The 60,948-nt window shown below is 44.0% G+C and overlaps 1 protein-coding gene and 1 long non-coding RNA gene across 10 annotated transcripts; one reads left to right on the forward strand and one right to left on the reverse strand.

Annotated features, from left to right (window-relative positions):
- Window positions 1-12,674: 12,674 nt before the first annotated feature.
- LOC128326384 (cytochrome P450 2D17-like) lies at window positions 12,675-54,549 on the reverse strand. Of its 6 annotated transcripts, none has more exons than XM_053253109.1 (10): window positions 54,442-54,549; window positions 42,011-42,339; window positions 40,555-40,726; window positions 37,531-37,683; window positions 28,539-28,699; window positions 22,418-22,591; window positions 21,394-21,535; window positions 14,057-14,244; window positions 13,305-13,446; window positions 12,675-13,079 (listed from the first exon to the last, which is right to left on the reverse strand). In XM_053253109.1, the coding sequence occupies exons 2-10, from the start codon at window positions 42,233-42,235 to the stop codon at window positions 12,901-12,903; spliced, it is 1,536 nt and encodes a 511-aa protein (XP_053109084.1). In that variant the 5' UTR covers window positions 42,236-42,339; window positions 54,442-54,549; the 3' UTR covers window positions 12,675-12,900. The 6 variants fall into 6 exon arrangements, with proteins under 6 accessions (XP_053109084.1, XP_053109081.1, XP_053109080.1 ...); XM_053253106.1 differs by lacking the exon at window positions 54,442-54,549 and adding an exon at window positions 49,658-49,814; XM_053253105.1 differs by lacking the exon at window positions 54,442-54,549 and adding an exon at window positions 49,281-49,397.
- Window positions 52,122-59,630, forward strand: LOC128326388 (uncharacterized). Of its 4 annotated transcripts, none has more exons than XR_008308022.1 (4): window positions 52,122-52,179; window positions 55,519-55,560; window positions 55,862-56,095; window positions 58,998-59,630. It is a non-coding gene; the product is annotated as an uncharacterized LOC128326388 (long non-coding RNA). The 4 variants fall into 4 exon arrangements; XR_008308023.1 differs by lacking the exon at window positions 52,122-52,179 and adding an exon at window positions 53,518-53,794; XR_008308021.1 differs by lacking the exon at window positions 52,122-52,179 and having other exon boundaries at window positions 53,518-55,560; window positions 58,998-59,559.
- The last annotated feature ends 1,318 nt before the right edge of the window (window positions 59,631-60,948 follow it).

Genomic DNA, 60,948 nt, shown 5'->3' on the forward strand with positions numbered 1-60,948 from the left:
ACATCCTCAGGAGTCACAAATTGAAACCAATGAAGGGGTCCAACATCTGGATGTGTGGCAAGCGCCTTGGTTCAAGATTCTAAGTGGAGCTTGGATACAGTGAAGCTATTCACATGTGCACTGAAAACCAGGCTAAGGAAGCCCAACCTGGTTTTCGGCATGCATGTATGCGGTGTGCAGCCTGCTTAGACAGCCCGCTGCTTAGCCCAAGTTTTGAGTGCGAGGGAGCCCCCAAAGCGGGATAAATGCTTGTGTGTTGGTGCCGCGTGGCTTCACATGGCACCTACACACAAGAAGCCTCCCTACCGGTATCAGGAGGTTCCCCATAATGCACTATGCACTTGCGCGGTGCATTATTGAAGCTCCGGGGGCCTCTCGGCCCCCAAACCTCCTTGCTCTCTTCCTGCTACCGGCTTAAGCCAGCAATCGTCTGGGTGGCCGATCCAGCTGCCCAACACAGCAACATGGATGGGATCATCTGCAGAGGAGGTAAGCTTTTTGCAGCTTCCTCCCCTCGCCCCGTCTGAGCCCATTCTCCAATCATGAGAATGGGCTCAATCGAGTCAGGGATGCAGGAAAGAATGGAAGAAAATGCACTGGACTGGAGTCTCAGTGGAGACTCGGGCAGAAATGTCTTCCAGCAAGCCTGTTTCTGAAAGCACACTAAGCTGAGGGTTGGCGTGAAAATAAGTAATTGTCCCAGTGGGATAAACCAGTGAGCTAAAAGCATGACCAGAAAGGAACACAAATTAACAGGATTTATACCACTTTATGCAGCAGAATATAACACAATAGCAACATAATTGCAAAGCAATAAAAAAAGCAATTCAAGCTCAATAAAACAATATCTATCTATCTATCTATCTATCTATCTATCTATCTATCTATCTATCTATCTATTTCTCAGATTTGTACACCACCCCAAACTTTCATCTCTGGGCGGTTAACAATAGCATAAAATAAGTTAAAAACAGATACAAAAACTAAAAACAATTTCACAATTTAAAAATAAACCAAAAATTAAAACCTAAAAATTTAGGAAACTGAGAAAGCTTGAGCGAAAAGATGGGTTTTCAAATGTTTTTTGAAAATTGCCAGAGATGGGGAGGATCGTATCTCAGTGGGGAGCGCATTCCACAATCTTGGGGCAGTGACCAAGAAGGCCCGTCTCTGTGTAGCCACCAAACGAGTTGGCGGTAACTGGAGACAGACAAAGTTACGTTGTGAACCAAGCCTCATTTGTATACTAGATATGCTCTGGAGCTAGCATATAAAATTAGGCTTGTTTCACCAGTGTCACAAAGTGACCAGTTCTTTATATGGTGACTATGTATTGTCTGGGCATGAAGGTAGAAAGAAGACCAAAAATATTCTCAAACAATTCAATGGGCTTTATTATAGCAAGTTGCATATCAGGATAAAGTTAACAGGTCATAACAGGTCATCCAAATCAACCATGTTTCCAATTCAAGGTGTGGTGCAATGTGCCTAGCTGTCATATGTGTGTGCAATCAATAATTACAGCTGCCTAATAAATCCTACTAAAACATTTAGAGAGAAACAGAGAGAAGGGAGGGCTTAGGAAAGGGGTGGCAGTGATTAGTAGGGAGGAGGGAAGTGGAAACCAAGGCCATATTTATCAGGGTTCGGCGTGGGCCAGCAAGTGTACACAGCTTGGATGCAAGGCTTGGGAATGATGAGGCTTCAGATGGGAGGGGCTGCCACTGGATTTCACAGAGTCAGCCCTTGATTCTTCACCCCGTGGCAAGAATCACTGAGCAGCCTTTTGTCTGCAGGTTCCAAGTCTCTGCTAGCTGCGCAGCTAGACAGCAGTTCTTGGGTTACGCACATGAGCAAGTGTTGCTTGTTAGGCAAAGATTGCTAATTTGCAATGTCCAGAGACCCTTTCTTATAGTTGTTCCATCTTTTGATCTCCGTAGAGTCTATTCAAAATATCATCATCCTTCCTGGATCACAAAAGGTCTTAATTGCTGTTGCCCTCCAGATCCTGTCTTCTAATTCTAGAGTCTTCTAGAGAGCCAGCGTGGTGTAGTGGATAGAGTGCTGGACTAGGACCAGGGAGACCCGAGTTCAAATCCCCATTCAGCCATGATACTAGCTGGGTGACTCTGGGCCAGTCACTTCTCTCTCAGCCTAACCTACTTCACAGGGTTGTTGTGAGGAGAAACTCAAGTATATAGTACACCGCTCTGGGCTCCTTGGAGGAAGAACGGGATATAAATGTAAAATAATAATAATAAATAATAATTATTATTATTATTCAGTCCGGGGTAAACAGGATCTGAGACCCATCTCCTGTTTGGGCAGAGTATTGTTCTATCGACATTCCCAAAGCAAATCTGCATCTCTAGAGCTTGCAAATGGGCATCTACTTTTGTCCCCAAATTTTCTGGTGCCTGGTCTCCTCCCACCCCGAGAGTGTTAAAAAGGTGTTAAGAGAAGGAAAATTCAAAGCTATAAGTGTGAGAAAGCAGTTAAATCATTTTCTTTTGTGTGCATTTACCTAGGCAGAATTCTAAAGACAGCAATAAGGTATAACAATGCTTCTAATTCTACATAGAAAATATCCCGCAGAGGAAGACAGGATTATCCCCTTTGCGCAAAGCAGAGCAATCACCAATGATTAACGAAGACTTTTTTTGTAAGAGGAAATGCAAGCTCAGCTCCCCGCTTCCCCCAAAGACATTACCTGAAAGCAAGTTTGGGCACATTTTAGGAGTTTAATCATTTTACTCCATTTGAATTGCTGTTGCATGGAGTTCAGTAGTACTGGCAAAGACACAGAACTGGACTATGAGTTCTGATTCAACATGAATGAACTGGGCACCAATATATCCAAATTGCTAGTGTGTGTAAATCTTCCTGCCATGCATTTGTAAAGGCATTCCACAGTAATAGTATTTGGATATGTGTGAGACAGGAAACCAAGCGAAACCATTGTGTCTCTTGATTACCCATTTCAAAACACTGAGAAACAATGCTGTATGCTCCTACCTTCACAAAGCAGTTACCATCTGTCCCAGAAGCAATTCATGAGACCTGGGTGTCATGCACTGGTTAGTTCATCTGAGTTCAGGCATTAATTGATTCCTTAATAAAATGGAACCAGACAAGCCTGGATTCTACATAATTCTGGATTGGTAACCCTGGGTTTAATGTTGGCGTCAGGGACCAGGGTGTCCACAACAGTATCTAATGCATAATAAGTGAATGAAAGTTCAAGGCTGAGAAAATTACATGGCAAACAAAGCTTATAAAGCAAACATGAGCAGTGGAGAGATGAACTCGATTCAGATACATAGTGAGGTTCTGTGGGTATGTGCAAGGGACTGCACAAAGAATCATAGGTATGTCTATACCTAACATTTTTTTAACCAACTCATCCCTCTGTTTTCTGTTTGTACCAGGTTGAAGCACTGATGAACATTGTGGGTTAGGCTCCCTGTCTCTCACACTCTAAACTTTCCTTTTAAAAAATTTAAATTTTGTTATTGCACACTTCCAGTTTAGTGCATGCAACAAACTGCAGCAGCATCCCCACCCCACCCCACCGCCTGAAAAGCTCCAAGCTCCTGAAAAGCTAGGGATGGAATAAACCATGATGTGCAGCAGAGCTGTAATACTGCACCCCGGGGCCGCTGTAGAATCCTAAGACAGCTCCAAAGCTGTTACAGAAGATTGGATCTGCCTGCAGTGCTTGCACAGTTTTCTCCATTGATAACAATGGGGGAAACTGCAGAAGCACTGCTGGATGAAACGCCTGTTCTTAACAGCATCTAGGCTGCCATAGGAGTCTGCAGCAGGTCTGGGGCACAGCATTATGACGCTGTAATGCTGCACATCATGTCAGCGATGGTCTCCTTATTCTCTCAATAAACTATTTGCTGAAAATTACACTTAATCATGCTGAATTGTTCTTTCCTCATGCCTGATTGTCTGAAATGACTTGGCTGAAATCCTGAGCACACTTTCTTGGGAGTAAGACCCATTAAACCTATTGGGCTTTACTTTCAAGTAAATAGGAATATATTCTGTTGTTGTGACCACAATTTCCTATTTTTTATTTGCTGATGTTACATTGCTGCTCCTTTTTATTGACTGTTTTTGAAGTACAAAATAAAGACATATAAACATTATTTACAACACATTTTTCCAGGGTCTTTCTCCCAATGCAGTATACATTGTTTAAAAACCCATTGCTTATAGTATTTGTAAGCAATGAATCGGTCACTCTTTCCTTCCTTCCTCCCTATACCCCTTAAAAAGGGGACAGAGAGAAAAAGAAAAGAAGAAAGGGTCACTCCGCTCTTATACTGAAAATAGGTTCAGAAACTCAGACCGGATCTTGTCATACTTAGAAAGACACATTCTACCAAAAAGGGGATGTTCATACACTGCTAGAGTGATCAAGTCAGGGATCCAATTATCAAAATCTGGAGAATGTCTACATTTCCAATTTTGTAAGGTAAAGGTAAAGTGTGCCGTCAAGTCAAGTCAAGTCAATTGGGTACCACCCTTAGTAAGTGTGCCGCCAAGTCGATTTCAACTCCTGGCGCCCACAGAGCCCTGTGGTTGTCTTTGATTGAATACAGGAAGGGTTTACGCTTGCCTCCTCCCGCACAGTATGAGATGATGCCTTTCAGCATCTTTTTATATCGCTGCCGCCCGATATAGGTTTTTCCCATAGTCTGGGAAACATACCAGTGGGGATTCAAATTGGCAACCTCTGGCTTGCTAGTCAAGTCATTTCCCGCTGCGTCATTAGGTGGCTAGTTCCAGTTTTGTAGAATAATGCATTTAGCCACAAGAAAGGCCCTAGTTAGCCAGTTCCACTGATCTTGGATGATTCCTTCTGTATCAGGAGGTAAACCCAGTAATATCGAAATAGGGTCAAGGGGATATTTCCTTAGAAGAACTGTTAACACAGTCAGTGATCCCCTTCCAAAATGGAACTATAACTTTACAATTTAGAAACAAATGTAATGAGCCCCACCACCTGTTGAAATCATCCAGAGAGGATCGTCTGCAGTTGCCACTGGGTAGTCTGGGAGCTTTCCAGATTACAGCTACAACCGCCATAAAATGCTTTGGCTTGATGGGATCAAATTGACAACATAATTAAAGGATGTTGCACAAATCCACCAGCAGGGAGTGCAGTCTTTTCTAGTTTGCCTGAAACTCCCTAAAACAGAAAAATACAGCTATTTTTACAATGTTGTAAGACTATAACAGAGCAATAAAACCTGAAACAAGGCATCGGAAATGCCAGCATAGGGACTGCGATGTTGATACACAGGCAATACGGAAGCACACTTTGCAGATCCATAGTGACACTGTGGTAAGGGTTAATCTGGAAAGTGCCCTGGTGGCCACACAGGGATGGGCTTTCTCTGTTGCTGCCCCGAGACTTGGAATGTGCTCCCTGATGAAATAAGAGCCTCCCTATCTCTGACAATATTTAAAAATACTTAAAGACTTATCTCTTCACCAAACTTTTAATTTGACTGTGGTTTTTAATTTGTTTTAAGGTTTTTATTTTCTGTGTTTTAACCCAGGGTTTCTTAACCTTGGGCCCCCAGATGTTGTTGGACTACAACTCCCAGAATCCCCAGCCACAAAGGCCATGTCTGGGGATTCTGGGAGTTGTAGTCCAACAACATCTGGAGGCACAAGGTTAAGAAACTATGTTTTAACCTGTTTTATATTGTTGTAAACTGCCCAGAGACGGATGCTTGGGGTGATGAACAAATTTGATAAACAAATGAACAAACAAACGAACAAACAAACAAGCCCACCTCTCCCACCCCACACCTCCAGCCGTTATCTGATTCCCTAATACCCAATTCATGGAATCTGAGCAAGGTCCAATATGAGTGAAAAACTAATTTTTTTAATTGAATAAATTTAAGCCTCAGATCATATGATACTTAGCAGTTGCACCAAGAATCAGATTCCATTGGTGCTGTAAAATAAGTACATTCAATTCTAAACTCCATTTAGCTTTTTCAGAATCAAGTGAGACTGCTGCATGGGTTCTAACAAAATTATACAGTGTATTATGAGCATGATTGGACCCTGCAATAGAACGATAACATTTAATTATTTCTGAAATGTCAAATGCACTAAGAACATCAGGCCATTTAGAAATGCTAGAGATTTATCTGGATATATTGCAAGGCAGCACTAGGTTTTAAACTATTTATCTTGTAACACATGAAATGGTCTGAAGATAGAAATAGAAGATTTCAGTCGGAATAAGAAGAAGATCACGTTATTGGCCCAAGTCAACCAGCATACAGGTCTGTCAGCAATGGTTATTCTGCGGTTTCGGCATCAAAAGAGAATCCAGATGTATACATATATTTTAGTATAATTATAATAAAACTATTCCCTTAGGGTATACTGTTCAATTATGTAAGGAGTTATAAAACGCAATCAATAAAACTATATCTATATACACATACAACATAGTAATTAAGATGGTCGCTATATCAAATTAAGAAGTCCAATAGTCCAAAAACTCAGCAATAAGATGGGAGAAGTCCAAGTCAATCTTCCTAGTGTCTTGTTTTAGCTGAGGGATAACATGTCATAGTTTTGCCAGCATCTGTTCATGGATATCCTGTTGCCAGACACATTTCAACTCTAATTGAGTCTTCTTCAGTGGTAAATGTTGTATTTAACAAAATATCATGTATACTGCTTACCTCTACCCAGCCTAAGGATAGGGCTACTGTTAGTTGCTCCCTTGAAAAACTGCAGTTTTTAAAATAGAAAATTCTAGGTTGCTTGTTTTCTCCACAAAAGAAAAAAGGATCTAAAGAAAACATCAAATTTTCTAAATAATGAAGAGGATTATGTAGTTAGACAATGTAACAAATATATAAATCTAGGACCAATATAATATTTGAGGATATTAATTTCCCCCAAAGACTAAATTGGAGCCTTTCCCAATGCTTCCAAAGTTTGAACAACTATTTAAGTTCCTTAGGAATTAGTAGGCCAAGATATTTAAAATGGCTGTCAGTTCATTTAAAGCCCCACATATTCAATAGAGGATCTTTTAGAAGCTGCACCAAGAAGCAAGGCAAGAAGCACTTTAGGTAATTCACTGTATAGCCTCATAGACTCCCAAATTGGTAATCAAAGCAATCAGTGGAGGGAGAGATGCCACGGGATTAGATAAGAAAAGTGAGGCATCATCTGCATATAATCAGGCTTAAGATCCTCTTCACCCACACAAATGCCAGAGAATGAAGCTCCAGGAGTTGGGCGCAGGGAAGTGCCCAGCCCCCTGGAGCCCCAATAAAGCACTACACGAGTGCTCAGTTCATTATTGGAAACCCCCCCCCCCGAGTGTGCTGCAGCAGACACATGATCAATTAACCCGGTGTTTGGGTGTGCTCGCGCCCAAGACCTGGGTTAAGCGGCAGGCTACTTTATAGGGCTTGCTGCTGCGCTGCCCTGTGGTTCTTACGCACAGCAAAAAACCAGGCTGGGCTTCCCTAGCCCGGTTTTCGCTACGAGTAAGAATAGCTTCATTGTTTGGCTTTGCCTAATAGCAATAGCTACGGGTTCAAAGGATATATTGAAGAGTGATGGGGAGAGGGGGCATTCCTGCCTAGTACCTCCAGCTAGATTAAAACTAGAGGATTAGCTACCGTGATGAAACGAGGTTAGAGAGAAAACAATGAAGCTATTCACATGTGCAGGCAAAAACGGGCTAAGGAAGCCCAGCCTGGTTTTGTCTGTTTGTGTGTACCGCTGGGATCGGGCCCGATCCTGGCAGCACCTTGGTGCAAACCCACCTGTGTAGCCACCCTCTAAAATGAGGTTAGGAGAGCGAGCACTCTCCTAACCCCGTTTTTGTGATAGCCTGCCAGCCCCTTCCCTCCCTGAAGCTGGCCGGGAGCCCTGCGGTCTGAAAAGAACCATGAAGATGTGACCCCACATATTTAAGTAATGGGATTGGGGAGTTGCGTGGCTCACTTCAATCTGCACACCCACCTGAAGAAGGGAGAGGTGACCCTCTCAAAATTGGGATCTTTTGCACCTTCCAATAAACTAACTTTATTGAGCTTGCCACACAGTGGGGCTATTCTTACAATGACAAAAATCGGGCTAAGAAAATCCTAGCCTGATTTTTGTGATCGTAAGAACCACTGGGCTTGCAGCCGAGCCCGGTGGTTCTGGAGTGGCTAACTAGCTCCTGTAGCCCGCCCCTTAGCCCGGGTTTGCGGAGCGAGTGCTCCGCAAACCTGGGCTATCTGCTCGTGAGCAGAGGTGTATCTAGGGAAAATAGTGCTTAGGGCAAGCACTGAAATTGTGCCCCCTGTCCAAACATCTGACACCCATCTTTCAAATAACTTTACCATAATATCAGCTGAAAAATACAAATCAAGCTTGTTAAACTTTTAATATTTCAAAAACTATTAAGCAGTGGACGTAGCCAGACCAAAAAAATGCTGGAAAACTACAAATTTCAGTATGCTGGGGCTCATGAAATACCCAAATATTATGTGGTGGTGTCCTTGGAAAAACTAAATAAAAGTGCCTGTCTAATTCTCTGCTATGCATTGTAGCATCACGATTACATACGTTTTAAAAATAAATGGAGAATTTGACTTTTCCCAGATACTATGAAAATAATTAAAGGATATGCAGAGTAAACTGTCACTGCTTGGAATATATTTTGGTATTTCAGAAAGACAGTTAAGATGTGAGAAAGAGCAAGAAACTCCAAGTGGGCCTTAATACTAAGGATTTCACACTGATTCAAAGAAAAACTCACCATTAATAGCCATATTATTAAGACATCACATTTAACTCACTTATCACAAGAAGCAAAGTAAGAGCAAATGAATACAATCCTAGCTCATAAACTTCAGCTCAGTATTCACAAGCCCTGATTCTCTGTACATAGTGCCAATCTGAATATGTGTACAGTGACTTACATTAAAAAAAACCTGTAGCCCCTTCAGGGGGCTTCCTAAAGGCCGGGGGGGGGGTCTTCAAAGGTTCCCCCTCCCCCTGCTGGCCTCTAGGGCCTTGCAGGGACCATTTGAGCATGTGCGGCGGTCATTTTTTTAAATATATATTTTTAAAATGGCCGCTGAAAACAAAATGGCCACCACATTTGCTCAAATGGCCTCTGCGAGGCCTGGCATGGCCTAGGGCCTCACAGAGGCCATTTGAGCATGCCCAGTGGCCATTTTGTTTTTGGTGGCCTTTTAAAAAAAATTTTAATTTTAAGAAATGGCGCCCCCCATCAAGTGGCGCCCAGGGCATGTGCCCCGCCTGCCACACCCTAGATATGCCCCTTCTCATGAGTAGCTGCGGTGTGGCTAGTCGTGAGTAGACCCCCGGCCGGGAGGCTTAAAAGCAGCCTCCCGGCTCGGGGGTCTCCCCAGTATGCCCTGCGCGCTCATGCAGGGCATATTGGGGCTTCCGGAGGCTGCGCGGCCTCCGAGCTCCCCAGCCCCCGCCAGCTCCGTCTCGGAGCCTGCCATCGTGTGGGCAGCCGCCCCAGCCGCCCAGGGCTCCCTGCCCACTCAGCGCCCTAAACTGGGTCTCACTGATCGTGAGACCCGGTCTAGTGAGAGACTGAAATGAGTCTAAAGTATTATGGAGGCTTTATAGTTTATTTTTCCTGGTGGCAACATGTGCAAAAGTTCAGTAAAGCCTAAGAAACATCTACAACTTCAATTATCCTCAAAACACAGCATACTCAACCACCCTAAGGCCCACACAGTCACCACTGAGAAATAAGTGATGAAAGAAAGAACTGAGACTTGGGCCCTTTCGCATGAACAGTGAGAAAGGGCTACAGGGTGAGTCGGGAGGAAGCTGTGAAATTCTTATCTACCAATCTGGGCAGCCGGTCTGGGTGTGGAGATTTCATGCCCAGATGTGCAGCTGCCCCCTTGGGCAGTGCAGAGAGTCAAGAGCCAGGGTGTGTTGCTCTGACCCCAGAACTCCCATAATGCACTTTGCAAGTGCAGCTGGGGCTGGCAGTCGATCCAAAAAATGAGGTTAAGGGAGCGCTTGCTCACTCAACCTCATTTTGAAGGTGGGCTTCAGAGGCGGGCTTGCCACCGTGGTGCCGCCGGGAGCCGAGCAGCTCCCAGTGGTTCTCATGCAGGGGAAAATAGGCTGGGCTTCCTTAGCCCAGTTCCCCCTGTGTGAGAGAATAACCTCTTTGTGTCTATACAAGAGCAAGTGGCTGTTACATTTCTATAAAATGTTGTGACCCAGTTTTTTTAATATTTTGTGTAAAGCACAGAACTGTGTGATAAAGAAGAAAGCAAGGAAGATTTTTCCCCCTAAACAAAACCTACCTCAATGAATAAAACCTGCACAAAAACCCTAAAACCTACATTTCACACGCTCACCTGCTTCAAGGATGTCACATATTCAAAAGCTGTGTGGCTTGGATGCGTGAAGTCCACAAAACAGCCCTGACCCTTTGGTTGGCCACGAGGGACAGATATCAGCATTGAACTGATGACAGGTTCTGAGCCAGAGTGTGTCGCCCATCAGGCTGGGGAAGGGCTATGTTGTCCAACCATGGCATAGGTTAGTCCTGCACAGCCTGGGTGTAGGTTTTCCGGCAGCAAAATCCAATTTGAATTTATTGATAAAATTGTGGCTTTCCCCCCCAAGTCTTGCTTCCAGTGTATTCTGGTGGGGCTCCATGCTGAAGGTGTGGGACAACTTCACATGTATGGGGGCACAGGCAGTGCTTCCTGACTGTATGTCCACTGCTGTGGACTCACTTTAATTGGCATGCCATGCCATGCCATGCCATGCCATGCCTACTGTATTCTTCCAGCATGGCGTGTAGCTCCAAGCACTTTTTCACATGTGTGGCAGGGTGATACTTCCTGGCTGCAAGGAAGCCTGGGAGGGAGTGTGAGGAATTGTTAGGGGCCATGCGCCAAGCTGGAGGAAGAACAGAGCCAGTATCAGACAGCGCATCAGTATTGAAAGGAGCACCTGGTAGCAGGGGTGCAAGAACTGCTGAAATGGGCAGTGGGGTGGGGGCTTGCTGGCGGTGCTTGAGCACCGGCAGCTACAGGACATTTGTTCCCCCGACTCCATGCTCAATTGTGGCTAGACCTGTGGGGAGAGTCCTAGTGACCCACTTCCATAGGGTCACTCTTCCACTCTTAAGAAACAGAAACATATATTTTACTATAATAATAAGTCCAAACTCAATGGCGGGAACACCATACAAGCCATAAACACCTGGGCTATACCTGTTATCAGATACACTGCAGGAATAATAGACTGGACCCTGGCAGAGCTAGAGACGCTAGATTATAAGACCAGGAAAATCATGACCATCAATCATGCTCTGCACCCCCGCAGTGATGTCGATAGGCTATACCTCCCTCGCAGCTCAGGTGGAAGAGGAATGCTGCAAGTCCAACAAACAGTAGAGGAGGAGAAAAGAGGCCTTGAAGAATATATCAAGGACAGTGAAGAAGATGCACTTCAAATGGTCAATAACGCAAAACTATTCAACACCAATGAAAGAAAGCAGGCCTACAAGAAAGAACAAGTCAAGAACCGAGCAGAAAAATGGAAAAATAAGCCCCTGCATGGTCAATATTTGCACAATATAAGTGGAAAATCAGACATCACCAAGACCTGGCAATGGCTTAAGAATGGCAACTTGAAGAAAGAAACAGAGGGTTTAATACTGGCTGCACAAGAACAGGCACTAAGAACAAATGCAAAAGAGCAAAAGTCGAAAAATCCACAACAAACAGCAAGTGCCGCCTTTGTAAAGAAGCAGATGAAACAGTGGACCACCTCATCAGCTGTTGTAAAAAGATCGCACAGACTGACTACAAACAAAGGCATGACAAGGTAGCAGGGATGATACACTGGAACATCTGCAAAAAATACAAGTTACCTGTAGCCAAGAATTGGTGGGACCATAAAATTGAAAAAGTTGAAGAAAATGAAGATGTAAAAATATTATGGGACTTCCGACTACAAACAGACAAACATCTGCCACACAATACACCAGATATCACTGTAGTCGAGAAGAAAGAAAAACAAGTCAAAATAATCAACATAGCAATACCAGGGGATAGCAGAATAGAAGAAAAAGAAATAGAAAAAATCACCAAATACAAAGATCTGCAAATTGAAATTGAAAGGCTGTGGCAGAAGAAGACCCAAATAATCCCAGTGGTCATTGGCGCCCTGGGTGCAGTTCCAAAAGACCTTGAAGAGCACCTCAACACCATAGAGGCCACAGAAATCACCATCAGCCAATTACAAAATGCAGCTTTACTGGGAACAGCCTATATTCTGCGACGATATCTATAACCATTGACAATAAAATTCTGGCATCCCAGGTCCTTGGGAAGGACTCGATGCCTGGATAAAACAAACCAGTCAATAACACTTGTCTGACTGTGTAAACAACAACAACAACAACAACATCAACAACAACAATAATAATAATTCAATTTTGATAATTAATTTGATTCTATAATTAATAATTTTAATTATTATTAATTCAATTATTAATTCAGTTTTACTAAAATATAACCAAGTGTCTGAAACATAGGTGGGAGAAGAGAAGCCTTTCTATAAACGGTACTCCTAATGCATCTTATTTATTGAACACAAGAGCATTTTGAGTGAGATAGAAATATATTTATTTATCACATTTCTGGAGTTTGTTCCCATCCCACATTGAAAAACATATTCTTGTCCTGAGCAGCCACTGGTATTTAAGAGTTAAATGGCGTTCACAACAGGGCAATGCAATGATTAATCTACACCTACCATTTCTCCAAATTTCCCTTTGCTGTCAACTCTCAGGCCAGCACAGACTGGGCAAGAGATATCATGGAAATATTATCTAGGAATGGCACAAATCTCGAAGGGAGAAGGAAAAACTGTTAGGGCAAACACCCTATCTCCCTTGGGCCTGGGAGAGTTCTCAGGAATATGAAAAGTAAAATGCTGCAGGAGGGTAGTGAAGAAGATGAAGAGTTCCATTTTAACCAACTGTTCTCCAGGACAGGCATGGCGACCTGCAAGTAAGGGAAGCAAAATATTTTGTTTTGGGGAATTGCCACCTGTACTCTAAATAATTAGATACATGCTTTAATCACCTGATACAACAAAGAGCCCTTGAGTATACAGAGCAGTGACATGATCACGAACATTACTTTGGACACCCACCCCATTTTGAAAAGAGCAAGAAAAACTATGCTATCTTTTCCTCTATATTCCAATTACCCTTCCCTTGGATTTACCTGCACCAAAGGGCAGGAAGGCCTCTCGCTTCACAAACTGTCCATTTGCATCCAGGAAATGCTCTGGATAAAATTGGTGTGGCTTCTCCCACATGGATTCATCCCTCAGCACAGAAGACAGATGACTGAAGACTATGGTTTCCTATGATGGCATAAAAAGAAGAAGTAAGACGCCTCTTCTTATTATATCTGAAACTTTTATGACTATGCAGTATAAACAAAATAAAGCAAATGATATGCTGCTTTTACAGAAAGATTGATACATCTCCAAAGACCATTTCCTTTACAGTTACAGTTATTTACACAAGTGGGTATAGAGAGGACATATTCCTCATCATTCCAGACACCAGTGAAGAGAATGGAGAAACATCCTCTTCATGACAAATCTCCCAAACAGCTGCAAAGAGAGTGGGTATTTGCTTTAAGTTTTTGGGATCACCTCCTGGCAGAATTCAGAGCCAGAAAATTAACTGAGCCCAAAAGAGATGTGCTGTGGGAAAAGGCAGAATAGGTCAGATCAACAATGGCCTGGGAAGAAGACTGCAGATCCCACTCAAATTTGCCAGTTACAGTACAGTGTATTTTTAAAAAATTATTATATTTTTTCTGTATATATTACAACAACTTTTATAAAACTTGTAAATAAAATCAATAGGTAAAAAACCTGAACCAACCTACCAGAATCTGGACTTAAATGATTTAGCAACTGTGAATGGTTTCCTAAAAATACCTTTTCCAGGGATGACAAATACCTTAGGGATGACAAACTTGCCAACTTCAATATCTTGGTGTGTTATATAAGGAAATGTAATAGGTAAAATATCAGCAAAACGTTGAATTTCATGTATCACAGCAGTAGTATAAGGCAGCTTCTGCTGGTCGTCCATCATGGGTGGTTTGGCCCTTCCAATCACTTTATCAATTTCTTCCTGAACTCTTTCTGGAAATGTTAATTAATTCAGTATTATTCATTTATTAGATATCAACCACAGCCTTCCTCCAAGTAGCTCAGTGTGGTATTCTTAAGTTTCTCAGCAACATTGGCCAGTGGTCACTCAGGGAGTGTTATGGCTGAGCATGGTTTTGAAATATTCAAGTACAACAACCTAGCCAGTGGCATAACAATCTCTGAAGGAGTCTTTGTGCAAGAATTGAACATGGACCATTGGATGATTTCCCCATAGGGATCAGTGGGAAACTCAAATACCTTAATAACTCCCGTAAAGATTAATAACTGGGCATAAAGCTCTGAAATTTGACATGGTATTAAGTTAAATTAAACATCCAATGCTATCATATGATGAAAGTGTAGATTTCAAGGATATTGGTTCACTCATTGATTTTTATGATTTTTTTTAAAGTTTCTAAAATTGTTTACAAGTGTCGTAACTGCTTTGTTTCATGGCAGAAAGTTACAAAAGGTTCTGAAATTGAATCCTCTACTCTGTCCACCATTCAAGCATCATTTGCAGGAAATTGCTTCTTACCATAATATAAAAAGAGTAGCAGCCACCTTTTCTTTTCTTTTTTCAACCCCATGTTATCATTCCAGACTGGCTGGAAGTTCTCAAAATTCATATGAGGGTATAACATGATGGTAGCATTAAATACATGGAAGTTCAAGATCAGTCCACCTGTGTACTTTTAATACATTTTTTAAAGTGTTTAAAAACATTTTTTTAAAAAATCTTTTAAAATCAATCATTTAATGATATAACCATGTAGGAACCATGTGAAATTTCAGATATTTCTGTCCAGGCATTCACAATCTGTTAATATTTTTGAGTTTCCCACTTTCAATGTAGGAAATTTGGGCACAGCGCTCCCTAGTGGAGGGCCGTGTTCATTGGACACTCTTGCTCAGTTGTAGCTCCACCCCTGAACCTAAACCCTCCACCTCACTTGCTCCTAGGAAGGAGATATATATAAACAGATCAGGAGGATAGAAGAGGCCCTTTGAAGACAACACTTTGACCATCACATTGGTTCAGGTGTAGTACTCACAAAACCCCCCAACAAATTCAAAACTTATAATTCACCTCCCAGTCTGGTGAATTGCCTGCCCTCTTCCTGTACATATTTGTCGCACCCCACAATGTTTTGTCTAGTAGGAAGTTTTGATTGCTTTCTATCCTCTACCTTCTCTAGCTCTCCACACACTAATTAGATCCCAGTCATGATCACTGAAGCTCCAGAACGCCTTTCCTTTCAATCCCTCCCATATTATCACTAGAGAAGTGGAAGGTTGGAGGGTGGCGGGGGGCGGGAGCATTGTAACAAAAAGCATATTTTTTAATGTTCTAAGGCAGTTTTTGGATTTTTCTGATGGAAAAATGGGAAATTGTAGGACATTTAAAAAATCTTATAATTTTTTTCTTTTATAATGAAGAGTGAGGGCAAAGTTATAAAATATGATTTAAACTACCTATTACTCTCTCAAAATGCTTTTTAAAAAATGCATATGATAACCTATAACACTAGCTAATTACAATTCCTGAAACCTGTATACATGTAACTTTCTCAAACCCTTTCACCTGCATCAGTTTCCTTTAGTTTTTTGAGCATGTAAACAAAACTCGATGCTGGTTTGGAAATATACAACAAACCAAGAAACAAGCAAACATATTACGCCATCCAACATTTCACAGGGGGCGGGGGGACAGGAACAGACTTGGAAATCCCCTATTTTCATCTCAAGGACCATGCCAATTTATTGTGGCAGGGGATGATGGGAGCTGTAGTTCAGCAACATCTGGAGGCCCCAGGTTGAGAACCACTGCATTAGAGACATGTTTGCCCCCTGCTTAGAGGCATAATTTCTCAAGATCCAAGAATTAAAGATGAAAAATGACCACTCTAGCAACTCACACAACAAATTTTTAAAGATTTGTTTTCTTCCTACAGGCAAAAAGAGGGTCAAAACAAGAATAATTGTTTATCAGAAAAGGGAACAGAAAAAAGGGACTCTACCAAATCAATAAGGAAAGCTGCATGATACCGTAAAGAGTAGAGACCCTTGTTTCAATTCATGCCAACCTTCAGTTTTCTGATGTACACAAAAGGCCAAAATCAGAAGCTACCAATGTTTCAGAAATTGACTCTGATTAGAAACTTTAGATGGGAGCAGAACCTACGATAGTGCCATGCAAGAAGAAGAGCTTCTGGTTCTTGACCAAAGCCACCTCTTAATAGGCATAGCAGCCAAAGGGAGATAAGAGGCAAGTGAGACCAAGGCTTTGTTAGTCGTTGAGGCGCTTCACACAACTGGTTCCGTCATGGAGCTGGCAGGGTGGGATTTTGGGGCCAGCCAGCCCCAGGAAGTTTCATGATGCCCCTCTCTTGGGGAGAGTCCCCACTGAGGCCAGGAGGCTTGTTTCAGCCTCCTGGCGGGGGTCTCCTTGTGTGTTGCCATGGTGTCGAGCCACGCTGCGGCAGCACATGATCAACAAAATGGGGTTAGCGGAGCGCTTGCTCCGCTAACTTTGTTTAAGGGGAGGTGTCGTTTTTGAGGTTTGCTGGCGGGAGCCACATGGCTCCCGTGGCAGCAGACGACCAAGGGAAATCGGGCTAGGTTCCTTTAGCCCGGTATCCCCTGGTCATGAGAAGAGCTTCATTGCTTCCCTTATTTCTCAGCTACAAACTCAGGCGCAGTCCCTGTTTGGGAGTAGGGGAAACAGGGCTGAAGTTTGTGTGCAAGGGAAAAGCTTTCCGGTCCTGTCCAACCCCAAGCCTTAAGAACAGGCATCAATTCCCTGCTACACCACCAAGTGCATGCATATGGGGCAGCACTGGGGCATTTTACTAGCATTACTATTGCTGTTTATAATGGTGGATGAAACATTTTTCCACTTTCTTTGACTCCCCCGCCCCCATTTGCAGAAGCTGTTGGAGTTTACAAAATAATATTCGATGAAGCTAAATGGTTTATTCAGAATATGTCTTGATCAGTGTAATTTACTCTCTAGCTTCATTTTACTCCAGGAGAGAGAGAGAGAGAGAGAGAGAGAGAGAGAGAGAGAGAGAGAGAGAGAGAGAGAGAGAGAGAGATTTGTAAACCACTCAAACTTCCATCTCAGGGCGGTTTACAGCAACATAAAACAAATTAAAAAACAAATTAAAACCATAAGTCTAGCTAAAAATCTTGGGTGAATAAGTGTGTCTTTAAAGACTTTTAAAAAGCTGTCAGAGATGGGGAGGATCTTATTTCAGCAGGGAGTGCATTCCAGAATCTTGGGGCTCCAACACAGAAGGCCCATCCCTGTGTAGCCACCAGATGAAGTGGTGGCAACAACAGACAAACCTCTCCAGATGATCTCAATAGGCAATATAACCAGCACCTTGTATTTTGCCCGGAAACCTATTGGTAGCCATTGTAGTTCTTTTAATTTAGGAGCAATATGGTCTCTTTGCGATGACCAATCTGGCTGCCACATTCTGTACCAACTGCAATTTCAGGACGAAGTGCAAAGGCAGCCCCACATAGAGTGCATTGCTGCAGTCAAGTCTAGAGGTTACCAGCATATGTACTACTGTTCTGAGGCTGTTTATCTCAAGAAACAGATGCAGCTGAAGTATCAATCAAAGCTGATAGAAAGCACCCCTGGCCACTGGTTCATTGTGTAAAAGTGTCTGATATACAGCCTAGTGAAAAGGCTGGGGGAAGGGGAACAAATTATTGTCCTGTATAATATGTGTTTAAAGGAGAACTGCAAAGAGAAAGAGTTTAGAAAGCAAGATTCTTATATAAGTTGTATATGCCTGAAGGGTACGAAAATATTCTGTAACAGTCAAAACAGAAGTCCTGTAACTAAGCAAGTAAACTATCCTACTTTCTAAGTAGAGACCTATGCTAACAACAGAAGTTTTAATTAATAAACTTCTATTGTATTCGTCTTGAAAAAAATCTGCGAGTTTGTACCTCCATGCGTACGACACCACATTACCTCTGCAGGAAACCTTTACATACATAGATCCAGAGATCTTGTATATTCATACGGAAACTTTAAATGGTGTCAGCGAAATAAAATAACGCTGAGAGAAATAAAAATTCTAAATCAATTCAGCATACTAGAACCAACTAGGGTTGCGCAAAAAGTTTCGGGCACAGATCGATCTGTGCCAGAAAAGAGCAATTTCGGGTGATTCGGGGCCGAACCGAATCACCCCCGATGTCCCCCGATATTTTTCGGGGTCGAGCCGAATCACCTGAATTTCGGGGCTGAAAAATTCGGGTGATTCGGCTCATGGCCGATTTTGGGGGATTTTTTGAAGTTTTAGTGACTTTGGGGCAGTTTGGGGGCATAGCATGGGATCTGGGCAAAAAGAGCGGGGTGGGGTGGTAGTGCCTAATGGGTGCAGGCTACCACCCCAATTTCAGGGGGATTGGACAAAGGGGTGATTTTTGGGGAATTTCTGAAGTTTTTGTGTCTTTGGGGCAGATTGGGGCAGATTGGGGCAGAAAGTGGGGCCTGGGGCAGAAGAGTGGGGTGGGGTGGTAGTGCCTAATGGGTGGAGGCTACCACCTCAATTTAAGGGGGATTGGACAAAGGGGTGATTTTTTGGGGATTTTTGAAGTTTTTGTGTCTTTGGGGCAGTTTGGGGACAGAAAGTGTATCTGCCCCAAAAGGGTGAGGTGGAGTGGTAGTGCCTAATGGGTGGCAGCTAACACCCCAATTTCAGGGGGATTGGGCAGAGGGCTGATTTTTTGGGAATTTTTGAAGTTTTGGTGTCTTTGGGGCAGATTGGGGGCAGAAAGTGGATATGCCCAAAAGAGTGGGGTGGGCTGGTAGATAGTGCCTAATGGGTGGAGGCTACCACCCGTCCCCAATTTCAGAGTGATTGGCCAGAGGGCTGGATTTTGTTGATTTTCTGAGGTTTTTCTTCGTAAAGTGCTTTGTGGTAGATTGATTCATTTACCATATTCATAGTAAATGCGAGTGTGAAAAAGTGAAAGTGGGGTCGTGAGAGTTCTTTAATTGAAAAAAATCTCGTTTGCTATCATTGAATGAGAATTCACACCTCAGAAAATAAGGGAATAACATCCCTTCAGAAAAACTTCTGAGGTGTGAATTCTCATTCAATGATAGCAAATGAGATTTTTTTCAAGTAAAGAACTCTCATGACCCCACTTTCACTTTTTTCACACTCTCACTTACTATGAATATTGAATGAATCAATCTACCACACTGCACTTTATGAAGAAAAACCTCAGAAAATCAACAAAATCCAGCCCTCTGGCCAATCACTCTGAAATTGGGGATGGGTGGTAGCTTCCACCCATTAGGCACTATCTACCAGCCCACCCCACTCTTTTGGGGCAGATCCACTTTCGGCCCCCAATCTGCCCCAAAGAAACCAAAACTTCAAAAATTCCCAAAATATCAGCCCTCTGCCCAATCCCCCTGAAATTGGGGTGCTAGCCTCCACCCATTAGGCACTACCACTCCACCCCACCCTTTTGGGGCAGATACACTTTCTGTCCCCAAACTGCCCCAAAGACACAAAAACTTCAAAAATTCCCCAAAAATCACCCCTTTGTCCAATCCCCCTTAAATTGGGGTGGTAGCCTCCACCCATTAGGCACTACCACCCCACCCCACTCTTCTGCCCCAGGCCCCACTTTCTGCCCCAAACTGCCCCAAAGACACAAAAACTTCAGAAATTCCCCAAAAATCACCCCTTTGCCCAATACCCCTGAAATTGGGGTGGTCGTCTGCACCCATTAGGCACTACCACCCCACCCCACTCTTTTTGCCCAGATCCCATGCTATGCCCCCGAATTGCCCCAAAGTAACTAAAACTTCAAATATTCCACAAAAATCAGCCCTTTGCCCAATCCCCCTGAAATTGGGGTGGTAGCTTCCACCCATTGGGCACTACCACCCCAACCAAAAATTTTGCCCCTGGGCCCTTTCCCCCCCGAATCGATTCAGATTCGGATTTGGGTTAAATCCGAATCCGAACCGAATCGAGGGTGATTTGGGTGGCCCATATTCGGGCACAAAACAAAACAGGGGTGATTCGGTTCGGGTCCTGAACCGAATCACCGAAAATCCGAATTGCACACCCCTAGAACCAACTCCTCATGACAAGGTCTTTTATGTCTTGGGGTAAAAATCCCTAGGAGAAAAGCTCCCATTGGTACCAATGCGGATTTTTCTCCTGGGGCTAATAGCATCTTTTGGAGGCATGTTCCACTAGGGGAAGTACCTTGGGGAGGCACTCCACTGTGGTGGCGGCAAAGGGTTAAAGCCTTCCTCCCTGTGCAGAGATCCTGATCTAGAGCACACCTGCATGCAATCTGCATTAGAGAAATCATACATAAAGGCCACAATCACACAAGAGGCGTATCATCCAGTCTGACCCCCAACATTACAGGGATGAAGCTGTTTCCTCTAGGTTATCCCCAACTATGATCCAGTTTTACTGTAGCAAAGAACTGAATTTTTGAAATCATTTTTGTTTGGCCCACATAGCAGTTAACCCTGCATTCTGAACTTCTAACTTTAGCACGTGATCACTTTTACCCTATCCTTGGGTGATACCTCATGACTCCACTGCTTAGGTGACATAATCTTTTGAGTTACCTCATGGAAAATCCTCACACTGAAACCTTTCTCACAGACTACCAACTTTTACTCCTTACTCTGTAAAGGGAGAGGGAAAGATAAGTCTTTCTTGAAGGACTATCACTGTGTGGAAATGTTGCTCTAATATGTCCAGCCAGTAGGTGGCGCAAGCATTTGCTATTGGTTTCCCCACTGGAGGCAGAGCCCTTCCCTTCTTCCTGCCGGTACTTCTTGTTGAACTTGTCTCTTCCTGTTACACAATAAACTAGTCTTAGCCTATAATAGCTGCCTCCCTCTGAGCTCTCATTACAGTCACAGCTTGGTTCCATCCAGGAGTGTGAATGGTCAGTGAGAGAAAATCTGTCTGTTATATCGTGTTGCACCTCTGGTGTCTGCATGAGCCTGGATAAGTAATGTAACAGGCAGAGGGTGTGCCATATACTTTCAAAACAAAAGGGAAGACTTTCCATTGATAATCCTTTAAGACATCCCTCCACCCCCTCCCAATGTTAATTACTTACTCTGAACCTCAGGATGACAGACAAGGTTCAACAGTCCCCAGAGTACAGTCGAAGCAGTGGTTTCAGTGCCAGCCGCAAACAGATCAAAGATCACATTAATAAGGTTTTGCTCATTAAAGCTGCTCTCTGGATTCCCTTTGGCCTGAAGAAAACGAAGCAAGCTGGTCATTCATGTGGAAATACCACAATATTGCATCATGCTGGTAAGATAATACTGTGTATTAGCAAAGATTGTTCTAATTCTCAGTAGCCTGCAAGATATATATCAGAGAGGAAAGAAAAGCGAAGGACTGAAGAATTTGTTGCTTACTGTCCCCATATTACCGTAAGTACTTCATGGGAGCCCCTGGTGGCGCAGTGGTAAAACTGCTGCCCTGTAACCAGAAGGTTACAAGTTCGATCCTGACCAGGGGCTCAAGGTTGACTCAGCCTTCCATCCTTCCGAGGTCGGTAAAATGAGTACCCAGAATGTTGGGGGGCAATATGCTAAATCATTGTAAACTGCTTAGAGAGCTCCGGCTATAGAGCGGTATATAAATGTAAGTGCTATTGCTATTGCTATAGTTTCCTTCTATAACAACTAATACAACTTACCTGATTTCTTGAATCACTACACTCAACATTTCCCTAGCTCTGCTGCACAACATTGACTCTCACTGGTTAGGGTTGGGAAGCAGATTCAGGCTAGACATTAGAAGGAATGCCCTGTTAGAGATGCTTGAACATGAAAAAATCTGCCTTGCACAATGGTATAGCCCTCCTTCACTAGAGGTTTGCAAACACAGGCTGGGGGGCCATCTGTTAGGAGTGTTGTACCAGATCCCTGCACTGAGCAGGGGTTGGACTAGAGAACCTCCAAGTTCCCTTCAGTTCTAATATTCTGTGATTCTATAAAATGTATCCAGTGGGGTATATTGTGTCCTTGGCTCGGTGTAGGTGGCAAAGGTTCCTCCATCACTAACCAGTTAAGATTGTAATACTGTATAAAGTTCATAGGGCCTGTATCCATAAAATTACCCCCTACCTTTTCTATCTCCTCCAGAAATGCATCAATCACATTTCTTGAAAAAGTGGGATCCCTGGTTTTCTTATGTTCACTCACAATCTCTCTTAGCATGACGCTAAGCTCTTTGTAGAGTTTCCTAGCTTTAAGGTGAGGTCCAGGAATATAGGACAACCAGGATCCTGCAGCCAAAATCTGGTATAGTTGTAATAAGAGAAAAATGTTATATGTTAAGGGTAACATTTAGCCAACATTTGACTGAAAGTGAAATTACAGAACATTCCCATCTATCTATCTTTTCACACTGAAGAGAAGAACCCCCCCACCCCCATTTCAGCCCCTCTTCTCTTGTGGTAGTTTGAAGATTTAAATTGGTAGTTATGCATTAGAATTCTGTACTTTCTCAATTTAGAAGTTCATTAAAAAGCTCCCCCCCCCGAGAGCTTTAATGGTCCAATACACAATGAGGCTATTCACACGATGGGGTGAAATCAGGCTAGCGAAGGCTAGCCTGACTTCGCCCCATCGTGTGAACCACCGAGCTTGGCTGTGAGCCTGGTGGTTCCTAGGCGGGTAACCCGCCTAATTACCCCTCCCCTAAAACCAGGTTTGCAGAGCGAGCGCTCTGCAAACCTGGTTTTAAAGATCGCGAGTAGCCGCTGTGCGGCTCCGCGCCGTGGTTACTCACGAGTAGACCCCCGGAGAGGAGGCGAAAAGCTCGCGCAGGGCAAACTGGAGCTTCTGGGGGCCACGCAGCCCCTGAGCTCCCCAGCCCCCGCCGGCTCCATCACGGAGCTGGCAATCGTGTGGGCGGCCAATTCGGCTGCCCAGGCTCCTGCTCTGATCGCTCACTCTTACGAACCGGGTCTCACTAAGTTCATATCACTCAAACAAATGTCCAAATAATTTGAATCTAACAGTCTTTATGCAATGGAAGGCTAAATTTTAAAGAACAAGGAACATCTCTTCTACTGAAAGTGAGTCAGACCCAGGGACAGCCCAAGATATGGCCATGCATGAATGAGGTGGGGAAGCAAATGCTGTTTGACTCCCGGCAGCCTACAACTCCTTTCCATACCCGTGTGTGTGCCTGTCCCCCTTACCCAGCAGTGCACCAAGGTGCACACAGTTGCTGCCACTTTTCTTCTAATGTTCCCTGGATTTAAAAAGGAAGAGAATGAGAGACAATAAATTGTGTTTATCACAGGCTCCACCCCTCTGCAAGATTTTTCTGATAACATCTTTTACTAAAGAAGCCTGTTTGTTTCATGAGACTCTAGGCCTTGTGAAAGAGATTTCAATCCTATTTCAACAAAGTATAGTATTTTTGCCTGGGGCAGGGACTGTTCCTTTTTACATAGGTTTTTATGTGGATACTGTTGCCCTACCAAGCTTGCTAGTGATGAGACTGAAGACGGAGAGCTGGAACACTATCTACACGTGGCTGAGATGGGGACGGTGAAGATCCCAAAGGCCAGATGTCACTGACGAATCACCCTTTTATGGAGAATGAAGTCAGGTACACTGGACGGAGATTGATTGCCCTGACAGAAATCTATAAGTTGTTGGCAGCCAGCGTGGTGGTTAGAGTGCTGGACTAGGACCGGGGAAACCCGAGTCCAGATCCTCATTCGACCATGACACTTGCTGGGTGACACTGGGCCAGCTAATGGCCTGACCTGCCTTTAAGGGTTGTTGTGAGAAGAAACTTAAGTATGTAGTACACCGCTTTGGACTTCTTGGAAGAACAGCTGGATATAGAAGAGACTGTATGAGGCTACAGGGGAACAGGACTTTATCAGCAGTTTCACCCAAAAGGCTTTTGTGAAATTCAAGTGCTGGAGTTTATGTTGTGGCCTCTCGAGTGATAAGACTATGTTCGACCTGCCAGGTTTTTAATGTCTCTTCAAAGTCACAAACCCACAAGGTGGGGTGAACATGAACACCAACATCATTATCATCATCATCATCATCATCATCATCATTATTTTCCTTTTGACTTTTATTGCTTTTGCCTCCTGCCCAAGATTGCTCATCGGGTGAAGCCTTTCCTTCCTATAACACCACCACAGCAGCTGTCACAAGCCCCAAATGAGGATATTACCCCTGTTTTGGACTTTGGGGGAGGAAAGAGGGCAAGCAGGAAAACAAAAACATGAATTGGAAAGAAAATGCCAAAAGATCACGTTGAGAATAGCCACAGGTTTTATCCATTGTATTGGGCTACCCAGGGACTCAGTCTCAGTACGCTGACCCTACCCAGGGGAGGGAAATTGGTAATTCACGCAGAGGCGTATCTAGGGAAAATAGTGCTTAGGGCAAACACTGAAATTGCGCCCCCTGTCAAAACATCTGACACCCATCTTCCAGATAACTTTACTATAATATCAGCTGGAAAATATAAGTCAAGCTCGTTAATCTTTTAATATTTCAAAAACTATTTAGCAGTGGACGTAGCCAGACCAAAAAATGCTGGACAACTACAAATTGCAGTATGCTGGGGCTCATGAAATACCCAAATACTATGTGGAGGTGTACTTGGAAAACTAAACAGAAGTGCCTGTCTAATTCTTGACTATGCATTGTAGCATCACTATTACATGAGTTTTAAAAATAAATGGAGAATTTGGCTTTTCCCACATACTCTGAAAATAATTAAAGGATATGCAGAGTAAACTGTGTCACTGCTTGGAATATATTCTAGTATTTCAGAAAGATAGTTAAAATGAGAGAAAGAAAGCAAGAAACTCCTAGTGGGCCTTAATACTAAGGATTTCACACTGATTCAAAGACAAACTCACCATTAATAGCCATATTATTAAGACATCACATATAACTCACTTATCACAAGAAGCAAAGTAAGAACAAATGAATACAATCTTAGCTCATAAGCTTCAGCTCAGTAGTCACAAGCTCTGATTCTCTGTACATAGTGCTAAACTGAATATGTGTACAGTGACTTATATTATATTAAATTAATTTTTTTAAAACCGGAACCCCTTCGGGGCACTTCCTATATGCCGTGAGAGGGGGGCGTCTGCAAAGGTTCCCCTTCCCCCTGCTGGTCTCTAGGGCCTCACAGAGACCATTTGAGCATGTGCAGTGGCCATTTTTAAAAATATTTTTTTAATGGCCGCTGAAAACAAAATGGCCACTGTGCATGCTCAAATGGCTTCTGTGAGGCCTGGCATGGCCTAGGGCCTCACAGAGGCCATTTGAGCATGCACGGTGGCCATTTTGTTTTTGGTGGCCTTTTTTTTTTTTTTTTTAAATTAATTTTTAGGAATTTGCACCCCCCTTCAAGTGGCGCCCAGGGCATGTGCCCTGCCTGCCCTACCCTAGATACGGCCCTGAATTCACGTGTCTATCTTTTTTTTCTAAAATGAGCAGGATTGCCTTGAACTGCCTTTCCCATTAAGGCAAGTGAAGGAAGGGGCACCTAGCTCCATGCGTTCCTTTGCCGGGAGGTGATCTCAAGAGAGCCTTCAGAGGACAGTGGTCCTGCCCCAGAAGGACCGGCAGTGTGACAGGCTGTGCTAACCACCATCAGCGACAGCTGCTGACTAAGGGGGGTCCCCATCTGCATTTCCAGTCCAGGCCAATGGTGACGGAATGTCCATCAGCTGCCCTGTCTTGTGTTCGAGGAAAATGCCATGATGCAGGTTTCTTGTTCCTGATCCTCCTGTGTCCCAGAGTGCTGTGGGTAAAGATTTGATGCCAAATACCTGAGGAATGCCTGAAGGCTAACAGGCCAGCCAGATATCCAACTGCTGAAGTATTCTGTTCTGTTGTTTATTTTTCTCTAGAATTGTAAGACATTATTTTAAATTGCCCATGAGGGGGAAGCCAAGGCCAAGGCTCCCAAACACATGGACATCCGAGCTTGTCTATGAACACTAGCCAAACTAGCCAAAGCAACACAAGTGGATTAAAGGACATTTAGGATAGCTAAAATCCTGCAACGTTGGACAAGACCAAGGACTCTTGGTTTTTAAATTCTAGGGCTCTCCATGGTTTCCTTTGGCCATGACAGACTCAAGAGGACACTAAAGGGGTGGGTGGGTGATTTGATCCATTTTTTTATAGCCACTATGTACTATTTAGTCCTTAGATCCTGACTGGTATAGTAGTCAGAATCAGTCTCAGCATGTGTTAAAGACTGTGGCTGGTGTGTTCAAGCTTAGTGAACTCCATCATTCAGGATGCTTTTTGGGTAAGAAACATTGGAGTTTGGGCAGCTACAGATGCTGCTCTGCATTGCACAAACACAGACCTCATATGTTTGGTCCCTAATCATTTTATTCCAGGAATTAGAATGTAAAATCTAAGGAAGCCGGTGGCCAATGCGACTGCACATGCTATTCATGTTTTAGGATGACTGGATGTTATATTATTGTTATTATTGTTGTTGTTGTCATTGTTGTCATTGTTGGTTCGATTTCTGTGCCACCTTTCCGGGGATGGCTCGGGGCGATTGCACAGGGAGGTGATACATGGATGAGATGGATCCCTGTCCTCGGGGGGCTCACAGTCTGGGGAGGGGCATGGGATGGACACCGGCGGTGGTCACTGGTGGTGCTGTGCTGGGGGTGGATGGGGCCATTTGCTCTCCCCCTGCTAAATAGAGAGAATCACCACATTAGGGGGTGACTCTTTGCCAAGTTAGCAGGGGTTAACTTGGGGGTAACTTATACCTTTCTGACAATCTTGGGACTGATTTTGATTAAGAAAATGTGTAATGGTTTTTGTATTTATTATAGTTTTGGTACTTGCCTTATGCGGTGTATTGGGAAATGTTATTGTAACCCCTTATTTGATACTGTACCAGACAATGCTAGTCAGCATGTTTCTTTTAATTGGCTGCTCTTGTGGCTGCTAAATGTGGGCCTGGTTAACCTCTTGGCTACTTGATTGGAGTTTGTGGGGTTCAAAGAATTTTTATCATGATTGTTTCAATTATATGTATTCTAGTTATAGTCTGCTGTATCCAATGCAAAACTGCTTTATTTACAATTTTTAGACACTGTTTGCCCCGACCTAGCTCTGAGCGTGATGCAACTGTTCTATAATCTTTGTTAACCCAAATGTACAGTGAACAAGTCAAGGTTCGGGGCATGAATGCTAACCTAAAGATTTAGGTTGGTTCAAACAAGAGGAGAGATTGATGTATAAACTGAACCACAGTAACGCCATTTGCTTTTAGGATCATGCATGTAGCACACAAAGAGCGGGGCGGGGCTATGGAGTATTATTTTATTAGGGGCTGTTATCTTTCTTTGCTGTAACGGCCATGCAAGCAGGAAAGCTTGGGCATGCGCTTAGATGGTTAGTGGAAGAGTACTGACTGTGAAGATGATTGGCGGGAGGGGCTGTTGGGGGAAAAGTGAAACCTATTTCTTCTGTCTTATCTACACTGTTGGGAAACTGAGCTCATCTTTTCTTGAGAAACAAAACTTATTTCTTATCTTCCCTGTATAAATACACTGCCGCGTCACAGAGCAGGCGTTCTAGAGTTGAGCACTAGCCGACCAGAACCTTTGCTTACTATAGAGCAAATAAATAAAGCCTTTGAATCCTTTCTTGTCTGGTGAAGTCTTTGGCTCGCTGACCCAGAAAAGAACCACATTTCGGGTGGTACATCAAGAGGAAGAGGAAATGTGGAAAATGGAGAAGTGGGAGCAAGGGCATCTCCTGGAGGAAATGTTCTAGCCCACCACTCACCTTTCCTCCACACTTAATCTTCTACTCCATTATCCTCTTCCTCCATAAATTCAGAGAGTGGAAGAGGAGAAGCAGCAGCAGATGGTAGAGGTGGACAAAGGCAGGTGGATGGCAGTGTCAGACTTTGTGGTCCCCACTTCCACAATTCCTCTGCCTGAGGCAACCATTTCAGTCCACCTCATGGATAGACCCACCTTGGCTAAAGAGGACTCCTTCTGGACAGTACTCTAGTCAGGTGTGGTGTGTGGGGTGGGGGCAAGGTCCTGTTTTGTGCACTTACCTGTCAAACCCAGGGTTGACTCCAGGTTTCAGGGCATCCTAAGCAAACCGCCCTCTGTGCACTTTTTTTACCTTGATAGGCCTGAGAGAATCCTGAAGGACTCCGATTTATTTTCTTGTTTAGTCCGACTCATGAATTTACCTGGGGCAGGATTCTGGAGAGTGTCTTAATGAGCTCCTCAGTCAAATGCATGAGCTTCAGGAATACTGCATCATTGTATTCAAAGCGGTTACCAAATGTTATGATGCAGATGATATTACTGACTGCATTGATCAGGATGTACTGGGGGTTAAAGGGAGAGCCTGTATGAGATGCAAGAACAACAAAGAAATTAGAGGTGTGTCATCATATATGTCATCTTCTCCCTAAGCAAGGGTTATACTAGCACAGAGGCACAAGAAAATGTAGGTTAAGGAAGTACTTGACTGCTGTGTCCTTTAGATACAGTTTCATGCATCTAGAAACTACCCTTATTCATTGCATTTATATTCCATCCTTCCTTCAGGGAAGCACACTTGGTTCTTTGCTCCTTTTATCCTCACAGCATTCCTATAAGGAAGGTTAGGTTGAGAAACAGTGATTAGCTCAAAGACATCCAAATTAATGGCTGAATTTGGAATTATTTTATTTAATTGAACCCGAGTCGCCCATTCCTAGTCTGACAACTCTAACCACTGTGTAACACAGAACCTTCGCTTTATTTTTATTATTTTTTATTTTTAAAACATTTTTATACGGCCCAAAACCTATGTCTCTGGGTGGTTTACAACAGAAAACATCTGCTTAATGTGATGTCAGTGGATGGAGTGGAAGGGTTGCATTTAAATGCCTGGATCTTTCTCTGGAACTGGCATTCTCTGTTTAGTTTTGTCATTCATATATTGTCTCCTGCTGCATGACATTGCATTACAGAAAATTTGCATGTGGTTGCATCTGCATCTGAAGGAACCTATGACAGTGGGCATTTATCCATAGGAACATAGGAAGCTGCCTTCTACTGAGTCAAACCATTGGTCCATCTAGCTCAGTATTGTCTATACAGATTGGCAGTGGCTTCTCCAATGTAGTAGGCAGGAGTCTCTCTCAGCCCTATCTTAGAGATGCCAGGGAGGGAACTTGGAACCTTCTGCATGAAAGCAGACAGATGCTCTTCCCAGAGTCCCATCTCCTGAGGGGAATATCTTACAGTGTTCACACATGAAGAGGTCATTCACACAATAAAAAAATGTGCTTTACCTCGGTTTGGAAGCCGTGTATTCACAATTTTCGGTTGTGTGGAAGCAAGGTAAGAAAAAAACCTAGGTAGAAGTGACTGTGTGGAAGCAAGGTAGGGGGAATACTTGAGTAGCTTTTCCTCCTAATTTGCATCCAAACAATCGCTTCTACCCAGGTTTTTCTCTCGTCTTGTATCCACACAACTGAAAATTGTGAGCACGCACAGCTCTAGGAGGAAAAGCTACTCAAGTATTCCTCCTACCTTGCTTCCACACAATCACTTCTACCCAGGTTTTTTTTCTCGTCTTGTATCCACACAACTGAAAATTGTGAGCACACACAGCTCTCAGATCCGGGTAGAACACAGTTTTTGATTGTGTGAATGACGTCATAGTCTCCCATTCAAATGCAACCAGGGTGGACTCTGCTTAGCTAATGGGACAAACATGCTTGCTACCACAAGACCACACTGCTTGAGAACATTTATTATTAATTTAATTTAATTAACATATTTGTATACCACACAAAATGCAAGTCTCTTGCATTTACAACAAAACAATACAACAAATAAAAAGGTTAGAACATTACAATAATTTAAGATTTAAAACAATGTTAAAACTATTAAAAACCAAACTATTAAAACAGTATCTAATTAAAAGCCTGGGTGAACAAATGTGTCTTGACTGCCTTTTAAAAAGTTGTAAGAGATGGAGAGGCTCCTATTTCAGCAGTGAGCACATCCCAAAGCCTTGGGACAGCAACGGAGAAGACCTATCCCCGAGTAGCCACCGGACGAGCCAGTGGCAACTGCAATTGAACCTTTCCTGATTATCTCAATGGGCAGTGGGGCTCATAGAGAAGAAGATGTCCTCTTAAATACCCAGGGCCTAAGCTGTATAGGACTTTATAACCAAGACCTTCTCTTTTGCCCGGAACCTTATCAGCAGCCAGTGTAGATCTTTTAAGATAGGAGTGATATGGTATCTCCAAGATTACACAGGAACCAACCTGGCTGCTGCATTCTGGAGCAACTGCAGTTTCCAGACTACACACAAAGGCAAATAACTACTGTTCTGAGGTTGTTTATTTCAAGAAATGGATGCAGCTGGCATATCAACCGAAGCTGACAGAAGGCACTTCTGGTCACTGCCTCAACCTGGAATACCAGGGAGAGGTTTGTGTCCAGAAACACCCCCAGACTGTGTACCTGTTCCTTCTGGGGAAGTGTGACACCCATCTAGAACAGGCAGATCCAGATCGAAATAATCTCTCGAGTTCCGACCCTGCACAACAACATCTTATCTGGATTCAGTCTCCGTTTGTTATCTCTCATCCAGCCCATCACACCCTCCAGGCAGGCATTTAGGGAGGTTATGTCTTCTCCTAATGATGTTAACATGGAGAAAAAGATTTGGGTGTCATCAGCACACTGATAACACCCTGCAACAAATCTCCTGATGATCTCTCCCAGCGGTTTCATGTAGATGTTAAACATCAGAGACAATACGGAGCCCTGAGGGACACCATAGCGAAGTCAAGTTTTTGAAGAACAGTCTCTGAGGGACAGCATCTGGAATCTGCCCAAGAGGTAGGAGTAGAATCACTGCAGAACAGTGCCTCCCACTCCCAATCCCCTCAGGCGCTCCAGAAGGATACTATGTTCAATAGTATAAAAAGCTGCCAAGAGATCCAAAAGGACCAACAGAGTTGCACTCCCTCTGTCAATCTCCACCCCATAGCCCACCTGGAAGTAGGGCTGTGCAAACAGATTTGACGTTGGACCATTCAGGGTCAAACTGAACCACCCCCTCTTCGGTCCAACCCCAGACTGAACCCTCCCCTGCCCATTCGGCGGGGGGGGGGGCCTCCCAAGTTTTATTTATTTATTTTTAAAAAGTAACTTACCCCCTCTGGGGGTGTTCTCCGAGCTGTGTGTGTGTGTCTACGGAGGTTCTCCCTCCCCCGCCAGCCTCCCTTCTGTCCAAAACTGGCCCATTTGGTCGTTCATCAGCCCATTTGGGCGTTTCTCCCCAGCACGGCGGCCATTTTTGAGGCCGCCATTCCTGCGCAATGGATCTCTGTGTGGCCTAGGTCCTGCCAGCCAAACTGGTGAAAACTTGGAGGTATGAGGTAGAACAGACTATACATCAATCACTTGCTTCCAGCACCAGATCCCACTGTGCCATATATACATGAGTCTAGTTAATTCACGTTGTCTGCTTCTCTGGAGGAGTGGTGGTTCACACTGATCAAGCACTTATGAGGGTTTGCCTGAAGCATGTATCATGAAGGCTTTCCATCAAGTCTAATGGCAGGTGCCTAGCTGCCCGACACTTTCAGTCTAATTTGGGCGACTTTTGAGATTTTACAGTCTGTAGAATGTTTGAAGGATGGTTCCATTCTCTCCCATCCATACCCGATTCAAATTCCCTCTTTTCACTGCAGTTGATTGGTAGAGTTCTGTTTCATTTTAGTTCAGTCTTTTTCTACTTTTGAGGTTCTGCTGTTCAAAGTGGCTGCCTTGGTGGAATCCCATTCTTTGGGGTTCTGCAGATAAGTGAGTTCCTGGTATCTTCCAGGTTTAACTCTTCGGGTCAGATCTTGGAATGGCATGATATTGAGCTGCTTGGAGATAGGGTTGTTCTTTGCATTAGGAGTTCAAAAACTGACCAAAGGTGTAGCATGTTCTAAGTACACTTCTTCTGTAGAATATATGATATGGGCCTTTGCTTCAACATGCCAATGCATTGCCCCTTACAAAATTTCAGTTTTGGGTAGCTTTTAACAACCATTTTGCACTAAGAAGATCTTCAAGCTTGTAATTTTAGAACTCATTCCTTTTAGAATAGGGGCAGCATCCACTGCTGTGGCTGCTGGTATGTCCACATATTGCATCTGACACTTCTTGATCTTTGGAGCTGTGTGCAGGATTTCCACCCAGTTGTTAGCTTCATTCATGTTCTCCAGGTGGGAAATGACATCTCCCTTTTATTACAGAGGTGTGGTTTTTTGGGCCAGTTACCAGGCACAAGTCACCAGGCATGGCACCCAATTGCACCAGGCATGGCACCCAATTGAGTTGCAGTGCCACCACAGAAGTAGAGTGGCTCAGTCGACGAGGAATGGTTTGGAGCTGCCTTTTGTCCTTATCGGACAAGTATGATAGAGCCCATTGGCCCCTTCACATTTCAATGTTGCACTTTCGTGGCAATGATCTGGGTCAGCTGAAAAGCAAGGCATTGATTTTGCAAGCTATGTCTGATATTAGAATTTTGTAGGCCTATTGCCCAGGAGTTTTGTTGTTATGGCCTAACCTTATCACTCAGCAAACTCGGAGGGGAGAAGGGAATCCCATATGTATAGATAGATAGATAGATTAAGTGCCATCAAGTCGGTGTCGACTCTTAGCGACCACATAGATAGGTTCTCTCCAGGATGATATGTCCAACTTGGCCTTTAAGGTCTCTCAGTGGTGCATTAATTGCTGTCATAATCGAGTCCATCCACCTTGCTGATGGTCATCTTCTTTTTCTCTTTCCTTCAACTTTCCCAGCTTTATGGACTTCTCAAGGGAGCTGGATCTTTGCTTAATGTGTCAGAAGTATGATAGTTTGAGCCTGGTCATTTGTGCCTCAAGTGAAAATTCTTGATTGATTGATTTGTTCTATGATCCATTTGTTTGTTTTCCTGGCTGTCCATGGTATCCTCAAAAGTCTTCTCCAGAACCAAAGTTCAAAAGTGTCAATGCTTTTTCCATCTTGCTTCTTCAAAGTGCAGCTTTTGCATCCATACAGTGTCATGGGAAAAACCATTGTCCAAACAATTCTAATCTTTGTAGGTGTAGACATGTCACGGCATCTAAATATCCTTTTCAAGGCTTTCATTGCTACCCTATCAAGTGCTAGACTGTGGCATATTTCTTGATTGCTGGATCCTTTACTGTTGACAGTCAATTCTAAAAGGCAGAAGCTATACACCACTTCAATGTCTTCATTGTCAATTCTGAGGCTGGTTGCTGTACCCATTGTCATTAGTTTAGATGTATAGATAGGGCATGTAAAATGGTGAATCATGAGGTAGGTAAGACACTTCTTGTCTTGTTGTCTTGGGGGGCAGAGTTATTATGTACCCTGACATTCATCATCATTGTTCTCAGTTGTACTGGGTGGATGGAGTGTACCCTTTAAACACAGGCAACTATTTGATGCTGGGAGATATGCAGCAGGGTATACGTGAGGCCATTCATTGGTTGGGGAAAGGGAGCTAAAATGAGATTTGCCCCCTTTTATGGCAGGTGAGTGCAAGTTGTTGGTAGTAGTGCTGTTTATTTGGTGTTCAGCTGGAACTACCTTACCTTATGGTGAAGGGGGATTTGATGGAACAGCACCTCAGGCCCAGATCATTGTGGCTAGGGTTGCTGGGAATGGAGAACTCTTTGGGGAGTTCCTCGACTCACCCATTAAGATTTTGGGGATCAGCGGGGGGTGATGCGGGCAACCCTCCCTAAACACTGAGCATTGTGTGGTAAAGAGGAAGCCAGAGGTCAGAAGACTGCTGGCAACCACCAAGCCTGGTTTATTTGCCCAGCAGTGGGAAAACAACTATCTTTAGAAGGCCGGATCCCATGGGGGGAGGAATTGTCCACACTCAGATTAGGGAAGTTAAAATGTTTCCCCATTGCATATTATGTAGGAATGTTAATAAAGTGTGGCTGTAGTTTACTCCATGATACATGCCTTGTCTTTCATTGGAGTTTGGGTGCAAGCATTCGTCCCCTCGTATCGGTCATTTGAGAAACAAAATTTTGGTCATTTTACTGTTACTGTACATTTCTTATACCAACTCTCTAGAATCTGTTATTCAGGAACAAGTCATAGATGTTTATTATTGATGAGCTGTGTTTTTAAAGTCTAGTTTAAATGTCTCAACTGTTTTCTAGCTTTTCAGTGAGTTTTCTTATTTTCATTGTTACCTATGTGCAATGAATATTTTACATATATTGTTGCTACTCCTTTGCTTTCCTGAGCTGTCTTAAAATTGTCCAGCAGTCTCACCACATTTGATTATTGTGAAATAGTCTGCCGCACCCAGAGACTTCTTATGTTGTTTTAAGGTTTGAAGTGCTGCCCTGCCCTCTTGCATTGCTCTTCAATAATTAAAGTTCCTGCTGAATACTTACCATTTGTTCCTTACTAAAGTATGTAAGTATGTTCCATTCCTTCTTAAGTTTCTTTCTGCTGATTGTATTTCAAAACTCCTGTGTCTAATTTTCATGGATTTTCCTCATTGAAATTGCATTTGCTGAAGCATCTAAAAAAATCTAAAGATTTTTGGTGGCTTAGATTTCCAGCCTTGAAACACTAAAAGCACCCCTTGCAACGCCCATTTCAAACTGACTTTTGGGTGGGCTGTGGGGTGGAGACTGCCTTGGTTGACCTGATGGATGATTTCCACTTGGGAATTGCCAGAGGGAGTGCGACTCTGTTGATCTTTTTGAATCTCTTGGCAGCTTTTGATATTATCGACCATAGTTTCCTTCTGGAGCGTCTGACGGGGCTTGAGGGTGGAAGACACCGCTCTGCAGTGGTTCCACTCCTACCTCTTGGGCAGATTCCAGATGGTGTCCCTTGGAGACTGTTGCTCTTCAAAATTTGAACTTTGGTTTGATGTCCCTCAAGGCTCCATATTATCTCTGATGTCGTTTAAAATCTACATGAAACCACTGGAAGAGATCATCAGGAGATTTGGTGCACGGTGTTATCAGTATGCTGATGACACCTAAATCAGTTTCTCTTTGTCAACTTCATTGGGAGAAGGCATAACCTCCCTAAATGCCTGCCTGGAGGTGATGATGGCCTGGATGGGGGATAACAAACTGAGAATGAATCCAGATAAGATGGAGATATTTATTGTGCAGTGTCAGAACTCAGGAGATGATTTTGAACTGCAGGTTCTGGATGGGGTCACACCTTTCCAGAAAGAACAGATATGCAGTCTGGGGGTGCCTCTGGATCCGAACCTCTCCCTGGTGTCCCAGGTTGAGGAGGTGGCCAGAGGTGCTTCAGCTGATAAGCCAGCTGTGTCTGTTTCTCAAGTTAAACGACCTCTGAACGGTGGTACATATAGTGGTAATCTCTAGACTTGACTACTGCAATGCGCTGTATGTGGAGCTGTCTTTGTATGCAGACTGGAAACTGCAGTTGGTGCAGAATGGGGCAGCCAAATTGGTCTCTGGGTCATCTTGGAGATACTATATTACTCTGTGTTGAAAGAGCTACACTGGCTGCTGATAAGTTTTCGGGCAAAATACAAGGTGCTGGTTATAACCCATAAAGCCCTAAACAGCTTAGTCTCCAGGTATTTAGGAGAATGTCTTCTTTGCCATGAACCCCAATGTCCCTTGAGATCATCTGGAGAGGTTTGTTTACAGTTTCCACCAGCTCATCTGGGGGCTGCTCAGAGACGAAAATTTGGGGCGGTATACAAATTCCATAAAATGAATAAATAAATAAATATTCAGGGACGGGACTTCTCCGTTGCTGCCCCGAGGCTTTGGAATATGCTCTCTGTTGAAATTAGAGCCTCCCCATCTCTTTTTAAAAAGCAGTTAAGACACATCTGTTCACCCAGGCTTTTTATTAGATTTATAGTTTATAATAGTTTTAACATTGTGTTAAATTGTAAATTGTTTTAATGTGTTAATTTAATTTGCGGTTGTAAAATATGTTAAATAAATAAATAAATAAATAAATACTGCAATCTAACAGTGGATATGATTACACAATCTGAAACTGAAAGTGAACTAAACTGAAATTACACTTCCTGAAAAATCTCTTTTTGGGATTCTACTTACAACTACAAATATTTCTTGTCAATCAGTGATATTGGCCTGTTTGATACTGGACCGTTTTTTGATCTACACATTAATTCTCTTGTTGAGACTTGCCTTTTTAAAATGAATTATGGGCCAGTTCAGACCATACTTCCCCAGCCCCAAGCCCTAAACCCATGCGATCAAGAGAATGTGCTGAGATTGCACACATTCTCGTGTATTTCCTGGACATTCTCAGCATGTTTCTTTATCAGGGTGCTGGGGAGGGGGACCATGTACCAAGGGGAAATCAGGACAACCAGGAACCATGTTAAGAATTGTGAGAAAATTCATGTATGAACCAGCCATTGCAAAGATTCAGCCAGTTCCTTTTTCTGAAGCACTCAGGTTAAGTATGAGTCAGAGGTCTGTGTGCAGCAGGGAATTGTCTTTAAAAGTTTAGTGTACAGAGCTTAGTAATTCCATTTGAATTTTACAGGAGTCAGGAACTAATTTCGAAATGAGGCTTTAGAGAGAGTTCTTAGGTCTGTTGCATTGCTTAGAATCACACAGAAGCAAGTGGAATATTCATGTTTCATGCCTAATTGGCAGTGGAGATATCAGCAAGGAGACAAATGCCTTTTGGGTGCATCATAAACCTAACTTGGCTGTTTATGGCAACAGAGTATAACTGCTTTTACACATGGGAAAAGAGGGTGTACAGATGTGGACATTTTACATTAGAAGCACCGGTATGTTTCCTCTGGGGTTGATGGCACAATTCTCATCTGACAAGTCCCTACACACCCTTCAGGTACCAGAAATATGAATTAGCAAGATATTGCCAGGTTGAATTTTGACCAACCTAGCTTCACTTTTAATTAATGGGAGGCAAATCCAGGAATTTCACCTCTCAACATTTTTTAACCCCGTGCATTGCCACAACACCATTCACTCGCTCTTTATCCTATTAACATCACCTTACATTCATTCTATTATTTTCTCTGGTGTGAACCAAGACCAAAAGTAGATTCAGCTTTCTCTGCAACTGAGATGTCCATAAAGATCATGTCTCTTCCCCATGTACACCCCAAATATGAGATTCACCTTCTTTTGATCTGAACTCAGAGCACAAATATCCAGCTTCTTCAGACACTCTCTTCTCAAATGTTTTCTTCCCCATTCCAAAACTTTTCAAGGTGGAGATACAAAACCTTCTCTGCTGCTTCCAGCCGTCACTGTACATTGCTGCGACTATTCCTGAAGTGTAGAAGAAAGGAATAGGTTAGATCAGGGATTCTCAACGTTGGGTCCTCAGATGTTATTGGACTTCTACTCCCATAATCCCTAGCCCCAGTGGCCTTTGGTTGGGGATTGTGGGAGTTGAAGTCCAAAAACATCTGGGAACCCAACGTTGAGAATCCCTGGGTTAGATCACTTCTTATGCTATTCATTGCTTCCATGAACTATTCAAAAGTTAATTTAAGGTAGTTTCTTTGTTTTAGTCCTCCTTTATTCAGCTGATGTTTTGTGAAGGAAAGACATGTTAAGGGTGATCACATGAGCATACTTGCTGGGGCTTGGGAGGGTTGGGGGGAAGGCAGGATCATACCTACCTTCCCCCACATGACTGCTTGTTGCTGCTGTGCTGTTCATAGGGGAAACGAAGCCCAGCTGCCAGGAATTCCACAATGCACTGTGTGAGGAGCAAGGGGCATTGTGGAAATTCCTAGGCCAGGTTGCTCCTTCCCCTGGCCTCTATGATTGCAATGGCTGCAAGCAGCCCAAACGGGGCTGCCAGCAGACTGGTTACCCACATGACCAGGTGGTGAGGTAGGAGGGTGCACACATGCCCTCCTACCTCACTTTTAGCCCAGGTAGAAAACCCAGGCTTCCTAGTGGAGGAGTGCTGGGATCGGGAGCAATCCTGGTGGTTCTCACAAGCATCCTTACCCAGGCTAGCACTGCCTTACCTGGGTAGGGCTGGTCATTAGAATGGCTTCATTATTTATATCAGAGCACTTCTGTGCTGGGTTACATTATACATAGGCTAACATAAGTAACAGGCCCACAAATATTTACCCAGCCAATAACGCACAGGTTTCTTTATTAGTTTTGTGGCCTAACATAACTAAAGGTTGATGTTTTCCAGCCTAATTACCTGAATGTCACAGAAAACTGGGTGAGTGTCTGTTTACAAGCTTGAGTGCCATCCTCATCCACATGTATGCTTGCCTTCTTGCTGCCTCAGTTTCCCTCTTTTCTTGTCTATCTTTTGTTCCTGCTTATGTTCTTTGCATGGGGAATCCAAGCCCCCTCTCATTTATATTACAAATACACACATGCTTGGCCAAACAACATGATCAACAACATGATTAATCTGGTTCTTAGGCTCAGTAACATGCTGGCTCACATTCTGCCCTGCTAACGCTGATAAGAATGTGAGCATCCCCAGGCCCCCGCTCCCACTGGGAGTTGTTTTGTGATGAAGCAGAAGACGAGCTGTTCACTATGGATCCAATGGGGTTTTGGGGGAAAGGTTAAACATTTGTTAAAAATCGCCCACTTGCCCATTTTTTGTGAGGGTTGTGTGGTAGGTAGCACCCATCATGACCTACCATACAACACATATTGATGTCCCTTAGAGCTACCCATGGGTAACAATGGGGTGTTTTGAGTTTGCTCCTTATGGCCGGGAAAAGCTGCACTCACAGAGTGCACTGCACACAAGTTTGGCATTGCAATTTGCAATGCATTTTGCAACCCTGCCTTGAAAAAGAAAAACACTGCAGATTAGCAGCACACAGTAAAAGGGAATCTGTCCCGCCCAGCACAGAATACACATTTCAAACACAGTCCAAAAATGGCCAAAAAAGAATCACTGACCCATAATCCACTGCCCGCCACAGTACCTGCGCTGCAGTAATATCATTGGCACAAGTTGCTCTCTTTCACACAATTATGATGGCTTACGTTATTTCCTAGCGTTGCAACAGCTGCCACAACAGCACCCTTACTTAGCAGCAGGCATAGCCATAAGCTCAACTACCTTATGGCCAGTACACCTGCCATATGCTACATCTTGCAATGCAGATTGCAGAGAAGACCAGAGCAGTGAATGAAGCACAAGTTAGTCTCAAGGCCAGAAATGGAGCTCATCATTGCTGTGGAAGAAACGTTGCCTTCATGCTGTGTTTTGGTAATCCAAGAAATTGCTTTATTAGAACAAAAGCATTTCAGCTGAAAGGGTCAGAGGGCTCATACAGGTCCCAAAACCTGGTGAGACCCAAAGACCAGCAATAAAGTACAACACACTGTCTTATCCACTAAAATGAAGAAGTTACGTGTTTGACTTTGTCTGTTTAAGCATTCCAAACAGTTTGCTGGACATTACAGATGTACAACCAACAAGGATGTTACAACAACAGGTCAATTTTACCTTGCATGATCGGGATGCTCCGGATAAATTTTTTGTAAAGCACAGCTGCTGTTATTATTTGCCCAGCATTGTATAACTCCAGGGATTTTTTCCAAAATCTATGTTCAGGCTAAAACCTCAAGCTAGTGGTTTCCTGTTGCTGCACCGAGCCTAACTGCCATCTTGTCATCTGTTTGCAAAGCGTTTCTGCTTAGGGCAGCTTTGGCATAGGAGTGTAAAAGTAAAATGGCTTCAGAATGGTCAAGCAAGGCAAAACAGCTCCCACATTGGTAAGCGGGGTAAGCCAGCCATCCTGTTATTTGAAGTATGAATTCTTTAAAAACAGTGGAAGTGATTGGGGTCTAAACTAAACTGGTTAGACGTAAATTGCCAGGCAACGTTGATACCTATCCCTTTTCTGATACCTATCCCTTTTCTGATACCTATCCCTTTTCCAGCTGCCGTTTCATGAAGAAAGGGCACATAGATGTAAATAAAGGAACATTTTTATTTTGGGCAGCTATATCCATTAATAAATATCCATGGGTTGTTTGTGCAGTATATAATCTCTTTGCAGCCAGTGGGATTATAGGAAAGGACAAATAGGTCCTAAAATAAGTTGCCCTAAGACGAATGCTTCTTTGTGCTGTCGTGGCCATATGCTTTTTCTAGAAGATATATAGTCCATTCCATCAGCAATGAGCAACACTTGCCTGCAGAATTTCTTGCACGGCCTATCAGACACAGCAGAGGTGCTGGTGCTCGGTCACTGAACTCCTCTGCTTTCTGGCCCAGCGTCTCCTTAATCACCTTGTATCCATTCAGCACGACAAAGTTGCTCCATCCAACCTGGACGCAGAAGACCATCCCAAATCTTTCTGCCATCTATAATAAAAAACAGGGGGAAGAGAAATAAAAGAAAACTGGACAAGTCAAATAATAAATTGAAAGAAACGTCTTTCATATCCTTCAAGAATACTCATGGCAAGGTACAGCAATGGCTGGAGGCATCAGGGCTTGAACACAAGCCTTCCTCTTCACTAAGTCTTCTCTTTCAAGTGGCTTACCTCCCTGATTCTAGTTCTAAGAAAACATGTGGGGGGTAATTAAAAATTTAATCTAAAGTGCTTTTAACTTAATTAGGAAATGTTATAGGACGATGTATATATAAAACTAACAGGAGTGTGTGTGTGTATGTTTTAAAGATAGTCTGGGGAGAAACAGTATTTTGAAGAAGAACATAACGCTGGACATTTTGGAGACCTTGTGGATTTTTCAGAAGATGGTAACTAACATACTATGCAATACAATGTGCATGTTGTAAGGTTGCGAGCCCACAATTGCTCAACTGTACTCTTGTGCAGTTTTTTAATGTTTTAAATAAATACATACATAAATAATTAAATAAATTTTACACGAGAGTGATACTATTGGAAATACTCTTGTGTAAATGCAGTTTGCACAATTTTTGCCATTATGAACTGCATGCTCACATCCTCACAATGTGCACATTGTGTTGTGCACTATGTGGGCCATTGGTACTCCCCACTAACTTTCAGCTTCAGTGCTAGTCATATTATGGTCAATGACAGGGCCCACAAACAACAGCTGTCATGCTAAGCAATACAACCAACCCTGCAAAAAGTCTACAAAAGTTAATGGCTACGCTTATACATATTTTTACTAGCCTGTGGCCTGAACATATCTTTGATGGTTATTTGTGACTTGAAACAAAGAAGCACTAATTTCTAGAATGCTTCCTTGCCTGTTCACCTGAATGCATGAGGAACCCCAGGGCACTTCCTCAATGGCACCCTTCGCTCACCAGGACTTGACTCAAATGAATGGGCTACATGGGAGGGTTAAACTCCACCCCCTCCAGACAATCACTGATCCACTGTATGGCACATGGCTTGCGTGGCCACATGATCCATGCTACTCTGAGCAACGTGGATCTCTGGAGGCCAGGAAAATGCAGCCTGGCCTCCAAATATCCCTTAATGCACCAGTAAAAACTTGGGCTACCCAGGGAGGCAATGCTGGGATTGACCCTGATCATGGTGCTTCACATGAGCAACCCTAACAAGGTAGGGCTGCCCATGCCTGGGTTGGGCTGCTTGTGTCAACAGCCACTCTATGATTGTCAAAATTGTTCCATTCGCTACTTACACGTTGGACAGTGTGTTGTGGATTCTTCCTATCCAGCAGCAGCAAATTCCCAATGAAAGGTAGAGGGGCAGGGCCTGGAGGACAGCGACTACATCTCTTCCTGCGCTTCACATAATCAAGCAGCAGAGCAAGCAGTAGGAGAGAAATGGCCTGTGTGGTGAAGTTATTCCAGGAAGATGAGACCTGGGCCCACAACCAGGAGATGGTAACTGGGATCATGGCCATTGTCTCTTACTCACTCGCTTTGTTCCCAACTAATTCTTCTCTTCCAGAACGAAGGTATTCCACTTTGAAATGCACCTTCAGAATTGCATTTGTTTTCTAGTCCTCTGCATCAAATCACAATAAGAATTATAATCCAGAATCAGTAATATAGGTACATCAATAGGTGTGTCTTCCCATTGCAGTTGAGGAATGATTGTGAATGATTTTCACTTAAGTCTTTATGAAAACTCAGAAATGTCCTGTGTAGATAATCTGTGATATATTGTACTGATATGGAAAGCATGGTTCCTGCTACTCAGCCTTTCTCCATCAGAACAGGAAGCTGCAAGGACTGCGTTTGGGTGTCAACTTCTGGCCAAAAGGCAACTGAAGTTGTTTCTAGGCAATTTGAAGGTGGTGCTATTAGGGAAGCTCACAAAGGAGGTTAATAATCTTTTGATAGAAGGGCTAGCAGTATACCCACCAAAGAGGAGAAGATCCTGAAGGCATCCCTGGATCCTGAGTTTAGTAGCTGTGGTTACCAGGGATGCCTTTTATCAGTTGCATTTGTTGCATAGATTGCACCCCTTTTTGGAGATGGGAGATCTTACCATACTGATTAATGGTTTTGGAATTTCCTCTTTTCTAGTTTTTAGGATGTGATAATTTTTTTGTGATTTTAAGTTTTTTCCGTTAGCTGCCTTGATGCTATTGCAGAAGGTGAGGCATAAACAGAAAAATAAATAAATAAAAATTAATGCCCTGAATGTGAGAACCAGTTCACTAATGACTGATCCATACACAGTTCAAGAAGAATTGTTGGCCATACTTCACTTTGATCTGTTTTGTACTTCTAATTTCCCTTGAAGACATCTACATTAACAGAACTATTCTGAAAGATCTCTCACATTTATCTCAGGTCTTTGTGGCACTTCTCGAAAGGGTTCGCAAGCAGAAGCACCGTGGTGATTGGGTAGTGGGGATTCCATATGCAGCTAGGGAGGAGGAGCCTTTGAGAGCAGAAGTACCACGGTGATTGGGCAGTGCGGATTCCATATGCAGATAGGGAGGAGGAACCTGTGGCACCATGGTGATTTGGCAGTGGGGATTCCATATGCAGAGAGGGAGGAGGAGCCTGTGATGGTTAAAGTCAGTTGGAATGCAACTGTTACTGGTCGGAAGATGTTCTTGATGATAGAGAAGAGGAATCTATTTATGTATAACGATAGTGGGCAGGGGTCTCTGAAGAGAGGGGTCGTGAGGGAGGAAAGAGCCCCTTCAGGAGAAGGAGGCTTCTGTTGTGTGGATTAGATGAGGAAACAAGATGAACAAGATCTGTTAACTCAGGAAGGGGGAGAGGAGAGAGAGAGAGAGAGAGAGAGACAGAGAAAGAAAGTAAGTAAGAGAAGGGAGGGGGAAGGAGGGGAAGAAAGACAGGGGAAGAGTGAGTGGAGGAGAGAGAAAGAGAAAAAAAGAAGGAAAGAAAGGAAGGAAGGAAGGAAGGAAGGAAGGAAGGAAGGAAGGAAGGAAGGAAGGAGAGAGGACGGGCCTGAGCCTGTCAGTGGGCTGAGGGAAATGTGCAATCTTGGTGGTGGCGGTGTCAGCAAGGAAGGGCCCAGTCAACTACTGCTGCTGTTTGGGGCTACTGAGGCCATTGGCAGAGGAAGGCAGGCAGGCAAGGGGTGGACCTGTCAGTGGCTTGAGGGGAATGAGCGGCCATGGCAGTGGCGGCAGCAAGGAAGGGCCTGGTCAACATCTGCTACTGCTGTTCCTGTGGGGAGGAGCAGAAGCAGGGCTCAGGTTGTTACAGACCAGGCCTGATCTATATACTAAATATGCTCATTAGCTAGTATACAAAACAGGTCTGGACCAAGTTCTTTTATATTAGTGACCACGTTTGATCTGGATGCAAAGAAGAAAGGAAATCAAAACCAGTCCTCAAGATTCAATGGGCTTTATAGAGTATAACAACATAACCTAGCAAGCAGAAAGCAGAACACTTTTAGCAACAGTATTTAAACAGAACATCCTACCCAGTATCAATATTCACCCGAGTGCCTAACTACCATATGTGTATGCATTTAAATCTTCCTAAAGTCTAATACACTTCAGATACAGGCAGAAGAGAAGGGGGGGAGGAAGGCTGCGGGCTGGCATGGTTTTGGGGTGATTAGTGGAGGAAAGGGGGGGGGAGGAGAAGGGAGCAGTAAAAAGGGAAGGGATGAGGGAATTCCAGGCAGCATATTTACCCCGGATCAGAGGCTTGAAAGCGGAGGATCACTTCAGTTGAAGGAGTGAGGCGCTTGGCTGAGACAGGAGTTGTTGCAGTTGCTCAGATCAGGCAGCTTGGGCAGCAAAACTCAGGCATTGCTGTAGTTTCTGTTCATGGACAGAATTCCTGCTTGGCCCCGCGGCTTTGGCAGCAAACTCTGGGATCCTGTGAGCAGCTTTGCTGTAGGCAAAGATTGCTGAACTCTCTGTCTAAAAAGCCTCATTCTTTATAGCGTATTTTCTCTTTGATCTATAGAAATCTCATCTTTTCCTGGGTTCCCCAGAAGGGGTGACAAAGCTGTTACTTTCAGGACAATGTCTTTTAATTACTCAGGATATTGGCCAGTTCAGAGAATTCTGAATCTCATCTTCTGCAATCTGTGCACCCAGCAAGGGGGGTGGGGGAAGCAAGTGTTAGTGGAAAGACTAAATCTACAGGTGTTCTCCCAGGATGGAATTTCTATAGACAGCAACTGAGTAATCCCCCTTGGGGCATGGCAGAGCCAATCATTGACAATGATTAGCATAGATTTCTTGCCAGGATGGGGGAGTTCAGCCCCTGGCCTCTTCCACAGACATTATCTGATAGTGAGTTATATTTTAGCATATTGATTAGCTCAGGCCCAGCCCTTTGTGTTTTGTTAAGTATCCAGTTTCACAATGCAATGCTGGAATGTCTCACCCAGAGGCAAAGCAGACAGTTCACCCAATTTACAAAACAATGCAGGATTCCTCCTGCTCCAGAGAGCAGTTTGACCTGGGTGCCAGTTCACCTCGAGATCAGGTATCATTTCTTAATAAACTGAAATCAGACACAGGCCTATATTTCTGAGTTGGTACCTCTGGTTATAAACCGTTCATAACAAGGTGAGGGTGGGGAGGTCTCTGGGGACAGGGGGCTGCAGCTTGCGCCAATTGGGGGCTGCAATATTGTGCTAATAGAGGGCTGCAATAGGGGGCTGCAACTTGGCCAATAGGTGCCACAACGCTGCAGCCGCGACCAAGAAGGGTGAGGGGGTGGAGTAAAGGGATGGAGGAGTGACCAAGAGAAGTGAGGGGGATGGAAGCAACAGGATTGAGGAGGAGGAGCAGGAGTGAGGGTGGAGAGATTTCTGAGGTGAGGGGGCTGTGGCAGAGGGTGAGAGGAGCAATCAAGTACTAGCATGCAGATTCTCTGTGTGGGTTAAGCTTGTACAAAATATTGATTTATGCAAAGCAACTCCATTGTGTCCCAGCTGACAGTCAGATGCTCACTCACAATGCATGGTTTAATAGGGTTGTTTCCTGAATCTCATATAGCATTTTTAGTAGCATTAGTCCATTAAGCAGCTCACCATTGTTGTGATTTTTTCATCCTATGTCAAGTAATTTGTTTAAAAACCCTGATTAAAGATTCACATTTTCCTAGTAGAGAAAAAACACTCTCCCATTGGCTGAGGTGATGATGACATCAGCACTGCTTAACCACCTTGCAGCCTTCTGATACGTGTGGGATGACTGACTGAGTTGTGTGCATTTATTTTGCACTGATTAGTGAAAATGGCTGGGAAAATATTTGTAAAAAAAACCTCGCAGATTCCTGCATGGCTGCATGTTTCTTCGCTGGCAATGAAGTTTACATTTGGAGTGGAGGTGAGAGAAGTGGAGACCACAAAGTTAGCAGAGCTGGTACTATAACTTTTAAAAAAAACCTCCCCTCCCCCAAATACTGCCCTCTTATGTGGCACACCAATGTAGAGGGAATCCCCCCCTTCCCTTTGCAATAACAAAAACAACAAAAAGGCAGTGACTATATGAAGTAACGTGGGGGTTAAGGGTGCCTGTTTCCTGCTCTTTTTTTAACAGCTGAGAATAATTTCTGTCAGGGCTGGTAAAATATCTTCACAGAGGCGTAACTAGGGAAAATAGCAACTAGGGCAAGCACTGAAATTGCGCCCCTGTCCAAACAGGGATGATGGGACTTGTAGTCAACAACATCTGGAAATCCCTGTTAAAAGGAACACTGTGCCATCTAGACATGGTTGTTGAGCAAAACCTTTAATAGAAATGGCTCATGTTTTCAGACTTAGAACAGTCAGGAGTTATGTGAGGATTACAGTGTCATTTTCTGTCTCATCTCATGCTTTTTAAAAAAAACATTACTTTGTCCTAGAGCAGGCATCCACAAACTGCGGCCCTCCAGATGTTGCTGAACTACAACTCCCAGCATCCCTAGACACAATTTTTTGTGGCTGGGTATGCTGGAAGTTGTAGTTCAGCAACATCTGGAGGGCCGCAGTTTGGGGATGCCTGTCCTAGAGGATCACCTGCCCAAATTCCTGACAGCCTTTGTCTTGTGATGACTGTTGGCTCATGATGGGATATATGTGCATTCACCACACTAGTGCTTACTTTGGCACCAGGAGGGAGGAGGATACATTAGTTTGCAACACTAGACAGAGGAATTTGCAACAGAAGCAGACAGCCAAGTTCTGCCAGGGCCAAAACCAGCCCCTGCCAGACTAAGAAATCATTGTAATTTGCCCCTTCCTGTCACAAGCAGTGTGTTCTTCTTTTATTACTGGTATTGGACTTTTGCCATTAAGGATTTTTACATCTCCTTTTGAAGTTACATCTGACGAAGCATATCTGTCATTTGCCACTCATTTTGATATGTGACTTTGTCCGTTTCCCTCTGCAGCCCCAGTTTTTGCCCGGCTTAACTAGACCTCCTTTACATATTGTTTATTGTTTCTGCATATGTTATTATTGGTGCGTTCAGCTATATTAGAAGGCATTTTTTGTATCCTGCATCACGTATTGGTTACTGTATATATCATCTGTATGCATCACGTATTGGTTTTCTGTACATATCATCTGTATGGTATCATCCTGTTTAGTTTCATAACAATCGTTTATTTAGTTTAGTTTCATAACAATGTTTAGCTTCATAACAATGTTACTGGTTAATTACTGTTTGTCTGTATATATTATTTGTATGGTATCATCCTGTTTAGTTTCATAACGATTGGTTATTTATGTCACTGGTTCATTATTATTTTTGTGTATATATATATATATATTGGTCATTTATTTCTGATTTCTCATTTCCATATACATACTTTCTATGCTGACCTACAGTTTTCATGTTTGGGTTTCTTATCACTAGCACTTTAGTTTTTCTTAGTCACGGCAGGAATTTTTTCCTTCTTCATTGCTTGCTTCATTCCGTGACTGCTCCTGTTCTTTGTCTTGTTTGCCTTCCTGTCACAAGCAGTGTGCTGTTCTTTTATTACTGACTCTAACTCTCAGATATCCCAGTCATGGACGGAAAATTCAGGGTCAATTTACAAGAGACACATTTTCTACATGGAAGTTTCTTCTGTGCAGCGGTGTTGTGCAGAAACCCATGTGTAGTGATCAATACATATGTATCTATTCTGCACAGTTTCTTACAAAAATGACATTCCCACAGGAAATTTTGCTTCACATTAACTAGTTCTGGGTGATAGGCAATGGACAAAAATTTGGCAAAAGAATTTGGGCGGTATAAAAATATGTTAAATAAATAAAATATTTGTTTTTATCTTGTAAACCTCCCAGAGACATAAGCTTTGAGTGGTATAAAAATATGTTAAATAAACAAACAAACAAAATAAAATGATGTTCCATTTACCAAGAAACGCAGACAATGTAAGCATAAAGCTGGATACAACAAAGCAGGAAGTGCATCAGAGACCCTGGGCAAAAGCAAGGTCTTTTATATGTTGTTCTATATGCAAGGAACTGTCATATACAATGGGTATAGGAAAGAATCACCCCCTTTGATAGACCTTAAATTCTGGTTCCCTTACATCCTGAAATGAAAACACAAAGAAAATTCCCTTCACCAGCTGTACTTATCCAATGCAACCTATAACATCCAACTGAAAAACATCACAATTACAGTCCAGAAAAAGTGTCAGAAACAAAAAACAAGAATTACTGAGATTGAAAAAGGATCACACCCCCCCATGTCAATATTTTGTTGAACCACCTTTTGCTTTAATAACAGCTTTGAGTCTGTTGGGATACTTCTCTATCAACCTTGCACATCTAGACGGAGCAATATTTGCCCACTCCTCCATACAGAACTGTTCAATATACCCAGTTCTTTTCCCAATGACCAGAATAGGGTCATGTTCTACTGGAATATCTCCTGTGTTTATGGATAACTTTCTGCTGAACTTTACTCTTAGTGGAAGCAAGCTAGGTGTGTTATTTATGTTTGAAAATCTAAACCTAGATCAATTTGCTTGGATTAATATTGAACACACAAAATTTGAATCTAGATTAATTTTAACCTTTGAAATGAAATTACATTAATATAAATGTAAAGCTGGCTTTATTTAATTGAATGACTACATTGCAAGTATTTTTTAAATCATATGAAGTTCGGAATAATATCTAATTCAGCAAAGGAAATTAATTAATTTTAATTCTGTTTCACTGAAATAAATTTTTGGCAGTTCGAGGGAAGCAAATGTTTACATCAATTGCAAACATCTTGTATTTTTAGAGCTAAATAGCTATTTAGTACAATGTGTTGGATGCAAAGAATTTTGAATTCATAAAGCTGAAAATGTAAGTCAGCTTTCTCAGTTTAAAAGCCCCACCTACCAAAATTCCCTTCTTCCATATACCACTAAAAGGAAGGCGCACTCTCCTCCTTTGCAGCTGAGCACTGGATCTGCAGCCCTGTTCCTTCTTTCCCCCCAGCAATGAGTTTCCCCTTCTTCTATACAGTCAAGGCTTCCCTTCTCTTCCTTGAACTCACCCTCTTCTTGCAGGCTTTCCATTGAAAAACCTCCTGCCTTGAAAACTGCAAGCCACAACTGCTCGCAGGCTGGAAAATGCAAACGCAATTTTTTTTTTTTTTTTACAAGATAGAGGCGGGACAGGAACCTGGAGAGCATTCACATTTCTGGACCTCTCTAGGCATGAACTCTCTGCTCATTTAACCCTTTCGGCCTCTCCTGAAAAACTAGTTTGTTGTTGCAGTTCTCTTTCAACTTATTTCTTTCATTGTATACATTTAAAAAAATAAACAAACAGGGACGGCAGGGGGAAGCGTCAGCCTGAGAAAGCACCAGTCAGATATAATTTCTTTAAGACTTCACTTGAGAGCAGGTGGGACACAGGCAATTGACTTACTTTGGACTCTGGGGTGGGTTGGGACTTGCAGCAAGAACAGAAGATGAATAGATTGCAGGCAGCCAGAGCCAGCAGGGCAGGCAGCCGCAGTGGTTGCAAATGGGAACAAGCAACGCCGGCCAGGCTACTAGGATCCCCCCAACGAGCACTTGCTGGTGTTTGCTGCCTGAAAGCAAGCCCTGAAATGACTACGAAGAACTTGCTCAGGTTCTTTGGAGCTTGAGGCCACGCCCCCTTTGATATCACATGCAAAGAGGCGTGGCCTCGAGCTCATTGCTCGGGCTCTTTGGAGCTTGAGACCACGCCCCCTTTGACACCATATGCACAGGGGGCATGGCCTTGAGCTCCGATCGGCATTTCAGGCAGGGCTTGCTGGCTGAAAGCGTCTATTCTTCCTTTCGCTCCCTCTGGAGGGAGAGAAAGGGGAATAGACGCTTTCAGCCAGCAAACGCTGCCTGAAATAAAAGTGCTCGCTTGGGGGCGTGGGGCCTCTCCGGACCTCAGATGGGGCGGGGGCGGGGCATGCCATGCACTTTGCGCCCCCCTGCAATGGCGCCCAGGGCACGTGCTTTGCTTGCTCTATCCTCGTTACGCCCCTGTATCTTCACACAAGGACAAGAAATCTCTTGAAAATAAAGAGCAACCGTTATTACACTTGAATACACTTTTGTCTCCAGAGGTGCTCTTTGGACCGGACTTCTGGGTGGGAGTCCGTTCTGCAGCACTGGGGGTGGGGCCTCCAAATGTGGCCATGCGCGCTACTCTCTCTGAGGGTCGCCCACTTTATCTTTTATTTAACATATTTCTATACCACCCAAAACTTGCATTGTCTTGGAGGTTTACAGTTAAAATAATTTAAAACATTAAATCAATTAAACAATTTTAATCATTTAAACATTAAATCATTAACATTAAAATCATTTAAAACCCAACATTAAAAATATTAAAACTATAAATCTAATTAAAAGCCTGGGTGAATAAATATGTCTTCAGTGCCTTTTAAAAAGTTGCCAGAGATGGCGAGACTCTTATTTCAACAGGGAGCACATTCCAAAGTCCAGGGGCAGCAATAGAGAAGACCCATCCCTAAGTAGCCACCAGATGATTTGGCGGCAACCTCAGATGACCCTCTCCAGATGATCTGTTTTAACAGGTGGGAAGGGCTCAAGTTGAAGAAGACGTTCTCTTAAATACCCAGGCCTAAACTGTTTAGGGCTTTATAGATAATAACCAGCACCTTGTATTTTGCCCAGAAACGTATCGGCAGCCAGTGTAGTTCTTTCAACACAGGAGTAATATGGTCTCTCCTAGATGACCTAGAGACCAAGCTGGCTGCTACATTCTGGACCAACTGTAGTTTCCTGACTACATACAAAGGCAGCCCCACATAGAGCAGATTGCAGTAATCCAGCCTAGAGGTTACCAGCATATGTACCATGGTTTTGAGGTCCTTCATTTCAAGAAACAGACGCAGCTGGCGTATCAGCTGAAGCTGATAAAAAGTACCTTTGGCCACTGCCTCAACTTGGGACACCAGGGGGATGTCCAGATCCAGAAGCACTCCCAGACTACGTACCTGTTCCTTCCGGGGGAGCATGGCCCCCATCCAGAACTGGCAGGTTAAAATTGTCTAATAAGTTGCGATCCCACACAATAAGAACCTCCGTCTTATCTGGTTTCAGCCTCAGTTTGTTATCCCTCATCCAGCCCATCACTGCCTCCAGGCAGGCATTGAGGGAGGTTATGCCTTCTTCTGATGATGTTGACATGGAGGAATAGATTTGGGTGTAATCAGCATATTGATAACATCCTGCATCAAATCTCCTGTTGATCTCTCCCAGCGGTTTCATGTAGATGTTAAACAACATCGGAGACAATACAGAGCACTGAGGGACACCATATTGAAGTTCAGATTTGGAAGAACAACACTCTCCAAGAGATACCATCTGGAACCTGCTAGGGATGTGCGAACTATTTCAGGGGTTTGGTTTGGGGGTTTGATGGTTCAGGGTCGAACCAAACCCCCTCCCCCCAGTTCCATCTGGAACAGGACCGAACCACTCTGCCAGTTCGCAAGTTTTTTGTTTCTTTAAAAAAAATTTTTTTAAGATCTCCTAGCCCCTTTGGGGGGGGGGCTTCCTAAAGGCCACGTGTGTGTGTCCATAAAGGTTTCCCACCCCTCCGCCAGCCTCGGTAATCACCGCTGTGGCCCGTTCAACTGCTCTTTCTGGCCCATTCGGGCCTCAATAGATCGGCGCAGTGGCCATTTTACCTACCGCCGTGCATGCGCAAATGGCCTCTGTGAGGCCTGGCATAGCCCAGGGGCTCACAGAGGCCATTTGCGCATGTGCAGCAACAGGCAAAATGGCTGCCATGCCGATCTATGGAGGCCCAAATGGGCCAGAAAGTGCAGCCGAACAGGCCATGGTGATGATTACCGAGGCTGGTGGGGGGAGGGGGAACCTTTGTGTACACACACGCACACCCCCGGCCTTTAGGAAGCCTCCCAAAGGGGCTAGGAGGTAAAACATTGTTAAAAGATTTTTTTTAAAAAATCACAACCCCCCCCAGACCAAACCAAACCGGGGGGGTCTGAAGGGGGGGGACCAAACTGGTCCGGTCAGGTTCGAGTGCAGTTCGCACTCGAACCGGGCCAGCTGGTTCCATGCACACCCCTAGAATCTGCCCGTGAGGTAGGAGCGGGACCACTGCAAAGCAGTGCCTCCCACCCCCAATCTTCTCACAGGTTCCAGAAGGATACTATGGTCAATAGTATCGAAAACCGTCAAGAGATCCAAAAGGACCCAAAGAGTCACACTCCCTCTGTCAATTCCCAACTGGAGATCATCCATCAGGCTGATCAAGGCAGTCTCCACCTCCTAGCCTGCCCGAAAGCCAGTTTGAAATGGGTCTAAATAATCAGTTTCCTCCAAGACTGCATGGAGCTGGGAGGCCACCACCTTCTCAATCACCTTGCCCAGCCATGGAAAGTTGGAGACAGGCCTGTAGTTGCTCAACTCTGAGGGATCTAATTCAGGCTTCTTCAGAAGCAGTCTAATGATTGCCTCCTTAAGACAAGGAGGCATCCTGCCCTCCCTCAGAGAAGCATTTATAATCTCTACCAGGCCCTCTACAACAGCCTCCCTGCCAGATAGTGTAAGCCATGTCAGGGAAGGCTCAAGAGGCCAGGTGGTAGGCCACACCATTACGAGCAACTTGTCCACATCCTTAGGAGTCACAAACTGAAATTGATCCAGGGTCATCATATAAGAGGAGCTGCTGGACACCTCAGCATCAGACTCTGTAACAATTGTGGAGGTTTAATCCAAGTCAGCTCAAATACGAGAGATTTTGTCCACAAAAAGCTTGTTAAAAATGTCACAGCGAGTACCCTGTTTCCCCGAAAGTAAGACCTACCCTGAAAGTAAGACCTAGCAGTAATTTCTGATGCACCACTAATTGCCCTAGTGCATTTTGGGGGGCTAAAATTAATATGACACTGTCTTATTTTCGGGGAAATGTAATTGTTCGTTCCAAGTACTGATTCAACTAATTCACTTGCCCTTGCGGCCCGCTCGCAACCTGCTCAATCTCCTATTGTATGTGGCCGGGCCGGGGAATGGGGGCTGAGAGCCGTATGGCATCTATCTGCCTCCATTGCAGTGTCTAAGGCACTGGGCCTGGCCGCGTCTGGAGCAGGTGAGCCACCTCCGGCTTCCCCATGCCTGCGCTGTGCGGCACGCGAGTGTCACAAGATTGTGCCGTGCTTGTGACGCTAGCAAGTCGTACTGTGCAGGCACGGGGAAGCTGGAAGTGGCTCATCTACACCAGGCCCAGCCAGGCCCAGTACCTTCGCCGCCACAATGCAGGCAGGCAGCAATTGCTCGACTCTCAGCCTCCACTCCCCAGCCTGGCTATGCACAATAGGAGATAGGGTGGTCTGAGAACACAGGGTGGCTACCCTGATGGAGAATAGCATTCTTGGCCCTCAGGAGATCGTTAGGTAGCAAGTTGGCTGCAATGAGAAGCAATGAGAGCAGGCAAGCAGCGTGGCAGCCCCAGCCTCGTGTGTATGTGTGTGTCTCCCAGGCCTAGCTCAGACCCACTGCAGCAGACTGCATGAGATGTTATGTGCAGGTCAGTGGGAAGTTTCTTCCATTCCCCCTCCCCTCCCCCCAAAAAAAGAGTTTTCAGTTTTGAAACGGTGCATTGCAGCTTATTTTGCAGCAGCTGTGGGGGTGGCGAGGGGTGGTGAAGGGGGCCTCAAGTAGTGGCAGGGGCCTTGAGGGGGCGGCCTCCAAAGCCTTGAGGTCCAGGCTCCAAAACTACCTAGGTGTGCCACTACCTGTCTCTTAGGTAAACAGGGAAACAGGCTCAACCACATAGGCCTTGGCTCCTTAGATGTGACGGTGGCCCCTTCTTTCTGACAGTGGCCTCTTCTTTTATTTTACCTCAGAACTCCTAGGCCTCAGTGTTCCTATTTGGCTTCTACAACCCTCTGTCCTTGAATCTCACAAGCAAAAAGGGCTGCTAAGTTCCTTTTAAGGCTCAGAGGGTTTAGGACTTTTAAGCATGACAGGAAGTCATCCCACTGGTGCAATTTGACCTTTTGTATTAAGATAGTAAAATGAAACAAAATGAAGGAAGAGGCCACTGTCGTATAGAAGCTGCAACATTAACACTCCTAAGCATTTGAGGTAGGGAAGTGCATGGGCCGTGGTTCAAGCACAGTTTGGGAGTGTGGCCCAGGAGGAGTGTTAAGAAAGAGGAGAGCAGGTCCTTACCTGCTCTCCGTTGCCCCAGGCAGCTTCCTGCTGGGGCAGTGTGCATCCCAAGAATCTCTGCGCGGCGCCAGAACACACATGGTGTCCACGCATGCACCGGTGCCATTTGCCTGGTCAGCATGTTGTTGCTCTTGAACTGTGCTTGAACTACGGTTCATTCACATCTCTAATTTGAGGCCTATGTGAGAGGACAGGCCCAATCTACCTTAGGGACATGAGTAGAAAACCCTCCAAATGTAATAAGGATTGAATTTATGTTCAAGAAGAGAGTTCTCTTTCCTGGGGTGGGGGACAAATGTCAACCAGCCCTGACAGAAGTTATTCTCAGCTGTTACTAGGGCAAAAGGCAAAACGATCAGGAAAAAGGCACTGTTCACCCCGCCTTCTCCTCACATTTGCTCCCCACCCCTTTTTTAAAGGCAGAGAAATATCAAATAAAAATAATTTCCCCTTATACTGGTATGCCATGTAAGAGGCTGATTTGGGGGGGAGGGCAGATCTTTTGACTTACAAAACTCGTTCTAATTACTAAACTTGTGGTCTTCACTCCACTCCCTTGAAACTGTTCAAACGCACACCCACCACGTCCACGCAGTTGCTTCCTTTTTTTTTTAAAGGGGGTAGGGGGGAAATCAAATAAAAATAAAGTATTGGAGAAAAATAACCCTTTAATAATTTATTTGTATTAACTTTGAAACAGTCCTGACATATCAACAACACTGATTTCTCACGGAACACCTTTTCTCTTCTCACTGCATCTACCCAAGTTTCCCATCGCTTCTTTTCTGTAGGTATATACACATCCCGCCCCACACCCGCCGTGTGCTTTTTCTTGTGCTCTTGCAAAGTGGTACTATACACTACTTGTACCTTCTGGGTTTTTCAAAATCACGATTGTTTTTGATCAGATTACTGCAGGAAACATCACTCTCTATACTCTGAATTATGAGGCCTAAAGAAAAAGCACAGTAATGATGTCACAGCAGAGCCAACAAAACTGCTGTCTGTATAGGAGACATCCCCATTGTCATTTGTTTGAATATAAATGCACTGGCTTTTCTCTCCCGCCCTGCACAGCCACAGCAGCACCTCCCAAAGCCACAGAAGCCCTCAGCGGCAGTAAGTATACCTCCCCCACAAAATAATTTTTTTTTACTTCCCTGGCACCCCCAATCGAGGCACAAACCAAAACAAATTTGGACTGAGTCCCAAAAGCAAATATGCCCAGTCCAATTTGAACCAAACCAAGCAAACCGGTTTTGTGCACATCCCAACCTGTCTCTGAAACATTTATGTCATTAGTATTTGAATATTATTTTTCTTTATTTTCATGGTTTTGTGGGACATCTGTTAAAATGCAAACTGTTCAAGTGTGTGTGTGTGCTCTTTCTCTCCCCCGCTCCCATTCTCCCACACAAAGCTAGATAGCCTTGGAAAGAAAAGGCACTCGTTTTCCAAGCCATGTTAGTTATTTACTCCAACCCAGAGGAGAGAGGGCCAACTATGAACAAAGTTCATGCATTAGTTGGAGGCAAGGAAGCACTTTGGATCTGACACATTAAAACAAATTCAGATGCCAGCATTGAAGACTTTAATTTGGAAGACTGGAGCTGACCCTTGAAAGGATTGTCCCAAAGCCGAAAGAACTGAGAAGGTAAAGGATCACTCATCATGTGTCCCAGAGCTCAGGGATGACAGAAAAGAAACCCAAGACAAAAGGGGCTGTAGGTGGTGGGACCTAAGTGAGGAGGTTGTGTGACAGCTGGGGGGGGGTGTCTCCAGGGGTTCCCTTGCCAGCCTCCCCCCCAGTCTTCCCTGTGTTGGTCCAGCCTGTTTGGGGCCTCTCTGAGCAAGCAGTGGCCATTTGGGAGATTACCGCACAAGCACACAAGCACACAGGCCATTTGAGTGTCTGGGGCATGATCCTGGGCATGCAAATGGTCCGTGCGCATGCGTGGCAGGCTCCAAAATGGCCACCGTGCACTCAAAGAAGCCTGAAATGACCAGGGGGGAGGAGATGGGGAAGGGGTAACTGCTGGAGAGCCACCCACAGCTGCAGCAGCACCCTCTGAGGCTGTGGAAGCTCTCAGCAGCAGTAAGTCTGTCTCCTTCCAAAAACATTTGATGTTCCTGGTGCCCCCGAACTGGGTGTGTGTGTGTGTGTGTCAGTTCGAACTTGAGCCAAACCAGGCCCAGTTTGGCTCAAGGTGGAGCCCTTGAACCAGGCCAGTTTGAGGTCCAGCCAGTTTGCACATCCCTAGAGACAGGTGCTTTGTCAAAAGGAGTAAAGGTACTACTGAATCCAGGAGGATGCCAGCATAGCTAACAGGTAATGTCAAGGAAGCCATAAAAGGGAAGAAGACTTCCTTCCGAAATTGGAGGGCCTGTCCAAATGAAGAGAACAGAAAGGAACACAAACTCTGGCAAAAGAAATGCAAGGTGACAATAAGGGAGGTGAAAAGAGAATTTGAGGAACATTTCGCTAAAAGCATCAAGGGGAATAACAAAAAACTTCTTTAAATACATCAGAAGCAGGAAACCTGCCAGGGATGCGGTTGGACCATTAGACCATGAGGGTGTGAAAGGAATTATTAAGGCGGGGGGGGGGGAATGGATGTTACAGAGAAGCTAAATGAGTTCTTTGCGTCCGTCTTGATGGCATAGGATACTGAGCATATACCTGTTCCTGAACCAATCTTTATTTATTTATTTGATTGATTGATTGATTGATTGATTGATTTCTGTACTGCCCTTCTAAAAATGGCTCAGGGCAGTTTACACAGAGAAATAATAAATAAATGGATCCCTGTCCCAAAGGGCTCACAATTTTAAAAGAAACTTAAGATAGACACCAGCAACAGTCTCCGGAGGTACTGTGCGGGGGGTGGATAGGGCCAGTTACTCTCCCCTGCTAAATAAAAGAGAATCACCACATTAAAAGGTGCCTCTTTACCAAGTTAGAAGGGTTTTTTAGGGATGAAGGCTAAAGAACTGAGTCAGAAGTGACAAGAGATGGTGTTCTAGACTGTCTCGAAAAACAGAAAACTAGCAAATTGCCTGGACCAGATGGCATCCATCCAAGAGTCCTCAAAGAATTCAAATGTGAAATTGCCGATCTCCTTGCTAAAATATATAACTTATCCCTGAAATTGGGCTCTGTACCGGAGGACTGGAAATTAGCAAATGTAACACCAATTTTCAAAATGGGATCCAGGGCAATCTGGGAAATTACAGGCCGGTTAGCTTAATGTCAGTTCCAGGCAAATTGCATCCTCAAGGATACAATTGTAAAGCACATAGAAGAACAGGTCTTGCTGGGAGAGAACCAGTATGGCTTTTGGAAAGGTAAATCTTGTCTCACAAACCTTTTGGAGTTCTTTGAGAGTGTCAACAAGTGTGTGGATAAAGGTGTTAAGTTGACATAGTATACCTAGACTTCCAAAAAGCTTTCAACAAAGTTCCTCATCAAAGACTCCTGAGGAAACTTAGCAGTCATGGGATAAGGGAATAAGTACATATGTGGCTTACAAACTGGTTCAAAGACAGGAAACAGAGGGTAGGTATAAATGGAGAATTTTCACAATGGAGGGAAGTAAGACTTGCGGTCCCCCAGGGATCTGTATTGGGGCCGGTGCTTTTTAGTTTATTCATAAATGATCTAGAAGTAGGGGTAGGCAGTGAGGTGGCCACATTTGCAGATGATACCAAACCCTTTTGGGTAATGAAATCCAAAACGGATTGTGAGGAGCTCCAAAAGGATCTCTCCAAACTGGGTGAGTGGGCGACAAAGTGGCAAATGCAATTCAGTGTTGGCAAGTATAAAGTGATGCACATTGGGATGAAATAACCCAACTTCACGTATATGCTGGTGGGATCTGAGCTGTCAGTAACTGACCAGGAGAGGGAGCTTGGGGGCGTGGTGGACAGCTCATTCTAATATATTGTGCCAAGGTGTGTGGGTCCTTTCTGGAGTGGCAGTGGATGGAAAAAGAAATCGTGACTCCCAAGGAGAAACCTGAGACCAGGCTACTAGTGGTTCCATTCTCCTAAGTTGGTCTTTCTATCCATAAATGTTGGTAAGCATGCCCTCCAATGGGAAGGCTGCGGAGAACTGTTAGCAGATGGGATTCTTGTCTTATGACACAGCAATTTCTGTGCAGATGTGGCCAATACAAGTTATGGGTTGTTCCTAACTGAGCTAATTTGGCAGTCTGATTAGTTCTTTCCCTATCCACTGTGTCTCTCTCCCTCTCTCCTACTTGCTATGGGCTATGATCAGGGAAGAATTATTATCAAACAGAGGATAACAGACATAGAATGCCAAACCGTTACAGGCAGGGTCCCAAACTTCATCATTTCCAAAAGACTCAGGTACTCTGCCTCTTCCACCACAAACCTAACACAGGAAGTCTCAAACCACAGGAGGGCCTTTGCTCTCGCTATGTCCTCCCTTAAGACTGCGATACTAGTCAGGTCGAAACCACAGAGCATGTCCTCCTCTTCTGCCCATTTTATAGAGACATTCGCACCAATCTCATTCTGCCACTTCCACTCAGATTCCCAGGATGCCCAACTCAGTTCTACACCTCTCTGCTGCTCTCCAATGATGAACTCGCCATCACGTACAACATTGCCAAATTCTGTGTGGCAGCGTGCAAGGTTCGCTGGGTCCTGACAGCCAGCAGGTCCTGACCAGGATGATTTCTACGCTCAACTACACAGAAGTCTTTACATTCCTGTATTTGTACAGTTGCTACGCACTCTATCCACACACCCTGCTTATATACTTTACTTCATTTTAAGAGTTTTTAAAAAATATTTTAAATCTTACCGCTATCAGTGATACTGTTTATACAGCTCGTCAGCTTTTAGCAATAGTCTTTTACATTCTTACAGTTGTATAGCTTTACACTTTTATATACCCTGCATAGTTTTTAAAATTAAAATTTAGAGTTTTAGTGCTACTGTTCATACAGCTAAACAGCTTTTAACAATACTATTTTATATTCTTCCATTTTATACCTTGCCCTTTGTAAATTAGACACACCCACATAACCTTCTATGCTTGTACTTACTTATGCTGGTCTAAGACCGTAATAAAGATGATTCGTCAAGACAGTCCTTGGTTTGACCAGGCTTGTGCTACCGAGGAAGCATAATAAAGCTGATTTGTTGGTTTGGTAATCTCATTCTCTGAGTGATTGTCTAGGTTAACAATAGGCTATTCATTACAAACTGGTATAGAAGACATTCACAGAAGTTGATACAGTACACTTTAATATGTACTGTATTTGTACATATGTATTTAATCACCCTTGTAAAATAAGAACCATAATTGGCTCCGATCCTCTATGATATGTCTAATATCTTAGTGCTGGAGGGAGAATATTAAGTAATTAGGCAAATTTACTCACTGGATCACTTGCCCATTTCCAAGTCCATCACTCCATCCAGAGACCATGACCAGCCAACATGGTCATCTCTGGACTGACTTGTATCAGCTCTTTACCATGATAATCCAAAAGCTACTTTTATCCATAGAATGAACCCATTTATTTTTAATTTCATCAACGACTACATTTCTAGAGTTTAGGCTGTAGGCTAGGGGTTGTCCCCTAGATGAGGGCTGTCCCCCATCAATGGAGGATTCCATGCGGCTTCTCTCCACTTTGCTCAGCACAAAGTGACTGACTTCATTCTCCTCCACCTCTTGGGATGCTTTGCAGGGCAGCAGTGCTGGAGCAACAGCTCAGGAAAACAGTATGCTTTCCCAGCAACAGTAGCAGTGACAACCACAACTTTAAAAAGGTATGCTGTGCATAACATCAGCACACACCTTTCCCGAGTTGCTGCTGCATTGATTTGCCCCCATCGCCACAGGCTTTGGATCCAATTCTAGGGGATGTGATGGCATGTGCAGTGTGGGGCCTGGGAATGCACAAGAATCAGGGCTGAGAGAAAGGGGACCTCACGACACTGAAAGTTACAAGGCACATGCACCATGTGTACGTCGGTCTGCAGTATTTTTCACTTGCCAGGGAGTTTTCACTTGCCAGGGAGTTATTCACACATGGCTTTATGCTGTGGGGTAAATGTTGAGCGAAGCCACTTCCAATTACGCTTGCAGCATTGAGGGAAGCAGCCCTTCCCCTCTGCTCTCGGGCTTTTTTTTGGTGCAGGTTCACATTGCATGCCTCCGTGTTTTCTTTCTAGCCAATGGAGGAGGGGGGAGAGATATTTCTAAAGTCTATATCTGCATTCCTAAAGAGGGTTTCCTTCTTATCATGTTAATGATTCTACATCAGTGCCTCTAGGGATGTGCACAAACTGGTCCAGAGGCCATTATAGAGGCCTCTGAACTGGTTCGAATGTGGCCCAGTCCGGAGCCGGCAAGGGGGGTGGTTCCTTAAAGGCGGTGGGGTTGCACTTACCCCTCCCCCTGCTTTCCCCCCACCAGTGCACCATTTTTCTGAAATGTTTTCAGGGTGACAGTGTTCCTACCTGCCG

Source organism: Hemicordylus capensis, chromosome 5 (assembly GCF_027244095.1).
Source record: "Hemicordylus capensis ecotype Gifberg chromosome 5, rHemCap1.1.pri, whole genome shotgun sequence".
Taxonomy (NCBI): domain Eukaryota; kingdom Metazoa; phylum Chordata; class Lepidosauria; order Squamata; family Cordylidae; genus Hemicordylus; species Hemicordylus capensis.

What these genes read in the sequence shown, in the direction of transcription:
- LOC128326384 (XM_053253109.1), bottom strand. Translation starts at nt 42,235, where the DNA reads ATGGCCATGATCCCAGTTACCATCTCCTGGTTGTGGGCCCAGGTCTCA. An exon ending in CACAACACACTGTCCAACGT is followed by an intron (nt 40,727 to 42,010) that starts GTAAGTAGCGAA and finishes TTTTTATTATAG; the next exon opens with ATGGCAGAAAGATTTGGGAT. An exon ending in TGAGTTCAGATCAAAAGAAG is followed by an intron (nt 28,700 to 37,530) that starts GTGAATCTCATA and finishes CATCTCATACAG; the next exon opens with GCTCTCCCTTTAACCCCCAG.